Here is a 72,089-nt window from a genome sequence, read left to right on the forward strand (position 1 = left end):
CATCTGACTCCATAAAACGAGCTCTGATTTTTTAAATACTATTAAATTCTCAGAAAGTTTGCAAGGGTGGTACAAAGAGCTCCTGCATCTTCTTCACCCAGATTTATCAGCTGTCAACCTTTAGCTGTTTTTGTATCTCCCAACACACACACACACACACACACACACACACACACACACACACACACAGATTTTGTGTGTGTTCTTGTTCTCTTTTTAGTCTCTTGAGAGCAATATATATATCCCCAAACAGAAACAAACCCTTTCCAACACAAACCCAGTGTATCTTTTCAACTCAGGTCATCAGCATCAATATAGCACTATTGGAGACAGACCCATTCAATTCTAGCTCTCTCAGCAATGTGTCCCGTTCACTTTGTGGCCAGGATCAAATTTAGTATCATACATTGCACTTGGTCATTATATTTAAGTTCCTCCTAGTCTTTCCTGAACTTGACAGTTGTGGAATGAAAGGCATTTCATTCCACAGGGTGTCCCTCAACCTGGAGCCGTCCAGTGGATCCTCCTTGTGACCTCCTCATGACCTTATGATCTCCTCATGACCAGACCCGGGGCATGTATTGTTGACAGAATATCATAAATCCTATGCTCTGTTCCTCTTAGTGCACACCATGTAGATTGATGTCACTCTGCTAACCCCTAGTGACACCAAACCTTGCTCACCTGGTCAGATTGCTTTCTGCCAGGATTCCCCCCTCTAGAGTCAGAGCTTTTATCTTTATGATGGATAAATATTTTATATAGCAAGACACTGCAAAACTAACCATTATCCTGTATTTCAACAAACCTCTATTCGCCTGCTTTAGCATGCATTAATAATTCCTGCTTGAAATGGCCACCACCTTGATGGTCTTCAAATAACTACTTTCTGTCTTCATCATCCTCACTATATTTATTCAGTTGGCATTTTACTGCAAGGAAGAGCTCCCCTCCTTTCTCTCTCTTCACCAGATACCCTCAAATTCCTATCTTATGCAGCAGGTGGTAGTCTGTTACAGTCATTTATTATAATGCTTAAATTATCTAGATTTGGTCATCAGGAGCCCCTGACTCCAATTTCCTTTGGATTTGTCCCCATATTCTTAGAGCACTTTCCTACTTTCTGCTGCCAAAAATTTGGGGGCTGAGCTTTCACTTTTCCTACCCCAGCCTTAGAGCAATCCTTTTTCCAAAGGGCCTCAGTTCCTTTCAGTGGAAAATTCTAGTTGGAAAGCAAGATAGGGAAGGCTGGTATGCTCATTGCTACTGGAATGGTATTGCTTCTAGACTGTTTCAGCAGACAGAGGTAAGAAAAATGTGCATGTATATACATACATTAACAGACATTCTTCTACATTAATATACACATCTATTTCTATATCTATATAGATAGATAAATATTTTAAAACCAAATTATGAATATACTTATATATCCAATTCTAATCTAAGACCTCAGGTTTCTTTCTATACTTCCATTTTCCATATTTATGAAAACTTCCTCTGATTATGCTCACTATTGACTCTGATATGTTTTAAAACTGAAGAGCAAGGGCTTTCCTTGCCTTTGCATTTCACCTGAGAGATGCCCAATGTGTTCAAGATGCAGGGACTCACTAAATTGTTGTTGTGCCTTAGTGGCTGGGTCATGTAAATCCTTGGCTTTCACAGCAGACCCTCTGACTGCAGAACTCAGGAGACCAGGAGGCTACTTGTGTGCCTTGCAGGGTACCTCTTCACTTGGCAGCAGACTTTCTGGAACTGGCTTCACAGTCTTCTTAAAAGGAGAAATGAAAAAACATGTTCCAAGTCTCTCAGAGGCTCTCCAGAAACAGGTGCTGTATAAATACAAAGTATAATCATTGTTGCTGTGTGGGAAATGTTTTTCCATCCATCTTGTTCTACAATAGACTGAGAATGTTTTCCAGCACCACTGCTCTTCTCAGGCTTCTCAACAGATGACGTAGCTAGCGCTTGTGGTAGGTGTAAGGCTACCAGTAGGAATAAATCACAAACAGCCTCTACTCCCAGATGTTTTACTTTTATTTATTTTACCTTGAAAAAATTACAGCGCAATGCAGGGAATGCACATGAACCTATCTTGTTCCTTAAAGGGGGTAAAGCTCTCAACCTCAAGACCACGTGGGGTATACCGTCCATAGTGGGACAGTAGGCCAGCAGTGCCCCGATGGCCTAATCCCTAACATCTTCTCATCTTTTCTTCAGCTTTTAAAAAAAAAGATTTTATTTAGTCTTATTATTTTTAGAGAGAGAGAGAGAGAGCACAAGTGAGGTGAATGGCCGAGGGAGAAGCAGACTCCCCTCCGAGCAGGGAGCCCAATGCAGGGCTCAATCCCAAGACACTGGGATCATGACCTGAGCTAGAGCAGACGCCTACGCCTAGCCTACTGAACCACCCAGGTGCCCTTTTCTTCAGCTTTTGACATCACAGAAAATGGCGCTCTCTCTTGTTAAGTCCTGTTTTTCAGAAGAAAGTTGATTAGGTGCTGGATATTTCTGTAAATGGATCACATGACTTTCTCAGCATCACATGAGGGCAAACAAGTGAAGCACCAGGATTCAACCAAAGAGTACCTCTCTCTCCATTACCCGACAGCTGCCTTTGGCCCCCCAGATCAGGTTTCTCAGACCATGAGTATTCATTGCTGACTGAATCTCACTCCATCAGACATAGAGGTCTGCAGATGCATAATCTCTGTTTCTAGCCCTTCCTAGAATCATACAGAATATGGAAGGACCTTTAGAGATCTAGTCTAACTTCCTCATTTTGTAAATGAGAACATGAAGAGATTTGCTCAAAATGAGTACTACTCCACTACACTTTACTTCCTCACCTTTGTATTTTTTTTTTTTTCTCCTACATTTAAAAGCTAGGGCTTGGTTAAGTGTCAGCTCTGGGTTTAGTTACTTCTCCAGATAACTGCATTTCCTCTTTGTTTTTGTAACTACACAGAACTGACACTCTAACGCTGTCCTCTCAGTCTCTCGCTGCACGCATGTATACACAGTGCGTGTATACACAGAGCATAGTGAAGAACACACAAAAGTGATGCCGATTCTGGCACGGCCACCAACCAGCCTGGTGACCTTGGAGATGTCTCTCAACCTCTCTGTTCAATCCACAAACAAGTGTTGAACAAAACAGAAATAACTAGTTTATTTAGTGCATGACCTTAGGTAGGTTACCAAACCTGTTCCTAACTCCGTTTTTCATCCATATAATTGGAATAATAAAAGTACCTACTTCATTGCTTTGTTGTAAAAATTGAATGAGATGATCCCCTAAAGCGCTTGTAACAGTAATTGACACATTTGGCAAGCACTCAAAAATGGCTGTAATTATTGTTATTTCTATTATTATTATTGCTGTTGCTTCTGAGCTCCCAGTCTTAGCTCATGCTTATTCCTCTGCCTGACTTGAGCTTCCTCTCATCTGCAAATACAAATCCTACCAGGCTTTCAGGACCCAGTTCAGATGCTTTTCCACAAAGCCATCCCTAATTCTCTCTGGTTTCTTCCCTGATCATCTGACATCACAACCTCTTTTGAACATCATGCATTCACATGTACTCTCTCCATCGAGGCTGCTTGAGTACAGGGTTTCCCTCTGACTCATCTTTAAATCCAAGTGCCAAGCACAGAAACCAGTAACTAGGAGGGAATTAGTAAATATTGGCTGAATGAAGGAGGTATATAACATTGCTTAAATAGCAAGTCTAGATGGTTGTATAAGTAGTTCTGTTGATTTTACATAAATAGAGCAAAAGAGATTTTTTTGCTAAATGCTGTTAATAAAACAACTGATGATGTAGACCCAAAAAAATCTGCATTAGTGATGCCAAATACTGGTCCTTAGATCAGTTATTTCCAAATTATATTTGGGATTCTTTAAATATAGAAAACCTAGGGCGCCTGGGTGGCTCAGTGGGTTAAAGCCTCTGCCTTCGGCTCAGGTCATGATCCCAGGGTCCAGGGATTGAGCCCCGCATCGGCTCTCTGCTCTGCAGGGAGCCTGCTTCCTCCTCTCTCTCTCTGCTTGCCTCTCTGACTACTTGTGATTTCTGTCAAATAAATAAATAAAACCTTTTAAAAAGAAAGAAAGAAAGAAAGAAAGAAAGAAAGAAAGAAAGAAAGAAAGAAAGAAAGAAAGAAAGAAAGAAAACAAACAAACCCTGGTGCCTGTCTCCCAAACATTCTGACTCAGTATATCCTGGTGAATGAAGAACCCATATCCCTCTCCCCTATCCCTTTTTAAAGGCTTTAAAAGTGATTGTGATGTGTGGCCAAAATGGGGATGCTCAAATACACATTATGTCTTAACAACTTTCTCAAGATCTCTCCCCAAAATGACTATTTAAATACAAAACCATATAGTCTGAAAGGTTTTTTTTTGTTGTTTTTATGTTCATCACAATCAATAATTTCGCTCCACACAGAGAATCTTCAATGAATGATACCAGCCATTAAGAGTAAGCATATTGGAAAGAGCACTGTTTTAAATGGCAAAGAGACACCGGTTCCAGAATAAACTCAGCCAAAAATGTATGAACTTGAATAACCTACTATGCCTCTCTGGGTTTTAATTTACCCATTTTGGAAATGGAAGCAGTTACAACAGCAGTACAGAGTTAGTTTGGAGACCTTGAGGTCGTCTTGGCCAATCAGTAGTGCTGCTTGATTTTGCCAGATACAACTCTGTCAAGTGCAAACATCTTGAGGGTATCTTGGAAGTAGGTTGCGAAACACTGGGTTTGGCAGCGAGGGGCAGGAGCCTTTCTGCATTGTTTGGAAGCAGAATCAACAGCTTTGTGTAAACTCTGCTCTGAGCCACAGAATTCCACAGAATTCCACTGGTATCTCTTTATGGTCTAGGGGTCAGGGGGAAATGGTAATTGTAAGTCAGTTCAAACCATCTCTATTAGATTCAACCTTTTTGTTTGTTTGTTTGTTTTCAGGTGATAGAAACACAACTCAAATCATTTTAGGCTAAAAGGATTAAGCAGACTTGCAGCTGAGCTTTGAGAATAGCTGAAATTAGAAACTCAGATGTTGCAAGTGTTCTCATCGCTTGTCTCTGCTGCTCTTCACATATTACCTTTATGTGCTCAGCCCAGCTTCTGCCACACAGCAGGCAATATAGATGATACTTATGTTTTCATCTTTGCCACCAGATTTTCCTTTTTCCTTGTTCCACTGTGGAAATTCTTGGGGAAGGATTCTGCCTGGCTGAGGTCCTGTGCCCACAACCTGAACCAATCACCCATAGCCATGGAGAACAAATATTCTGATGGCAGCCCTTACTAATATTACAAAATTTCAGGAAGAGGGAGAGCAGGTTCCTCCAGAAAGGGCATGCTAGTCCTGGAGAAAAAAAGATGGGTGCTGAGAAGGCCAAACATTCAGTTCCCACTGTGCTATCCTCTGGGCACTTAGGTAGGTATGTGTAACGAAAAGATTGTCAGCCACTAGCCGACTACATGGAATACACATCTTGGTTCTGCCACCAACTAGCCATGTGACTTTGGGACACATGCCTCCTTCCTCTCTGTGTACTATGATTACTGAAATAGATGACTATCTCTTTTACTCGACGAGGGTTTTTTGAGATTGGACGAGAGGTATTATTCATACAAACATCTGTAGGACCTAGTACAAAACCTGGTCCTTTTAATTACCTAGCGTTGTGGGGTTTTTTTTTTTTTATAAATCATACCCAAACAAAATTTTTGATGTGATTTACTGAAGTCCTTACAACAATTAGATTTGTTTTTAGAAAGAAGTGAAGGGAGCTTCGGGGTTCGTGAACACACAGAGGTGCTGAGGCAATCACATGGCTGGAGAGGGCATAAAAGCTCTGTGCCCTTTCCCCATACCTGGCCCTATGCATCTGGTTGTTCCTGAGTCACATCCTTTTGTAATAAACCAGGGGTCTAATAAAAAGAAAAGAAGGGAGTATAAATGGATAGAAAGGAAAGCTAAAGCTAAGTAAATACCGTAAAATCCTATTAGAAAGCAATGTTGATGCATTTGCTTTTAAGGTTCCTAGCAGTCAAAGTAAGGATGGAAGATGGAAAGACACTGCATGGTTAGGGTTGCTACATAGAGCAGATACAATAACAGGAAGCTGAGTTAAACTTGAAAATCTATTTTAAAAAATAAGTTTAATATAAGTTGTCTCATGTAATATTTGGGGCATACTTTTACCCAAAAAGTTATTTCTTGTTCATCAAAACTTCAGCTTCATTTGAGTTTCCTGTATCTTATCTGGCAGCACTATCTATAATTAGGCTGTTTGTGCCCAAAAAGATAAGGAAAAATCAGTTGCTCAGGTGAAATAGGGTTTCTTCCAACACCAGATTTCGCCTAATAAAGGATCTAATAAAGGGAATTAATGAGGTGTTTAATGATGCTTCATTAACTGTGCTCCCTTAGACTCTCCAGGTCTCAGTTTTCCCCTCTGTACCATGAAAGTGCTTAAGTGGCTGCCCTACAAGGCTCCTCCTTATACCAACACCCTGTGATTGTTTCAGTCTGGGATTTTTTCCATGCCTGAGCTGTGCTTTTTCACTAGAACAGCTCTATTGCAAGCATATTGATTTAGCTAAAGTCTTCACTTTACCAAGGAGGCTGACCAGTAGCCATGCTCTGGACGTGATTTTGGCTGGGGGTGCTGGCACCCACCCTCACAGGGACCAGACAGAGTCCACTTCCCTGTCTCACTCACTGTGCATGTGCATTTTACTGAGGAATGACAGACCCAGGCAGAGCACCCGTGGCTGCAGCTTTCTTGAGGGAAGTTAATCTGAGAGTTGGAGTGTGAGTACTTCTCTGGAAGCAAAAGAAGGCTCAGGGAAGCAAAGAGACTTATCCTGGGTGGCATGACCAGTGAGTCACTGAGCTATAACTCATATCCAGTTCTGTAGCCTTTCTACCATTGTAATGCTGTCTTATAGAAAAGCTAACACTCAGAGCCTTGAAGAAGTTTGCTCAGTTTTCCACAGTGAGACCCAAGAATTTATAGAACATGTTGCCCTGGTGAAGGTCTCTGAGTTTAGATTCATTCCTTTATCCACTATCTTATAGGGAATTTTCTTTTCTTTTCTTTTCTTTTTTTTGAGGCTGAATGATTGAGAAGAGAGTCTGAAAAATTCTCTCTTCTCTCTGGAATCGAACATTTTCTGGAGTCATTGGACCAAACTGGTGATTTCAGTGGCAAGATGTCAGACTTATGAGTCAGACCTCTAGGTTATCCGCCCCCAATCTCTTCACTTGGCTTCTGTCTGCCCTGGAATGTCAGCAGTCACACAACTGTTTGCATTTCCCTGAAGACAGCACACTCCGCCACACTCCCGGACTTAGATCCCTTTTCTGTCGCCTTCAAGATCTAGCTCCAGTCACAACTTCTGGGAAGTAGTTCCTAATTCCTTCCATCAGATCAGGCATTGCCAAACAGCTCAGAGTGTCCACAGCTCTTATAACACTGGATGGTGATTCTCAGTTTACACATCTTTCCTCCAGTAAGTCATGAGATCCTCATACAAAGTTCTGTTTGTTTGCTTGCTCTCTATGTGGCCAACATTTAGTGTAGCACCTAGCGGGAAGTTAGAGCTTAGTAATTATTTGTTGAAGGGAGGAAAGAGAGAAAGAGAAAAAGGGCAAAGGAAGCCAGGGTGGGGAGAGAAGAATGTTCTTTGCTGTCTCAAGAAAGAAGTCCACTGATGTTTTCCTTTCAAAAAAAAAAAAAAAGTAGTATTCTCTTGGTAAATTCTGTTAACATTTCCTTTGTTTGTAGGCTTTAAACAGTCAATTTTAGTAAGTTCCACTGCTCTTTAATACTGAAGAATTAGGAATATGACTTCTGGTTGTCTGGACTATGCCATGGTACCTGAATCAGGGCTGGTGACGCTTCAGGAGGAAATGTGCTATTGTCTGTATCAACTTCTTCTTTGGTTTCTCTCTGCTCTCATTGTGTTTTCAGTCATAGGCTCAGTAAGTCTCATGTAATTTAAAAATAAATGTAATCAAGGCAATATGGCAGTTCCCCTCACTCACACATCTGTTACATTGGACCAAGCTCTTCTCCCCTCCCATCAGAACTATTTTTTTTTAATTTATATTGTGTTATGTTAGTTACCATGCAATACATGATTAGTTTTTGATGTAGTGTTCCAAGACTCATCGTTTACGTATAACACCCAGTGCTCCATGCAATATGTTCCCTCCTTAATACCCATCACCAGGCTCACCAATCCCACCACCCCGTCCCCTCTAAAACCCTCAATATGTTTCTTAGAGTCCACAGTCTTTCATCGTTCGTCTCCCCCTCTGATTTTCCCCAATTCACTTTTCCTTTCCTTCTCCCAATGTCCTCCCTGTTATTCCCTATGTTTCACAAGTAAGTGAATCTATGTGATAATTGACGTTCTCTGCTTGACTTATTTCACTCAGCATAATCTCCTTTAGTCCCAACCCTGTTGATGCAAAAGTGGGTATTCATCCTTTCTGATGGCTGAGTAATATTCCATTGTGTATATGGACCATATCTTCTTTATCTGTTCCTCTGCTGAGGGGCCTCTCAACTTTTTCCACAGTTTGGCTATTGTGGACATTGCTGCTATGAACGTTGGGATACAGATGGCCCTTCTTTTCACTATATCTGTATCTTTGGGGTAAATACCCAGTAGTGCAATTGTTGGGTCAAAGGGTAGCTTTATTTTTAATTTTTTGAGGAATCTCCACACTGTTCCCCTCATAATTGTTACCACAGCTGGTTTTTCATCCATTATTCCCAATCTTCTTCACCCTCGACCCATCCTCTACCCATACCAGAATGGGCTTTCTAGACTCTGTTCTAAATTACTTGTGTTCCTTGCTCCCCATCACCTATAAAGAAAGTTTCAAAGTTTAACTGGAAGAGGAAATCTCAGTGTCTCATGTAACAGTTCCCATAACTTGTTCGTAACTCTGCCCATTCTTGCCATCTTCAAGCCCCAGCAAATTACCAAGTACCAGACTATATTAGTCTACGAGGGCCTCTAATAAAATACCACAGACTGGGTGCTTCAGCAACAGAAATTCCACAGACTAGATGTTTGAGGCCAGCAAGGGCCCAGCAGAGTCAGTTCGTCCTGAGAGCCATGAAGGAGCATTCTGCTTTCAGGCTTCTGTTCTCGGCTTGTAGAAAGTTGTCCTCTCCCTGTTTATTCAGTGTCCAAACTTCGTCTTCTTAGAAAATACCAGTTATACTGGATTAGGGCCCGCCCTAAGGACCTCAATTTAACTTGATTATCTCTGCAAAGACCCCATTTCCAAATATGATCGCATTCTGAAACACAGGATATTAGAGCCTCAGCATATGAACTTGGGGAGAGGGATATAATTCAGCCCATTTGCTAGGAATTCTTATCACTAACCCTCTAATTTCTACAGATAGAGTTTATAAACTAACATTTTATTTTTCTTCTCCTTCCTGGTCACCATTTTCTTCTATACCTCATAGTCCTTCTTTCAATAAATGATTATTTAGTTGTTTCCATACCTAACTCCCTACCTGTCCTTGATCTTACTTGCCATTTTATTCCTTCTGCCTAACACAGTTTTGGGCACATGGTAAGATAATGAAGAGTTTGAGGAAAAATGAATGAGACATGGTGAGCCAGAGGAAATGACACATAAGCTGAATCCCAAAGGAAATCTAAAAATTATCCAAATGAAGAAAATGAGGAAGAGCTTTCCAGGCCTGTCCAGAGAAGTGAAGCAATATGGTATATTTGTGGAACTATTAGTATGTAAGGTCTTGGGTTAGAAATTATAGGAAGGGGATACCTGGGTGGCTCAGAAGTTTAAGCATCCAACTCTTGATTTCAGCTCAGGTCATGATCTCAGGGTCATGCGATCAAGCCCTATGATCACCTAACCTTTGGTGACCCTATTTTATTCTCTTCATTTCTTCTGTCAGTTTCATTCTGTATATTACTTGCCATTCCAATATATTAAAAGTATAGTCATTATTCATAAACCAAATATCCCCTAGGAGCTCATTCAAAATTATAATTGCAATAATTATGTTAAATAAAATGCAGCATATGAAGGCTAAAATCTGCCTCCATGAAAGAAACAATGGAAGTCAAATCTTTGCCTGGCAGAGATCCCATCCAACCATCCCACGAAATGGGAGCACTGGGATCCTCCCCTTTTAGAGATTAAAAACCCGGGGATCACTAGTGGACATGTCACAGTTGATCTTCATAAAGAGTCAGCCAGTTACAAATTTTGTTCTATCAAGCTACAAACCAGTGTTCCTTCCTCTCTCACATCTCAATCCCTGTTCCATCGTTACTGTGTAACTACCCACCTCAGAACACGCAAGACTATTGTTGACAAGCCTACTTTTCCACAATAGTGCCTATGGTATGTGAAGGTCATTCCTCTATTTCTTAACTGTTGCATATATCTGTTCTTAAATATCCTGTCTAAACTTTCAGTTTTTTCATCTGTAAAATAGAAACTACTGATTTTTCTACTTCACACTCTTGCATTAAAAACTAACTTTGGCTTTGACTATGCTTCCTCTAGTTAGATCATTGGTATGGTTTCCCTGCTGGGTTAAAGCCTTTCTACTTCCAGGGCCTGTGATATTATAATACTTTTGACCCCAAAACCCCACTTCACATTATCCTGAGAAAATAATCCAAAAGGAAAAATAATTTGTGTGCCAGAGACATGCATTGAAATATTATCAATCATAGATGATTTCTCACAATAGAAGATGAATTAAATAAATATCCATTCAACAGAACTTTACACAACTCTTACATTTCTTCTTGTGGGTAAATGGGGGGGAGAGATCTCAATGACATTCTGCAATAATTATAGCTATGTAAAAATGATATAGTCATATGGATGAGAACTTTGAGAACTCCCATAAATAAATTTTTAAGTCAAATTCTGTAGTTATCTTTTGAGTTCCATATACATTATATATAATATATATATTGTTCCTATATATTTTTATATATTTTTTTAATTTCCCATAAAACCATGTGTTGTGGTAAATGTTGTCACCATTGCTATCTTCATTTAACAGAAGGGGAAACCTCACTCGGGAATTTCCCAAGACCAGCTTTAATATTGTTGGAGTAGCAAGATTATGAATAGATTGTCATCTTCTTCTTGTGTTTTTCATGAATGATTTTATGCAATTTTTGTTTTAACCTTTGCTAGAAAGAAGGATAAAATAATGAGCTTCATCTTGAAGTAAGTAGAAGATCCAACTCATTTTTTAACTTCTGTGGCTAGACATATAAACTTTAGAATTGGGCAGGCTCCTGATTCCATTGCCATGTGGAAAATGCCTTACAGTTCATTTTCCACATGACGGTGAACGTCTCTACTCTGTCTCCTGGGTCCTCAGAATGGATAGTCTATTCACCTTACCCTTGTGACTTTTTCCAAATTACTGATGGCAGTGGCCAACAGTCTCTGTTGATCATTAATTGAATATAAGAAATCAGGCTGGGGAGGCCTGGGTGGCTCAGTGGGTTGAAGCGTCTGCCTTCAGCTTGGGTCATGATCCTGGGGTCCTGGGATGGAGCCCTGCATTGGGCTCTCTGCTCAGTGGGGAGCCTGCTTTTCTTCCTCTCTGCCTGACTCTCTGCCTACTTGTGATCTCTGTCTGTCAAATAAATAAATAAAATATTTTTTAATAAAAGAAAAGAAAAGAAACCAGGCTGAAGTATGGAGTTGACTGAAACTGTTAGATTGTGAAATACAAGAAGGAAAGAGTCCTTGGCTCTTTCTGTCTTGGTTGGCTCCAGCCCCTTTAAGACTGCTAATGTAAGCTAGCTCAGTGCATCCCTGAGAGAAGACCTGAAGACTCACTTAAATGATTGACCTATTTCTGAGCTCTCTGTTGTTGTAAATTACAAGAATATACTGTGTGCATTTTCAGGTAATTTGATACTATTACCTTAAAATTCACTGGTTCCGCCTCCCCCTTCCCTCCCCTGTTCAAATGGAATATCTGACCTTTTCCCTTGGCAGCCTGCTTCTCTTTTCCAGGTAACCGATGATGATTTTATACCCTGGATGATAATCAATATGTAGAAGCTGTCTTTATTGATTTGGATAAAACCACCAATTATGGCTATTTTGAGCAGAGCTCAATGGGATTAGATGTGATTACATGGCAATGGGGTGTGAGCCCGACGCAACCAGGGGCTGCTGTAAGGCTATTTAATTGTTACAGACAAAATGCAAATGGGTGCCCGTAGCCAGTGTCCACTTGGTGGGCATTACCTCCATCTTCCTTAGGGCAAAACCTCTAGGCTGCACCACCTAGTCATGTACATTTCAGACAAGGACTTAGAACCCCGTGAGTCTGTCTCAGAGACAGCAAAGACAAAATGTCTCAAGGAGGAGCAATGGTGTGCCTGAAAACTATTTACTCCAGTCTCTGCTTTGTCATTTACCCAGAAATCAGAAGCAGCAACATTTCCAAGAATAAATGGATTTCAGGCAGATCGGTAAGAATGTCCGGAGGCAGGAAAAGAGAGTACAGTAGATTTTTAGCTCGGGCAGATATCCTTGACTTGGAAGACCCTCCCCACAATCCCCGCATATCTTGGTGGTCCTAGATTCACTGTTGCCTCTTTGGAAGACTCTTCATCTTGTCTGGAATATGCCATCATATTCCAGTGATTAGAAGCTTGGACTTTGGAGCTAGCCTGCTACTTTTAGCTAAGTGACTTTATGCAAACTACCAAATCTTTCTGCGCTCAGTTTCTAAAAGAAGGACAAGAACAGAAATACTTAGCACAGTACTTGGCCCTCTCTTCCTAGCCTTCCATTTGCATGGAAAAAGCGCCGGGGTCAGAGACCTGAGTGCACACCTCTGCTCTTTGCGCTTTCTAGCAATGTAGCCAATGCCTACTTTTTTTCACCTGCAGTGGTTACCTGATTTAGCATGTGCAATGATGTCGGCCCACAGAAGGATCTCTACCTGATTATTCTTTTCTTCTTCTCAATCATCTTCTGAGTGGATTTTCTGTGTCTCAGCCACCTGGAAGCCTGTATTTCCTCCAGCCTTTGAGGGCTTGGTAGCACAGAAAGATCATTATATTCACAGCAGCACAGCCATATTCCATTCATTGATTCATTCATCCATTCATTCATTTAAAAGTGTTGATGGAACATTTCCTAAATGAGGCACCATTCTGTATGCTAGGGCACAGCACTGAGCAAAACAAATGAGGTCTCCAAAATAGCAGGGCCTACATTCCAACAAAGAGGGAGAGATACTAAACATATGTAAATAAATAAACAGAACAAGATAATTGAAGTACTGTGGGAATAGAAAGCAGGATCGTGTGGCTGAGAGTGATTAGAGCATGGGCATTGGGGAAAGGCTGCTAATTTGATTAGACAGTGCCTCCCTAATGAGATGGCATCAAAAGTAAGATTTGAGGGCTAAGAACAGCCTCTCCAGGTGAAGTTATGGGCAGACTTGCAACAAGGCCACGAGGTGTTTGAAGAGCACCAGGGCCAATCTAAGTGAGAAGGAGTTTCCTGGAGCAAAGTGCCCTAGCCCCCACGGAAGTCATTAACTCTAATTTTGGGGTTCCCGCTATGACTCAGGAGCTGTCATGACTCAGCTGCTGGCTCACTTACGGTGACTTTTTCAGAGTCACGCTGAATGTGGAGCCCAGCCTCATTCTTGCAACTCCTGCTGCATCACTCGGTGTCACCTGTATTGGCAGATTTCTAGCTGCTGCCCTGTTCTCCTTCACAATCACCACGCTAAAACACAAGAACAGGGATGCATGTCTGGGCGGCTGAAATGTCCCCCTTTCCGGGTGTTGCTCTCCCAACTCTCAGCCTACACTGTAGTCTCGGTGCTGAGTTCCCCCACTAGCACTCATAGACTAGAGCCTAGTTCTGCTATCCTAGATTTAGTCCTCACAGGCTACCTGAGGAGTGGTACCTAGAACTCTCTCACCAAGCCTAGCATCGAGGCCACTTTTAAAGCATTGAGTCATGCTCCAATCTGTATCACTCCTTTCCTGTCTAGTATAATATGAAGGTAGGAATACAGGCCCTGGAATCAGATAGACCTGGGTTTAGGTCCTTCCTTTTCCACTGATTAGTTGGATGAACTTGAGCAAGGGACGTGCTTTCCCTCCTCATTTGTTAAATAGGGAGAATAAGACTAACTGTACCACAGGCTGGATAGTCCTGGCCCATGGACTATTATATAAAGAGACATTTAATAATTTTTTATCATTGTTAGTCCTTCTGGACCAAGATATGCACCATGTCTTCCTTCTTTTAAGGCTTTTAAGGACAGTTCCTTCCCCACTTCCTTTGTTGCTGAGATGTGATTTTTATTCCCTCTGTTTTAGACAAGACTCAACCTGGGAATCGGCCATCAGCTCAAGTTCTGAGTTACTGATTCCTCCAGTGAGAATCCCCAGAATCTCATGCAAGTAGAGCTCTGAGCACCTGCCCAGCAGCCTCTGAATTTCCAGCAGTTACACAATCTTGTTTGTTTCTCTGAGCTCCTTACTGCTGTGGAAAAACGAGAGCTCAGACTATACTTGCCACTCTGATTTGTACACACACCTGAATATACATTCAATTCATAGTATCAGAAAACAGCAAGGAAAACCCACTGAAGGCCCCTTACTTTTTTCCTCTTGCTTTTCATGCACCTTTGAGTTGCCAAAGAACATTCTAATAAGTCAAATAATAATGATGATGATGATAATAATAATAATACAAGCATATTTTGCTCTGGGAGAAAACTTCCTGTAAACACTGCAAGCTTTTTGGGGGCTGAAAGCCGGAACAGTTGAAACTCCCAAGTGTGACTTCCGGCTGCATCAGTTAAGGCTGAACTTTCCTCTCTGAGATGCAGTGATGGTCTCCCTTGCATAATTTAGACTCCGGGCATGCACTTAAGTCCTATTCATGTGAAGAGTGGCTCAGCTTGCAGCAAAGGTAGAATATGCAATAGGCTCTGTGGTAGTGTTGGAATAGGGTTGATGAGAGAGAATTTTCCTGCTAATCCTCTCTCCATTCTGACACCAGCCTGCCATTCGGGAGGTGGGAGGAGGATAAAGATTAGTACTCTGTAGGTAAGCAGAGATATGTAGAGGTATATATGCAAGTCTCTCGCTTCTCAGATAAAAGACTGAGAAATGGATCCTATTTTACCCTAAACGTTGTACTTCTTCCTGGCATCTTGCCAGGAACTATTCAAAAGACAGTGAATGTATTAGGAGGGTGTCCTCAACTGAGAAGAACAGGGAGTAGGTCCGTACTGCTGAGAAAGTTGCGTTCACTTTTTTGGAGCCATGTTTGATGTCCACGTCATTGCCAAGACAGGAAACCAACCTTTTTCTTTTAACTAGTTTTGATGGTTTGACCATCAGATTATATGATCAGAGACTCGGCTTGCTCAACTCAACTCTGCTGCAAAGATAGCAAAATATGGCATTTTTAAAAATCTGCAGATCGTAATTGCATAATGTCTAGGGCTTCCCAAAGCACATTTCTGTCTTCAGCTTGCTACAATGAGACCATTCGTCCTCACTAAGTGATATACATGGTTACTGAGAAAGGAAACAAGGCCCATCCCATGCCCGGTTCTCTCTCCCACTGCTAGCTCGTTCAGTTATTTCAAACTTTATTTCAACAAATGAATTCATTCCAACATTCCCATGGTTTGAGCCACCACCTATGCTAACGGCAGCCCTGCCCCCTCTTCTGTTCTCCAAATGTGCATTACTATCTACTGACCGTGCCTCTCCACTTACTTGCCTTACAGACACCACAAGTCTAGAGCTTAACTCACCCTCTTCCCTCCTCCCTTTCTTTAACTTCTAACTGGTGGAATGCCATCGGCACATTTTGCCCACACCAGAAAACTGAGCAGAAGTATCCTTCCAGCTCCCTCACTAACCTCATACAGTTGGTTCATAAAATGTACCCATTCTGGGGGTGCCTGGGTGGCTCAGTCGTTAAGTGTCTGCCTTCATTCAGCTCAGGTCATGATCCCAGGGTCCTGGAATCAAGCTCCACATCAGGCTCCCTGCTCAACGGGAAGCCTGCTTCTCCTCTCCTACTCCCCCTGTTTGTGTTCCCTCTCTCACTGTGTCTCTTCTGTCAAATAAATAAATAAAATCTTAAAAACAAAAACAAGCAAAAAAACCTTACCCATTCTGCCTGTTAACCTTTCTCTATTCTGTGTTCTTTTCCTGTTTTCACCTTAGCTCAAGCCAGTATCATGTCTTCACCTGGATCACTCTATCAACCTCCCATCAGTTCTCCCTGCCTCCATTCTTGTCCAAGTCTGGTTGATTCTGTGCAAGTTAAGAAGAGCAATCTTTCTAAAATGCTGTCTGACTATGTCACTGCTAAAATCCTTCAGTGGCCAAGTATCTTCATTTGGCTAAAAAGCCTCCATACCTGGTCCTGTCCTTCCTAAGTAGCCTCATCCTTCCTTACCCCTTATGCACTTGGAGCCTCTGGCTCTCTACCCCTCCCTCTCTGTCCTTTTCCTCCATGCATGTGTGCATGGCCCCCTGGCTTTGAAATTGCCCTCCTTTCCTGTACCCATTTCCCCCTCTTTATCCAGGACTAAACTGGTGGAATATTCTCAAGGGAGTCTCCTATAGTTAGTCTCCTTCCTGAGTAGACTGTGGCCTTCTTAAAGGCAGGACTCATGTCTTCCTCACTATGACATCTACAGTTGCTAACACAGACACTCCTACATGGTGCTCCCTAAAACTTCCAATGTTGAAGGAGAATCTCAATTTCAATGTACTAGAGTCAGAAGAGCAGCCCTAGATGCAGCTCACCATCTTGCCTAGAAGGCCTCAGAGTCTTCCTGAAAAAATGACTCCTTGTGCTATCCTGGGTTCTCCAGGGTCCTGACTTGGGTAAGCAATTACATCTCCATTGATTATAGGCAAGAGCCAAGCAAACCTTCCTCATCCTCTGGAAACTCTCAATAGCTCTCTTTTCACTGTGCGGTGGGATAATCAAGACAAGAGCATTAATGGCAAAAAATACACTCAGAGTCTTGAGCAAGTCCATCTTCATATGTTACAAACTGGAACTTAATAGGAATATAGAAAGCAGGCAACTTGATTTATTTTGGATGAGAAAATATTGGTATATTTTATCAGAATTTAGAGAAGAAAGACAAATAAAATGTAGGGTACTAACACCAATCCCAAACAAGAATAAAACAAAAAGAGAATTATAACAAAATTAATTAATTATAACAAAATTATAACAAAATTAACAAAAGACACATCACAATATGTCTTCTTCATTGTCAATTTGAATACTTTTTATTTCTCTTGGTTGTCTGATTGCTGTTGCTAGGACTTCTAATACTGTGTTGAACAAGAGTTTTGAGAGTGGGCATCCTTGTGTTCCTGATCTCAAAGGGAAGGCTGTCAGCTTTTTCCCATTGAGGATGATATTCGCTGTGGGTTTTTCATAGATAGATTTTATGAAGTTGAGGAATGTTCCCTCTATCCCTATACTTTGAAGCGTTTTAATCAGGAACGGATGCTGGATTTTGTCAAATGCTTTCTCTGCATCAATTGAGAGGGCCATGTGGTTCTTCTCTCTTCTCTTATGGATTTGTTCTATCACATTGATTGATTTGCAAATGTTGAACCCCCTTGGCAAGCCAGGGATAAATCCTACCTGGTCATGGTGGATAATCTTTTTAATGTACTGTTGGATCCTATTAGCTAGGAACTTGTTGAGAATCTTAGCATCCATATTCATCAGGGATATTCGTCTGAAATTCTCCTTTTTGGTGGGGTCTTTGCCTGGTTTGGGGATCAGGGTAATGCTGGCTTCATAAAAAGAGTCTGGAAGTTTTCCTTCTGCTTCAGCTTTTTGAAACAGCTTCCGGAGAATAGGTATTATTTCTTCTTTGAAAGTTTGGTAGAATTCCCCAGGGAATCCATCAGGTCCTGGTTTCTTATTTTTTGGGAGGTTTTTGATCACTGATTCAATCTCATTACTAGGTATTGATCTATTCAGGTGGTCAATTTCTTCCTGATTCAGTTTTGGAAGTTTATAGTTTTCCAGGAATGCATCCATTTTATCTAGGTTGCTTACCTTATTGGCATATAACTGTTAATAATCATTATTGTTTCTATTTCCTTGATTTTAGTTGTATCTCTCCCTTTTCATTCATAATTTTATTAATTTGGGTCTTCTCTCTTTTCTTTTGGATTAGTTTGTCCAATGGTTTATCTATCTTATTGATTCTTTCAAAAAACCAGCTTCTAGTTTCATTGATGTGTTCTACTGTATCTCTAGTTTCTATCTCATTGATCTCTGTTCTAATATTGATTATTTCCCTTCTTGTGCGTGGGGTTGGCTTAATTTGTTGTTGATTCTCCAGTTCTTTAAGGTGTAAAGACAGCTGGCATATTCTGGATTTTTCAATATTTTTGAAGGAGGCTTGGATGGCCATGTATTTCCCCTTTAGGGTGGCCTTTGCTGTATCCCATAGATTTTGGACCGAAGTGTCTTCATTCTCATTGGTTTCCATGAATTGTTTTAGTTCTTCCTTGATTTCGTGGTTGATCCAAGCATTCTTAAGCAAAGTGGTCTTTAGCTTCCAGGTGTTTGAATTCCTTCTGAACTTTTTCTTGTGGTTGAGCTCCAGTTTCAAAGCATTGTGATCTGAGAATATGCAGGGATTAATCTCAATCTTTTGGTATCGGTTGAACCCTGATTTGTGACCCAGAATGTGGTCTATTCTGGAGAAGGTTCCATGTGCACTTGAGAAGAATGTGTATTCTGTTGTTTTAGGGTGGAATGTTCTGTATATATCTTTGAGGTACATCTGGTCCAACGTGTCATTCAATGCTCTTGTTTCTTTATTGATTTTCTGCTTGGATGATATGTCTATTACTGAGAGTGGCATGTTAAGATCTCCTACAATTAATGCATTCATAGCAATATGACTCTTTATTTTGATTAACAGTTGTCTTATGTAGTTGGCTGCTCCCAAATTGGGGGTATAAATATTTATAATTGTTAGATCTTCTGGGTGGATAGACCCTTTAAGAATGAGTCAGTTTATCTCACTAAATCCTCACAACCACCCAATCAGGTAGGTATCACTTCTGTCATAGGAAGGATTTAAAGCTTAGAGAAGTTCTATGACTTGTGCAGAGCAACACACACACTCTAGTGAGCACCAGACTCGATATTTGAACACACGTCTTCCTGATTTCAAAGTCAGTATTCTCCATCATCCAGCTTTATTGCCTCTCTAAAAGGAAAAACTGAAAATTTCAGGAAGATTGTTCCTTTAAGTGTAGTCAGTATAATACATAGTAGGCATGGTTTAATTATCTGTTGAGTGAAAATGAGCCAGTGAAAACCCCATCTAGAATTCTCTGCTGGTTTTATCTTCACATTTCTTTTATTCACAGAACAGACTTCCCAGGGGTCCTCAGGCCACACTGGACAGCATCCCTTGAGATTTTTTTTTTTTTTTAAGAAAAATCTAACCATTGCCCATGTTGAACATGAACAAGAAGCAAGTATATTGTATTTCTTGGTTCTGTAAACATCTGAGGACACATTGTCCATGGGAGGTTTCTATGATTGTGAAAGTGTTCTGTAACGACACTGTCCCCATACAAGAATGGCCATGTGTGGCTATCCAGTACATGAAATGCCCCTAGTATGGCTGAGAGACTGGATTTCTAGTTTTATTTAATTTTTTTAAAAAAGACTTTTATTTATTTGACAGACAGAGATCACAAGTAGGCAGAGAGGCAGGCAGAGACGGAGGGGTGAGCAGGCTCCCTGCTGAGCGGAGAGCCCAATGCAGAGCTCGATCCCAGGACCCTGGGATCATGACTTGAGCTGAAGGCAGAGGCTTTAACCCACTGAGCCACCCAGGTGCCCCTAGTTTTCTTTAATTTTAATTAAGTTTAAATAGTCACATGTGGTCATTAGATAGCAAAGAAATTTTGTTCAACAGTTATTTGTGGAATACCTACTAGCTGCTGGGGGAAAAGCAAAGTGGAAAATAAAGCAATCCCTTGTTCTCATGGAGCTTCCAGTCGAACAAAGATATCAATCAGATAATTCTACCAAAAAAAAAAAAAAAAAAAGGTAAAATTACAATGGTAGTGTGGTGAAGCAAATTTATTAGGTTAGTTGAGACCTGGACTTCTCTGAGTGGCTCGTGGAATCTTCCTGAAGGAGGAATGTTCAGGTTGAGCTCTGAGGTAAGACTCTTCCAGGTAGAGGGGATTTGACTATAGAAGTTCTGAGGCAGGTGACAGCCTGAGCTGTCAAGGGAACCCAAAGGGAGTAGAGGCCTGGAGTGCTGAGATCATGCTGGACGTTGTCCAGGGAGTCATACAGGGGTGGTCTGGGTCCCACCCATGCCAGGTCTTATGAGGCTGCATCAGAGCTCTCCGACTTTGTACCAACCACAGTGTGAATATGTCCAACTCTTTCTAACTAGAAAGAGGAGGAATGGAAGGAGGAGACACAGTCAAAAAAAAAAAATAAATAAATAATAGTGGCTAAGGTGTTGACTTATTGGAAAGAGATAAGTGGGTTCAGGGAGACCAGTGAAGAATCTATACATCAGTGATACACTCAGTGAACATGGGAGATCCACACCCAATGCTGGAGCGTTATATGTCCTTGTGTCCACTAATTCCTGCCTTCTGTATCTTGTAGCTAAGGGAGATAAGGCTGAGAGCCCACAGAGTGGGCTCTGGGATCAGTCCTGCCCCCACTTACTAGCTATGTACTTTTTCTAAGCTACTAATTCCCTCTGATAATGGAGTTCACTCATGTATAAAATATATCCTGGTAGAATTGCTGAGAATTAGGAGGCATAGGGTATGTAGAAAGCAAAATACCATACAAATCTCATAATCACACCTGTCAGTTTGATTTTTATGTGATTCACCCAAGGAAGGGTTCATGGGATATTATGAATGATGAATTATCCTTTTCTAGAAAGCCAAGAAGTATCTGAAATGCAGAATAAACTCTCTTCTATCCAAATTATCATGAGAACTTTAATTAGCTGAAGGTACAATGGAATATAAATCAAACATTGAGCCTGGGCTATGCAGGATCATTGAGAACTGTGGGTTATCTTGGTCTTTGGATGCCATTCACTTTGGCTACAAAGTGCACTCTTGTGCTACCCTCTTGTGCACTTCTATTGAAAATTATTGTTTGTTTGTGTGTGTTTGTGTGTGTGTGTGTGTGTGTGTGCTTGTACACAGGCATACACACTCCAGCACACAATTCAGACCATCAGCTTCCTATTTCTTTCTCAACATGTGTACTTTTTATTAATGTGATATGTATATGCACAGGCCCCTAGATATTGTCATATTTTTTTATTGAAGATAGTTGATACACAATGTTATATTAGTTTCAGGTGTACAACATAGGAATTTGACAACTCTATATGTTATGTATGCTAACCACAAGTGTGGCTACCATCTGTCATCATTATGACAATAGCACTGGATATATTCCTATGCTGTACTTTTCATCGCCATGACTTATTTATTCCATGACTGGGAGCCTGTACCCCCTCACTTCCCTTCACCCATTTTGCCTATCTTTCCACTCCCCTTCTTTCTGGCAACCTATCAGTTCTCAGTATTTATAGATCTGATTTTGCTTTCTCTTTGTTTGTTTACTTATTTGTTTTATTTCTTAGATTCCACATATGAGTGAAATTGTATAGTATTTGTCTTTGTCTGGCTTATTTCACTTAGCATAATGCTCTATAGGTCCATCCATGTTGTCACAAATGGTAGGATCTCATTCTTTTTTATGACTAAGTCATATATATATATATATATATATATATATATATATACACACACACACACACACATATACATACACACACACACACACATCTTCTGAATATTTGAGTTTCTTCCATATTGTGCCTATTGTAAATAATGCTGCAGTAAACATAGTGATGTCTGTATATTTTTTAATTAGTGTTTTTGTTTTCTTCAGGTAAATACCTGGCAGTGGACTTACTGGGCCATAAAAGTATTTCTACTTGTAATTTTTTGAGGGATAGGTACACTGTTTTCCACAGTGGCTACATCAATTTGCATTCCCACCAGCAATGCATGAGGGTTCCTTTTATTATACATCCTCACCGATACTTGTTATTTCTTGTCTTTTTGATTCTAGCCATTCTGACGGGTGTGAGGTGGTATCTCATTGTGATTTTTACTTACAATAGCCTGATTTTTTTTTCCATTTTATTTTATTTTATTTCTTTTCAGTGTTCCAAAATTAATTGCGTATGCACAACACCCAGTGCTCCATGCAATACGTGCCTTCCATAATACCCACCACCAGACTCACCCAGCCCCCCACCCCTTCCCCTCTAAAACCCTCAGTTTGTTTCTCAGAGTCCACAGTCTCTCGTGGTTTGACTTCCCCTCTTGTTTCCCCCATCTCACTTCTCCTCTCCATCTCCCAATGTCCTCCATGTTATTCCTTATGCTCCAAAAGTAAGTGAAGCCATATGATAATTGACTCTCTCTGCTTGAGTTGTTTCACTCAGCATAATCTCCTCCAGTTTCGTCCATGTTGACATAAAAGTTGGGTATTCATCCTTTCTAATGGAGGCATACTACTCCACAGTGTATATGGATCACATCTTCCTTATCCGTTCATCTGTTGAAAGGCTTCTTGGTTCTTTCTACAGTTTGGTGACTGTGGCCATTGCTGCTAAGAACATTGGGGTACAGATGGCCCTTCTCTTCACTACATCTGTATCTTTGGGGTAAATACCCAGTTGTGCAATTGCAGGGTCATAGGGAAGCTCTATTTTTAATTTTTTGAGGAAACCCCACACTGTTTTCCAAAGTGGCTGCACCAACTTGCATTCCCACCAACAGTGTAAGAGGGTCCCCCTTTTTCCACATCCTCTCCAGCACTTGTTGTTTACTGTCTTGTTAATTTTGGCCATTCTAACTGGTGTAGGGTGATACCTCAATGTGGTTTTGATTTGAATCTTCCTGGTGGCTAGTGATGATGAACATTTTTTAATGTGTCTGTCAGCCATTTGTATGTCTTCATTGGAGAAGTGTCTGTTCATGTCTTCTGCCCATTTTTTGACATGATTATCTGTTTTGAATGTGTTGAGTTTGAGGACTTCTTTATAGATCTTGGATATCAGCCCTTTGTCTGTACTGTCATTTGTGAATATCTTCTCCCATTCTGTGGGTTACCTCCTTCTTTTTTTGACTGTTTCCTTTGCTGTGCAGAAGCTTTTGATCTTAATGAAGTCCCAAAAGTTCATTTTTGCTTTTGTTTCCTTTTCCTTTGGAGACCTATTGTGAAAGAAGTTGCTGTGGCCGATGTAGAAGTTACTGCCTATGCTATCCTCTAGGATTTTGATAGATTTCTGCCTCAAATTTAGGTCTTTTATCCATTTAGTATTTATCTCTGTGTAAGGTGTAAGAGAATGGTTGAGTTTCATTCTTCTACACATAGCTGTCCAATTTTCCCAGCACAATTTATTGAAGAGACTGTCTTTTTTCCAATGTATATTTTTTCCTGCTTTGTCAAATATTATTTGACCATAGAGTTGAGGGTCCATATCTGGGCTCTCTACTCTCTTCCACTGGTCTATGTGTCTGTTTTTGTGCCAGTACCATGCTGTCTTGGTGATCACAGCTTTGTAGTAAAGCTTGAAATTAGGCAACATGATGCCCCCAGTTTTGTTTTTCTTTTTCAACATTTCCTTAGAAATTCAGGGTCTCTTCTCATTTCACGCAAATTTTAGGATTGTTTGTTCCAGCTCTTCGAAAAATGCCAGTGAAATTTTGATTGGGATAGCATTGAAAGTATAGATCTCTCTAGGCAGTATAGACATTTCTTTTAATATAATTTTTTATTTTTTATAAACATATATTTTTATCCCCAGAGGTACAGGTCTGTGAATCACCAGGTTTACACACTTCACAGCACTCACCAAAACACATACCCTCCCCAATGTCCATAATCCCACCCCCTTCTCCCAAACCCCCTCCCCCCAGCAACCCTCAGTTTAAACCTAACCAAGGGGTAAAGGAGTTACTTGAGGAACTACAGAACACTCACAAAAGAAACTGAAGAAGACACAAAAAGATGGAAGACCATTCCATACTCATGGAATACCAATCCATGAGTATGGAATGGTCTTCCATCTTTTTGTGTCTTCTTCAGTTTCTTTTGTGAGTGTTCTGTAGTTCCTCAAGTACCTCCTTTACCCCTTGGTTAGGTTTATTCCCAGCTATCTTATGGTTCTTGTTACTAGAGTAAATGGAATTGATTCTCTAATTTCCCTTTCTATATTTTAATTGTTGTATCCTGCCACATTACTGAATTGCTGTATGAGTTCTAGTAGTTTGGGGGTGGAGTCTTTTGGGTTTTCCATATAAAGTATCATGTCGTCTGTGAAGAGAAAGAGTTTGACTTCTTCATTGCCAATTTGAATATAATTGCCCAATGGTTAATTATGTTGAGCATCCTTTCATCTGCCTGTTGGCTCTGTATATGTCCTCTTTGGAGAAATGCCTATTTGGGTTCTCTGAGCATTTTAATATTAGATTATTGGTGGTTTTAGTGTTCAGTTGTATAAGTTCTTTATATATTTTAGATATTAACTCCTTATTGGATATATCATTTGTAATATCATCTATTCATTAGGTTGCCTTTTCATTTTGTCAATAGTTTCCTTTGCTGTGCAAAAGCCTTTTATTTTGGTGTAGTTCTAATAGTTTTTTATGCTTTATATCCTCTTTATCAGTTAAAATCATGATTTTTTAAAAATCAGTGCAGCATATAAATTTTCAATGTTTTATACCTGTGTTCATAAGGAATATGACTTTACCTCAAGCAACACTAGAACTGTGCACTAATTAAATGAGTTGTTTTACAATGGGTAAAAGGAAACCTCTGTGAAAGGGGCTGCCTCCTGTCTAGGATGAACATATAACTAACTTAATCATTCTCACCATGACACCTTTGAGAATAAAGGGGATGCTATTAATAATTACATAGGAACAAAATAGGCATGAACTGGAATCTCCCAGGAGGATCTTGGGATGGTACTTGAGATGTTCTCCCTTCTCTTCTTTACCCAGAACCAACCTACTTACAGCTATAAATGTGTTGAATCAAGTCGCTAGGTAGGAAGCCTCCCACTAGATTGTGCAAAACCATTTTTTACCCTCTGCCACAGCTGATACATCTTACCTGTTCCCACTCTGAATTCTCCTCTGTAATGGACTGAATGTTTTTGTCCCCTCCAAAATTCAAATGTTGAAATCTTAACCCCTAATGGGATGGTATTAGGAAGAGGGAACTTTGGGAGATAATTAAGTCATAAGGGTGGAGTTCTTATGAATGGAATTAGTGCCCTTCAAAAAGGGACCCCAGAGAACTTTCTAGCTCTCTTTCTTCCATGTGAGGACACCACAATGAGGAGTCTTCAGCTTGGAAGAGGGCCTTCATCAGAACCTGACAATACCAGCACCCACCTTAGACTTAGTCCAGAACTGTGAGAAATAGATTCCCGTTTTCTGTAAGCTATCCAGTCTATGGTACTTTCTTATAGCAGCCCAAACTGAAGACACCTTCCTTTGCCATCTGCTAGGAATCCATCCACCATGCAGGGGATGCTACTTAGCTAAGCTGTTTCTGCCCCACAGCTCATTAGGGTGAACCATTTTGAAGGTTATGAGAGAAGAAAATTTAATAAGCTTAAGGGTTACTGGCATTAGGGTTTTGTGGGGAAGTGAAGGTGGTTCTGTTTTTGTTCTGCTTTGTTGTGTGTGTTTTTTTTTAATGAAAACCAACATATTTTATTAAAACAACATGGCTGTACTTTGTGATAGAAAAACCCACCACACTAAACCATCACTGTGACAAAATGCATTATAGTAGCAAATTATTTTTATTTTGCCTGAGTATATAAACTACTAAATTTTTCTGGTTTCTCTAGTGAGTATCATGCCAATGCTTTTATATTGCTCTGGTTCAATGAGCCTTGTCTTAACTATCTGCTAGCATTTGTAGCAGAAAATCTAAAACAAAAATCTGAGGTCAAGGAGTATAGTGATGAAAGCAAACACCTGACCCAAAAGACCACAACCTCAGGGTTGTTCAGTTATCCAGGGATTCTCTTGATGTCTATATTTTTGAGTTGAGAAAACAGTTTTGTGGATTTTTATTTGAATTTTGAAGTAACAATAGCAGAGAGGCAAGTCTCAAGGGCCCAACGTTGTCTTGGATCCATAGTTTTTAATATATTTCCTTTAGCCCATCACTTGGACAAAATAATAACAGACATTCCCTTTTAAAAAACTCACTATGAGCTGATCCCATTAAGTTGACCCCAGAAATAGATGTAGGCGGGGTTAATGTAAATTATGCAGCAATGCTATCTCATTAATAAAGAATACTAATAAATATCTCATTAATAAACAACAACAAGCTCTCACAATGGCTCTCAAGTCCTCCTCTTCTGACTCCAAATACATGCATCACATTTGGACCATCCAATCCTCATCTCACTTCTTGTAACCAGGAGTGCCTACAGAGACTGTTGTGTCACTCTTTCTGAAGTGTGGGCTGACATTCCAGAACGCAAAGAATTGGGGCTCTTTTTAGAAGCCCTAGGCTTGTGAAGGTTCTAGAATTCAAGCCATGGACTCATTCTTCTAGTGCTTACTCACAGGGTCTGTACAATATAAAGAGAGCTCCAGTCCCTTCTACTCCCTTTTGACTTATGCAAGTTACAAATCACTATTATTAAAGAGACACACTGGTAGGTGCAACAAAAGAGGAATAGGCCAGGGGTGGACCCGGGGTATTAAGGAAAGAACATTTATGGCTAAGAGGCCTGGGAGAGCTGTCTGGTAGATGTGGTGTTTCAGTCACACCTTGAAAGAGACCTTGGTCTTTGACCATGTGAAAATGAGGGGAGGAAATAGTGTGAAATGAGGTGTGGTGTGGTGACAAGAAAACACGGCATGGTAATGGGGAATAGTGACCACCATCTAAATTAGGAGAAAGGTTTGCAAAGGATGTTCATTTTTACCAAATATTTACTTAGAATCTCAGTGTCAAGTTTTGAGAATACAGAAATGAATAAGACAGACACAAGAACCTGCCTTCCCAGAGCTTATGGTGTAGTCGGGTAGACAGAGAAGTAGGGGAAACAAATTTGGATCAATGCCCAGAGAGGTCTGGGAGGCCTTTGATATCATCCAAGAAAGTCACAGAATCCCTTAATCTCTAGTGAATGGACTTGGTATTCCGAAGGAATTAAGATCAGAAGTTGTAGATAGGAGGCCAGTTTTGCCACTACATCACCTGTGTACCCATCAAGAGTAGACCCTGCTCCTCCATACTTCTCTTTCCTACATGTTATAAATAGAGAAAGGATCAACATTAGCTACTTCCCAGCATCTCTGGGATGATGACAGTAGAAAATAGAAATAAAGGTGTTTTGAAATGTAAAATATGTTATGCAAATGCGTGTTGTTAGTGTTACTATTTCTCTGGTCCCTAGGGATCATATTACAGGCAGTACCAATAATCCCATAACATGGAGAGAACAGAAATGATTTCTCACAACTATCTGTGGATAATGGAAGATGGGGGATGTGAACATAGGCTTTGTAACCACACAGATCTGAATTCAAATCCTGTTTTCACCGTCTACTACCTACATAACTTTGGGTAAGACATAAAGTCTATCTGTAGGCCTGTCTTCTCCCCTATAAATCATATCTAATAATACCTATTTTCTAAAGTTATCATCAGAATAACATTGAAGGGTTCTCTACAGTGCCTAGAATACAGTAATCATTCAATAAATGGCAATAAAAATTATTTTGCTTATGGATCATCTAACTTTTCTAAGATGGTAGGGATCGTGTTATAGAATCAAGGAATCATAGAAGTTACCTCAAAATTTTTTTCTCTTTCTGAGCGTATAGTCTTATGCATCTTGTTCCAGCATTTCTCACTAAAAAATCTGTGATCCTATTTCTGTATTACTGAATTTTTTCTTATGCTTTAGCCCATTTTATCTTACTTAATTTCTCTATAGAACAACATGACTAAAGAAAGAATCAGCTGGACAAGATCAAGACTGAGAGTGACCAATTGTCCTAGTTTGAACTATGACTGAGGGGTTTCCCAGAACACTGGACTTTATTGAAACAAGGACAGTCCTGGGCAATTAGGGGCAGTTGGTCACTGCCTCTTACAGTGCAGAATTTTGATCTCTGCTTAAGCCAGAAAATCAAAGAACCATACAACTCACTACATTCTGTTTCCACTGTATACAACGAGGAGTAATAAGCAACCAGAAGCAAATGCCCCATAAAGAAAGACCAAGTATAGTGTATACACTACCACCTTACCCCTTAATTAAGCATGGTCTTTGGTCAATCAGCTCGGAGCCTTGTGGCATGGGTGCACATTGTTTTGATGGTTGTTGTGAACTTAGAAGAAAGGAGATCATTTTCCTTCTATCTCTGTTGCTGTTTCAGATAGTGAATCTGACAGCTCAGTGCCTAGTGGTTTTTGAATGAACAGTCGTCCATCCTCAATATCTGTAGGGAGGGGTTGTTTTTGTGTCCCATCTTATCAAATCTGAATCAGAATAAAAACATGGTACCCCTCTTACCTCAGGGACTGCATACGACCTTTATCTCCACTCATTCAGGCTTAAGTTGTTCTTCTGTGGATGTCTCTGCCTGGTTAATGAAGCCTTCTCTTCTCTGGCTGGGATGTTTTAAGCACTTCGCCATGTAACTTGTAAACCAAATAGTGATGCTTAACAGTGTTGAGTTTTTCAATAAGTCTGGATCATTTTTCTGAAATTCCTGTTTCAGTTAATGACTGTTATTTTTTTTTTAAGATTTTATTTATTTATTTGTCAGAGAGAGGGAGAGAGAGCGAGTACAGGTGGACAGAATGGCAGGCAGAGGCAGAGGGAGAAGCAGGCTCCCTGCCGAGCAAGGAGCCCGATGCGGGACTTGATCCCAGGACGCTGGGATCATGACCTGAGCCGAAGGCAGCTGCTTAACCAACTGAGCCACCCAGGCGTCCCGACTGTTATTTTTTATAAACTCAAAATAACTTGGGAAACCTTTCTTGCTTTAGTATTTTCTTTACTTTTTTTTCTCACAGAGATAGTCTTAAAGTCAATCAGGACAATGACTGGCTACAAAGGGAATGAGAAACCCTCCCTCTTGAATGCCCTTAGTTCCTTGGAGAATTATGGGAAATGTGCCAGTAATGTCTAGTGGTCGGTCAGTTTTTCCAGTAACATGAGTGACTCACAGTAGCATAAACCAGGTCCTAGTCAAGAAATATTACACCATCCCCTGTGAGGACAAGCAGAAGATTCCTGGGAAAGTTGTACAAACCCAACTTTCAGAAGCATCAGCCACATAATCAGAGTACTCTTGAAGAACCATCTTGATTTTTAAAACATTGAAAAGCAGACCTTTAAAAAGATGTATCTGATGACAAATAAAAAACTACAAAAAAAATTGCAACAAGTATGAAATGCAAATAGTCAATTTCATTAATACATAAAGATCTCTTATAATTCGGGACGCCTGGGTGGCTCAGTTGGTTAAGCCACTGCCTTCGGCTCAGGTCATAATCCCAGCATCCTGGGATCGAGTCCCACATTGGGTTCCTTGCTCAGCAGGGAGCCTGCTTCTCCAGCTGCCTCTGCCTGCCACTCTGTCTGTCTGTGTCACTCTGACAAATAAATAAATAAAATCTTTAAAAAAAAAAAAAGATCTCTTATAATTCAATAAGAAAGAAAATTAACAACCCAATAGAAAAATGGATAAAGATCATGAACAGGCTTCTTTACAGGAATATGTCTCGTCAGGATTTTATGTTCAACTTTTTTTTTTAAGATTTTATTTATTTATTTGTCAGAGACAGAGAGAGCACAGGTAGACAGAGTGGCAGAAAGAGACAGAGGGAGAAGCAGGCTCCCTGCTGAGCAAGGAGCCTGATGTGGGACTCTATCCCAGGACGCTGGGATCATGACCTGAGCCGAAGGCAGCTGCTTAACCAACTGAGCCACCCAGGAGTCCCTGTTCAACTTTATTAAAAGCAAGTAAGTTCAAATAAAAACAGAAAATTTTTTGCCTCTCAATGGACAAAAATCAAAGTTTTATAATATAAGATGATGGTAAAAATGTAAAGGTACTTTCTTGAAATGTTCCTTGAAATATTAAGGACACAGCCTCTTCAGAGGGCAGTATCAATATTCAAAGCCAATAATGAAACAATAGTAGAAGTTTATTTTGAGCTTGTGTTCAGCAATATATACAAGGTTACAGATTAGAACATTTTGAAATAGTAAAAAATATAGTTATACTAAATAATATACTATATAAATAATATACTAAGATATAATATAATATAAATATAAATATAAATAATATACTAAATAATACTAAATGTTCCACAATTAGAAATTAATAAATAAATGTTATGGACTGAATGTTTGTGTCCTCTCAAATTCATATGTTGAAATCCTAACCTCCAGTGTGATGGTATTAAAAAGTGGGGCCTTGGGATGTATTGAGTCATGAGACAGAGACCCTGATGAATAAGATCAGTGGCTTAATAAGAATAAACATGGGAGACCTTGCTTCCTCTCCCTCTGTGCTTTCTGGCACGTGAGGATACAGGGAAGAGACAACCCTCTATAAACCAGAAAGAGTGCCTTCACCAAGAAACCGACTGTGCTGGCATCCTGATATGGAACTTTCCAGCTTCTAGAACAGAATGAGAAATAAATGTTATTTAAGCCACCATGTCTATAGTAATTTGTTATAGCAGCTGGAACTGACTAAGAAAGGCACATAAAGGATGCAATGGTGGAATACTATAGAGCTACTGCAAGTATGAGATATATCTATATGTCCTGATAAAGAAATTTTTAAAGGAAGCTTTTAACTAACAAAATCCATTCAAGAAGGATGTGTGTAGTATGCTCCCATTTGTGAAAAATAGAGAACATATAAATAGATAGAGACAAAAGTAAAGATACAGAGATATGTACCACATTCATATATACTTCTGTATATCTAGAAAACGCTGAGAAGGCACACAAAATCTGCTATAAGTTACCTTACAGGAAGTAGAATTTGGGGGTCAGAGTGAGAGGGAGACTCCTTTCTACTGTATATCTTTTAATAGTTACAATTTTTAATCCTTTTTAAAAGACATTAAGATAATAACAAAAAGAGAGTCGGCTTCTATGAAACATTTACTCATCACCACAAGTAGGAGCTGTTTATATGTCCTAAGTATCCCAATGTCTTGCCTTGTATCTCCTTTATATATCACTCTCCACCCATCTGTGATTAGCAGCCCATACCCAATATAGTTATTGCATGTTGGGATCTGCTTCCTTCAGGTTCCTGTGATTTTTAAAGGATAAATTGGTGGTATTTCATGGAATGGGATGGGGTACTAATCTGGCTTCTAGCTCTGCCACTGGGATGGGGTACTAATCTGGCTTCTAGCTCTGCCACTCACATATCATGGTTTCTGTTCTACAGAGGAGGAACATAAAGTTAAGGGAGAGGACAAAGGAATTTTGTCTAAAGTCAACAGTTGAATCATGACCGGAATATAAGGCTCCTTTCTCCAGTTCTATTTCTGCTTTGGAATAATGGAGGAATACCAAAGTTTAGAAGAAATATCGACCTAATATTCCACCTACTACAAAAATAGAGATTCAGATGTTCTTTCTTAAGGAGTAGTTCTCTCATAACCCTTCCTCATTCCAAGGACAGACTTCCACAGATCAGTGGTTGGAATAGCAGTATTTCCTTTATTTGACTTCCAGAAATGCTAAGTAGGGTTACTAAGGTCTTGTGTTAGGGACAAGGTTGTATGTTTGGCAGAAGTGCTGGGAGTCCGATAGGAAAGAATGAATCTAGGTTCTACCACTTCCTTACTCTAACTGAGTACAAGTCACATAACATGCCTGAATTTAAGATTCCTCCTCTGTAAAACAGGAGTAACAGCATTGCACAGGATCTTCATGACACTGATAAAATCATGCAAATGACTTGCAAACTATGAAGTACTCCAACAAGTGAATTTAGGTTTCCTAGCAACATGCCCAGGTGGACAGTATCGAGGGAGAAAGATGCTGGCTGATGAACTGTGGTCCTGAAAGTTCCCAGGGTTGGCTGGCCAGGCCTTCCCCAGGGCAGACTGGAAAGGACAGGGTCTGGAACCCTTTGTCTACCAGGTGTCTGGGCACGTGGGACCAGACATGAAAATAAGTTAGCCCTGAACTTGAATGAGACTTGCAAGATTGCAATCATGGCTGTCTCACTGGAGAAGCCAGTGGAGCACCTGGAGATTGCCCTGCAGAGCACAGACGCCTATGACCTTGCTTTCCTGCCTATAAAGCAACAACAACAACTTTGAGTGAATTTAAAGAACTCCTTCACAGACAATAAACATGTCAGCTTATATTCTTGAACTGTTAATACTGCAATCCCTTAGACATTATGGTCTGTGGCCACACCAAGGTCAAATCTGGCCTGCCCAATGTCTTTAACATAGCATTTAATTGTCAAACTTTAGATTTTTTTAAAAAGTCTGAAAGATCTGGCAACTTTAGATGCACATGCTAGTATGGTGATAATGGACTAAAAGTGCATAGCAGTACCTCTTTCTAATGGACATATACCCTCTACTTGGCAAGAGTCCCACTTTTCCCTTTTTCATCTTATGTTTCACCCATTTATACCCCTGTCTGTAGGCCTTTTGAGTTACAGTCCTGAAGCCAGTTTAACAAGCATATTTGACAGAAGAAATAATTTCAGTTCAAGACGGTATAGTGTCTTGACCACCCTCACAACAAGAACTGAAACCCACCAGTTTTCTGCTTTAGATCCCCTTAGTCAGCAATTTATGTATGCTCCCCTCCCAACCCCTGCAACAACTGTGAAGCTCTGTGCCTATAACCAAGCCCTTTTTTTTTTTTTTTTTTTTTGCAAAACAAGAGAAAAGAGGCTCACTTTGCCCCATAGCTGATTAGGGCTTCCCCTGACTGAGGAAAAACAAAACAAAACAAAAACCAAAAAAACAAAAACAAAAAAAGCACAACACTAGATTTCAAAAGAAAATCCTCAAATGAAAGCCAGCCTACATTTATTTCTTTAGGTCAACCACTTTTGCTCTCCACCATTTTCATGATGCAGTTTCTCTGCTATGGTTTCTATTACTGCATGCTCATGGGCCCGATCAGTTTCTCAGAAGCTTTACTTCAGTAGCATGGTAATATCACATGGCACTAAATCCTGTAGGAGCCCTCCTGCTGTCAACAGGAATCTGGTTAAGGTTCTTGGGAGCCTGGGTGGTTCAGTTGGTTAAGCATCTAACTTTGGCTCAGGTCATGATCTCAGGGTCTTGGGATAGAGACCTGAGTATGTCTGCCTGCTCAGTGGGGAGTCTGCTCATCTCTCTCCCTCTGCTGCTCCCCCTACTTGTGCTCTCTATTTCTCTCTCAAATAAATAAAATCTTAAAAACAAACAAACAAACAAAAAAAAACCTTAGAAGATTTTAAGGAACCTTCTAGAAGATGACCCTGGACTGATTTCTCTATCCCACAGGAGCCAACAGACCCATAAGCGTGTGTGTGTGTGTGTGTGTGTGTGTGTGTGTGTGTGTGTGAGAGAGAGAGAGAGAGAGAGAGAGAAAGAGAAATTTATGAGTAAGTGTATTAGAATTACACAATAAGTAAGCAAATTAGATAAAAATATGTCTCCACAGTCACTCTCCCTGAAGAACATAATGTCAAGACGTAACGGGGTTGGGCACTTAGGCGTTCAGTTGGTTAAGCATCTGCCTTTAGCTCAGGTCATGATCTCAGGGTCCTGGGATCAAGTTCTGCATTGTACTCTCTGCTCAGTGGGGAATCTGTCCTCCCTCTCTCTCTCTCAAATAAATAAAATCTTAAAAAAAAAAAAAAAAAAGAAGAAGAAGAAGAAGAAGAAGAAGAAGAAGAAGAAGAAGAAGTAGTAACTGGGTCGACACAATCAGCATTAAAAATGGAATTTGGTGATTTATGGATGTGTTCATTCACCAAATATTCATTGGGTACCCATTATATTCCTGACCTTTGCTATGACTCCCAGAAAAAAATAATAATAATAAACCCAGTTCCTGGCCCTAACAAGCTCATTCAACTCTTCCATTAACTATCTGCAGAACTGAACAACTTGACCTCTCTTCCCATGCCAATTTCTTCTTCACAATACTTGGTTCTGTGGATTTTGTTAGCCTCCATGAGTTTCTTACTGATGAAAGTCTTAAACTATATCATTGAACATCAGGGATTTCATCAACATTGGTCCAAGCTAAGCCCATCATTTCCTGGATACCTTGAGGGGTCGGGTAACTTGCTTAGCTATGTAGCTCACTGTTGGCTGAGCCAGTTCCCAGCACTACCACAGCCTCCGCCATTACCCAGAGCCCAGTAGGTCCCAGTGCCCCTTGGCCACTTGGCCACACCAGGACACTTTCTTTAGTTTTGGCCCAATCATGTTAAAGTCCTCCTTCTGCTACTTCTGAGTTCTGCATTAGTGGAATAGAGACTCAGGTTATGCCTATAAAATTTGTGCTTGCTCGGATTTAAAGATTATCTCTGCAATCATGATTTGCTCATAATTGCCTAACTGCCAGAGCTTTCCCTTCACTTCATGCCCTCCTATTGGAATTTGAGGTATTAATTAAATATCATAAAAATAACTGGAGCTTATATGGCTTCTTTCCATTCATGCTTTAGAAAAGGGAATTCTATATTCAATACCTATGAATTCACAGTCTCTTTGAACATGGACAAGAAAAAGTTACATCTTAATTCCCATCCATCTTGAGATGAAATTTAACATTACCCTTAACTATAAATGTAGGGAACAAACCATAGTAGTCTTAGAATTTTGTCACAATTAAAATCACAGATGTCTTCATATCACATAACAGTTGTTACAGGTTTCCTGAAATACCATATGAGCTCACCACTACTTTAAAAGTAAGGTAGTTATTTGGGTCCACTTTTAGATATTTTTATTTAGTATTTTAATAAAGAAATATGTAAATTACCATAGCAAAAATTTGTGGGTTTTAAAAAATATTTTGATAAACTTAATATAAATGTTTTCCTTTCTTGGTCTATGTGTTTTACTTTATACATTTAAGAATATTAATCTGAGAGTCTATCATCTTCCCCAGGTCAACAAACATATCCATAACAACAAAAATTGAAAGAGTTCTTGCTTTTAGAGCAAAGGTTCTTAATCAGGGATATTTTGCCCCTGTCCTTTGGGGATATTTGACAATGTCTAGAAATAGTTGCTGCTGGCATCTAGTGGGTAGAGGACAGGGATACTGTTAAACATTCTACAGTACACAAGATAGCACCCACACAAAAAGAATTATGACCAAATGTCAGCACTGAGTTTGAGAAACTCTACTTTAGAACAATATTCAACAGAAGGCTAAAAAGTTGCTAGTCTTTCCTTTCCCATCTAATTCCTATTTATGTTCACCTTTTTAATCTTCCTGCTCTCCCTCTGAGAAATCACACAGATGTGGGTTTTGTTTTGTTTTGTTTTTGTTTTTGCTTTTAATTCTTGCATCCATCTCATTTTCAAGTATTACGCAGAAGTAGGTTTTGGGGTTTTTTGCTTGTTTGTTTTTTGTTTTTGTTTTTAATTCTTGCATCCATCTCAGTTTCAGGTATTAAAAGTCACCCTAGATCTGTGAGCCAGAAGCTCTGGGAAAGGCAGTATTATGAGGGTTGACAAACTTACGGGACCATCTTCTTAGACGTGTAAGTGAGGAGTCAGTGTCCCACAGGCAAAAGCAAGATGGTCCATCTGTCTATCTAGCTCTCCAGGTCTTGCAATTACTGTATGATTAAGTCAGTACTTTCCACAAAGGTGCCCTCACTTAAAATGCGGGGCTTCTTTTCAAGGCTAGGAGGGCAGCAGGACAGAAGTGGGGGTGAGGGAATCAAACATCTTCTCCACCCGAGAACCAATAATAGTCTTCTTCTTCCTTCTTCCTCCCCTTTTCCCTTTAGCAATGTATTCATCTCCAAAGGAAAATCCTTCTGTGTTGAGTAAAAATAAATTTCTCAAAGGAAAGGACAAATATTGAAAACCGCAGTATTTAAATTAAAAAAAAAAAACAGTACAAAGGGTAGAAGTCAGAAGAGTGTTTTTAAACCTCTTATAGGAGAACCCTTGACAAATAACTTGCCTTCATTTTGGCACCTTTTATGTTACCCATCTTTGGATAACATCCTTTTCTGCTTGAAAGTTCTGAAAAACATCTGACTTGGTCTGGTACAAACTACTCTTGCTTTGTGTTACCAAAAAATAGGACAAGTCACTGATGCCCCAAGATAAAATAAGGACAGAATGTTAATCAGGGACTTCTTATGAGTGAATAATTGAATTCCAAGTGGGCTGGTATAATGGTTAATTTTATATGTTCAACTTAACTAGATCATGAGGTACCCAGATATCTGGCTAAATATTATCTTTGGATCTGTCTGCCAGGGTGTTTCTGGATGAAATTAACATTTGAATCAGTGGACTCCGCAAAGGAGTATACATGGGCATTATCCAATCCATTGAGGGCTTATATAGAACAAAAAGGTGGAGGAAGGGAGAATTTGGCCCCTCCTGCCTCACTGCCTGAGCTGGGAAACTGGGACACTGTTCTTTTTCTGGGTGGTCCTCGTTCTCAGGTCTTTGAACTTAGACTGAATAATACCACTGCCCTCCCCACCAGATCTTTTTTTTTTTTTTTAATTTATTGTGTTATGTTCGCCACCATACAATACATGATTAGTTTTTGATGTAGTATTCCAAGACTCATTGTTTACATATAACACCAAGTGCTCCATGCAACACCTGCCCTCCTTAATACCCACCACCAGGCTCACCCATCCCTCCACCCCCTCCCCTTTAAACCTTCAGCTTTTTTCTCAGAGACCACAATCCCTCATGGTTCATCTTGCCCTCCAATTTCTCCCAGGTCTTTATCTTGCAGATGACAGTTCATGGGACTTCTTAGCATCCATAATCAAATGAGCCAATTCCTTATAATAAATTTACTCATTTGTTTGTTTTTATGTTTATAAATCATATCTATGTATTTCTGTGAAGATATATCTCCTGTTAGTTCTATTTCTCTAGAAAATCTTGATAAATACAGCTAGTTAACTCCTGAAGCCCTGGTCCATACCACAATCTTTAGTACTGGGAAATTCATTTTTCCATTTTGCAGATGAAGGCAGTCAAGGAATTTAAGTACGCTAGCTCAAAATTTTAAAATTTCTTATAGACTAAGCCAATACTTAAGACCCAGTCCATCTGACAGGAAATGCCTTACTTCAGACAATATTTTCTCTCTCAGGTCTTTATTTCAGGAGAATTTAGTCTCAACATACCTTGAATGGGCTAAAGAATTATCTGGCTGTACCATTAATCACAAAACTTATCATTAGCATTGATGGTAATAGATAGTTTTGGAAATACTATGTTTAGCAAAATATTTTTGTTTGTTCTAAATTTGCATTAGTACATACACCAGGAAATCTGACTTCTTGTTTTCTTCAAAGTCCTAGGGCCAAGTAGGAAGACAGGCATATAAATATCATACCAGTTTCACTTTCATCTCTTCAAAGATAATCTATGTACATAACAAAAAGGAAAGAATTAGGCCACCACCTGATGAGGTCCTGCAGGTGACCATCTTGGCAGCATTTTGAATGTTCTTTCCTATAGGACTTATCAGAGCTTTTAATATGCCAATCCTTAGCATGAAGAGAACACAATATTTTCCAAACCTAACTTAGGAGCATGTTTTGATGGAATATAAACCAACGTTGTGTGGTACTCCTTTTGAGAAATGTGGGGTAGCCATTTTGCATCTCTTGTCCCTGCTACCAGATTGGCTGGTGGCCAGAACGGAGAAATCACCTCACTTTGTCTTCAGAACCCACCTGGCGAGCCAACTGTTCCCCATCATCTGGGTACAGACACCAATTTAGAGCGTTTCAGAATGAGGACCTAGACCCCTGGTTACTGAGCTAAACAATAGCAAGAAAGAATTGCCTATGGTTGTTTCAACCCTACTTAGGTACATAGCCTCTTTCTGGAAGGCAGAGCAGTGACAGAATGCATGCTCATCTTCACTATGTCACCGGCAACTAGAAGCTTGACTGAATACATATGAACAAATAAGGTTGAAATAGTTTCTCTCCTATCTTGCCCTTAGTGAAGAAATATGACATGAAGTCCAGTTAAGATGCTGCCAAGATGATCACCTACCGGACCTCATCGGTGTATACACACAGATTATTTATGGCCTAATTCTTTCAGCTTTGCTATATGCATAGATCATCTTTTAAGAGGTATGAAAATGAAACAGATATAATGTTTATATGCTTGCCTTCTTACTCAGCTCTAAGACTTTCAAGAAAATAAGAAATCACATTCATGATATATGTATTAACTCATTAGAACAGAAAACTATTTTCCAGTGAACAGATACATAAAGACAAACTATTTGATCGGTGCTTTGTTTTCTTTTTTTTAATTTTGATTGAAAGTTATGTCACTAGGAGGTATAATCTCTTTTCAGATATCACATTATAATGCTGTATGGTCTTTCGAGGAAAAGATTTGAGGGATGGTCATCTGGCTATCTAAAGCAATGCTGAAACTGCCCCGATACATAAATCCATTGGAGGAAAAGAGTAATCATCAGAAGTAGCATCAAGGAGACATTTCAGGATAGTCAAGAGGTTGTGAGATTCAGAGTCCCAGTTCACTTGTACCTGATACAGCATGGTGGTTAAGAGCACAGATAGGCAGCTGGATATGAAGCCCAGCTTTGTTACTTACAGTGATAAGTATGTAGCTGTGTAACCTTTAACAAACTATTCAAATGCTCTGTGGTTCAGTTTTCCCTCTGAAAAATGGGGTAAGAGTAATATCTACCTTATATGATCGTGAAGACTCAGTAGATGTAAAGCGCATGGGACAGTACTTGGTACAAAGTAAACTTTCATTCAATATGAGCAGTAACTAGTATTATAGCTATGGGACCATGGAAAGTTCACTCCCATAGATCTCATTCCTTCCCTGTGTAAGTGGAGGTTATCATAATTATATTGCCATATTAGGGTGAAAATCAAATAAGACAAGGGACAGAAGGTGAAGTGTAAACATCACCTTGCAAATGTAAGAAAATTATTTTCCTGCTATGTATACGATAGTTTTTTCTCCCCTCCATGGAAGGTATTTCCTCTTTGTCCCAGGGCCTCAGGTGTCCTCGCTGTACACTGGCCTTTCTGGTGTCCAAAGGGGTACCCTCTTGCTCTAGGCCTTTGGTCCTTTCCATCTACTGCCAGCCTGTGGTCAGAACTAGGGTGCCGGCCATGACTACTTTGCCTCACCATCTTATCACTTCAGTTGATTGGCACTTCTTGTATCCACCTCCAACATGGATACCTAACCCTTCCTCTCCTCCATGTTCATATTTGCCATCCTCAATCATGTCACCATCATTTCTCCCCAGTCATAGCCTCCTATAATCCTGCTTCCATGCTTGTCTGGTCTAATCTATTTCATCTCCCCAGTACAGATGTAGAAATCCTTCAGAAATGTAATTCTAATATGTCACTTCCCAGCTCAAAATCCAACAATGGCTTCCCATTCTCATATCCCTTCCCAGGACATAGTCCTCAAAAGTCCCCTGCCTACTTTTCCAATTTTATCACACATCATTCCAAGAGCAACTTGAATACACTAAGCTCTTCCCTGCCTCAGGACCTTTGTACTTGCTGTTCCATCCCCCAACTCTTTAAATAATTGACTTCATTGCAACCTTTATATCTCAACTCAAATTTTACCTCCTGGTCAAGATGGCAAAGGAGTAGCAGACTGAGATGACATCAGGTAGCAGGAGATCAGCTAGATAGTTTGTCAAATCATTCTGAACACCTATATATCCAACAGGAGATAAGAGAAGAGCAGCAATTCTAGAAACAGAAAATCAACCACTTTCCGAAAGGTAGGACCTGCAGAGAAGTGAATCAAATTTTAGATTTGAGAGGCCTTAGAGAGGCCTTTCCTAACCATCCCCAAATGTCCGTTTTTATAGCATCCACCTCTTAGAATTGCCCTGAAGATTAAATAAGAAATGCCTTTAGAAGACCACTTGGCACAGAAATGCTCACTGAAAGTTGTAAATCATCATCACCACCATCATTGTCATCATCATTATCCTCTACCATAGTAGCCCATTAAACCGCATGGAAAACACTAACAACGGTGTGAGATTGTGATGTGTTTGCTTCCACTTCATCTGATTGTTACTTCCATGGTGTATAGACCTTGTCGGTTTTACTTCCTGGTGCCCTCACCTCCCGGTAAACCACCGGTCAGAGAGCAAGTGTTCAAATATTTGTTGAAGGAATGAATGGAAGTGAGTGTCTCTTGCGGTCAAAGGGGTCAAACAGCAGAAACCACACAAAGACCTAGGGCAGTCTCACCTTTGGGGCAGCTGCACATCTGGCTCCGGGCACGAGCCCTGCGCATGCTCCAAGGGAGCGTTCCCTCCCTCTCCCACCCACTCCTTCCCCCCCACGTATCCCTCCCTGTTTGTATTCAACACACCCTTGCTTGGGCGAGAAAAGCAAAAGACCCACAAAACTCTTTTCTTTATCCTCTTTCCAAAAAAATGGGCCAATTCACAGCTGCAATCTTTGGGAGAATTTCCTGCCTGGGAGTCTGGAAACTGCCAAGAGTGAAAAGCCGCAGCCAGCCAGCGAGGCCTCTGTTGTCGTTGGCCCAAACAACAACAAAAACAGCCACCACCACCACCACCACCACAACAAAACAGGCCACGTGTGCTCGAGCACACACAAACACGCCCACAGAACCAACCAAACGGACAAGGCTTCAAGGAGAAGCTTCTGGGCTGCACGTTCCGGCGGCAAGGCCTGTCCCTTGGCACGGGGCCACGGCAGCCCAGCTCCCAGCCCCCCACCATCTGTCATCAGCGCTCTGCCTACTGTAAGTGTGCCGACACAGTACACGGAGGCTAACAAGTAGCAAATGGAGGGGAAGAACAAACAAAGCCACCACAGTCAGCGGGAGAAGGTGGCTACGGTTTTGACACAAACTGACAAAAAGCCGGGAAATTTAAACTGAAAGTTTGCCCTAAAGACCTTCAGCTGTGAGGGCTGGGCTGGGGGGAGGGGGTACCCGGAGAGGGGGGCCAGCAGGCTGCAGAGGCTGGTGAGCCGGAGCTAACCAGGCCGGCTCTTCCCCAGACCCTGTGAACATGAGACATTGTGTAGAATCCATTCCCACAGTGCGTGGGTTGCCCAGGAAGGCTTTCTCTTACAAGAAAAAGGGAATCTTAAAAAAAAAAAAAAAAAAGCAAAACTTTTTTCTAGTAAAGTTTCCAAAAGAAACATTTAATGAGGACATCAGATGTCATGTAATGCAGATTACGAAATTCTTTATCAAATCATCATTCGAATTAATAATTATCTAATGATTAAAATTAAGAAGAAGTTGTAACCTATTGCAATTATAAATAATCTGTCAAGTTAGGAGAAATTGTCCTTGCTTTGCTGTTCACAAGTTGTAGTGTAGTTTCATGTTCTCATTCGAGAGACCTCTGGAGGAAAAAGATCAGGGTATGTGTCATTTTCCACCGTGGATAACAAAAACTCTTTTTTTATAAACTGATTTGTCTTTTGGAAACTGCAGCAGCAAGAGAATTCAAGCCAGCTGAGATGCCTACAAAAATGTGCCTACATTTTTGCTTGAGTGGCGTGGATTCTGTTTGCACTTGGATGGATGATTGTCTTTGAGTTTTCATTCCTTGTCATTAAATGCAAAGGCTCTTTCTCTTAAAAATCTTTAAAAAAAAGAGTGATCCAGGCTACCAGGCATGTTATGACAATTCCAGAAGCTTGACATGATTCTCCCTACATCAGAGATAGAGGCACTGAGGCCCAGAGGGTTTTCCATGATCCCAAGGTGAAATGGTGAACCTCAGAGGTCTTTGGACTTGAGACCCTACCATCCTTCTGTCTCAGACAATAAGATTCTGCTAAGCGGCTGATTTCCCTTTGCCCTTGTAGTTCTTGCCAAAAAACAACAAATACTGTAAATTATAATTCCCGCTTTTCAAAAATATTAATTAAGCAACAAAATTTCAGTGAGTTTTAACCAAGGTAGCCAGAAACAAACCAGCTTTCATTCTCTTCCCGCATCAGTTAAGTGTTAGTATTTGATCGCTCTTTAATAGTTGATTACTGAAAAATAAACTCTGAAAAAGAAGTTTGAACCCCTAAACAATTCTGATTGACAGCATAATCGCTTGGCTCATTATCCCTAATCGACAGAGTATACATATATTTACAAATAAAAACACACACCAGATGTATTTTCATCCACAAGGTGATGCTGTCAACTAAAATAGGGAATGTGCACCAGTGTTGAGCATCCATCATTTTTAAGACACATTCACCACTGAATCTCCCACTTCATGATCTGCGGATGAAAGCCTGAATGCTTTCATGGTGTGATATCACCATGTTTACGAAGAAGGGTGAAATGCTTGGCACAGCACCAGCTCTAAAGTCAGGAGACTTAGCTTTGAGTGCAGGCTCTGCCGTTTTCTAGCATATACTTTCATGTTTCAGTGAGTTCATCTGTAAAATGGGAATGATAATAGCATCTTCAGAATTATTTCAAGTACTAAATGAGATCATGGATATGAAAATATTGTATAAACAGTAACTTACTAACATAGTTCTCCTTCTTTCCATATTTTTGCATTCCTTCAAATGTCCTTCTGTTTCTCCCAGACTTATCAGTATTTTATTTATCTTTTTAAAGGTTTTGTTTATTTATCTGAGAGAGAGAAAGAGAAAGAGAGAGAGAATGAGCACGGGAGAGAGGGAGAGGGAGAAGCAGACTCTCCACTGAGCAGGGAACGCAACACAGGGCTCAGTTCCAGGACCCCGAGATCATGCCCTGAGTCAAAGGCACTTAACCAACGGAGCCACCCAGGCACCCCCTTATCAGTGTTTTAAAAGGAGACATGACAATTCTTAATTTCTACCTTCTTTTCAGAAGGTGAAAGTCAGTTCAAAAGTGGGCCTGTATCTGAGGCCAACCTGACATTACATCAAGAGCCCGTGTTTGAGTTTCTCCTGTGAAGAGAGAAGTACATAGAAATAGCTTTTATTTCCCTTTCCTGTAGAATATAACAGAACCTTTAAAAATCTTATGCAAAGCTCTTCTAAGAGCAGAGTGAGTGAAATGAATTTCCAAACCATGCTTTACACATGTCTGCGAATGACCAAAATAAGTTAATACCTTCTATCAATGTCCATAATATTCATTCATTAATGTGTTCATTAAACAACTATATTGAGTGTCCACTCTGTATAGGGCAGTTGGCCAAGTGCTAGGATGGTAGCAGGAAACACACAGACTCAATGGGGACAAGCGATAGAGTCCTGTAAGGAGAGTTTCTTACTGTGAAAAGAGAGAACTTGTGTTTTTAGAAGTGTTTTCAAATTTTTAGAATGTTTTTGAACTTTTAGAAGATTCCATTCTTGTCAAAGAGTCATAAAATGAGAGCCTAGGAATCTGGGTCCCTTCTTGACTTCACCAACATTCACAGCCTTGAACAAGTCACCTTCTGGCTTTGGGCAGCTTCTATACTTTCCTGACATGTAAGGGTTTTCGATCTCCTCTTGCTTTGTTTGCTGAGTTAGTAGTACTACTTCACCAAGAATATTTCACGAAGGATTAAATAATTTAAGAAAAGCAGGTGTTCTCCTCTTCTGAAGTGTGTCTTTATCAACTAGAATGTCAGGGCAGGGAGCTAGACAAGGATTTAATCCAACAGGGGACTTTGGATAGATACAGCAAACTGGACTTAAATGGAAAACAGCTTCCCAAACCCTTTACTAGGCTGAAGGCTCCATAGGGACAAGGATGAGGGAAGCCGTACCCACCACTGTCCCCCTCCCACCAGTCCCTAAAACGGTGCTGGCCCATGATAGATATCCACAAGTATTTGGGGAATGAACACATGAATGAACCAGCTTATCGTGATAAATAATATCACAACAGAAAATAATTGCCATAAAATAAAATAGCAGCTCAGATAACTTTTCCCAATGCTTTGTCAAACCTTTCCAAGCTCCCCTTAAGAGAAGACCGTGATTCTACATGGCTGCACTTGCCCACTGTGGCAAAGCCGAGGTCTGTGCCGGAGCAAGCTGATTGCTCCCTGATGCTGGAGAGGATCTCCAAACCCCTCAACCATATCCATTCATGAATTAAAAGACTGGAGTAGAATTAAAACAGCACTTTCCGGAAGTCTGAGATCTTGGATTCTGATCCTGGTTTTTCCCTAGATAGCCATGTGGCTTTGAACAAATCCTCTACTTCTCATGACCTGAGTTTTCTCATCTGTAAACAAGAGGTTTAGATTTCTAAGGCTCCTTCCAGGCATAGGAATTTAGGAAGAAAGTGGAAAATTATGCACATGTGGGCATTTCTAAAGTAAAGCTTCACCATCCAAAATGCCTCTGTTACTTTATTAACTCCATTCCTGTTTTGAGCTTGGAAAATTGGCAAAGTGAGTGCAACTGTTTCAGAAGTTAATGTTGTATTAGATCAACATAGCAAATAGACACTTGCCTAGAGAGTAATACTTTTTGCCAGAAATGGGTTGGCTCTGAAAAACATTGCCCTGAAAAGCCCTATCCAGCTCTGTTTCCTCATACCTCTTCCTTCCCACAACTCAACCTTCCCCCAAAGACCAAGAGACAGGGGTTAGAGGAACAAAGCCAGAGGAGTCTCTCATTATGGGACTCAACATTGAGTCACTTCTGCTAATAGTTCAACCATGACCTGGTATGTCAGTTTGGGTAATTAATCTTTAGCCTTGATCCTACCTCCTGAGTCTGGGAAAAATTGGAATGATTTATTCATGCATTCATTCCCAACTACTTATTGAGTCCCTAGGGAGTACAGTTCCCCTTCAGCTCGTTTTTGACTCGTGTAGTGGACCCCTCCCCCTCTCACCCCATGCCACCATGCTGTCCTCACTCACCCACCTATTGCTCAACTCACTTCCTTAAACGACACCCCTCCTGCTAGCTGTTTCTCAAGAGGAGACTCTGGCTGCTTATAATTGACCTGGTCCAGAATGTCTAGAACCATCAAAATTTCCAAGACCTGGCTAATATAATTTCTTTGGACCAGGTGAGTTAGGGCTGCCACCTGCAGGGAAAGGCAAGGGAAACTGATCAGAGCTCCAATAGGTACCTAGCCACAGACTAAGGATCATGATTGCATTTCTTCAGAGATTATAGACTGACTGCCTGCTCACCATGGCTAGGATTCATTACCTGGAATGTAACTATTATGATCCTGCGATAAAGAGACAGGCATGTTATGGTTTTCTAACTGGCATTAGTATTATGAGCCTGTAGGATCCCTGGAGCCATTAGAACCTTGATCCTACTAGAACCATCACCATAACCACCATCAAGAATTAGAGCCCAAACCCTGAACTCTAGTCCAGTAACTGATACCCTACTCTCCATCCTTGCTTCCTAGCTCTGTGCTCATCCATCAGAAACCCTGTTACGATGTTCTTAGGTTCCTGGTTCTATTTGCTCCTGTTTCCTCTATTATCTGTTACCATGTTCAGGGGCTGCCAGTGGAAGTTAAGCTAAAACTGGTGAGTGTCATACCCATGGTGATAGAGAGCTCACATGGGTAGTGACCCGCCCTTGTTCAACCAAGGAGGTCAAGAAGCCGTCTATCTGGGTGAAATGAAGTCTTATGGAAGGGTGTTCAGCTGGGACTATAATGCCCATCATAAAGTCCAGAGGGCAAGGCAAGTGTAGAAACAGAATGAGCACTGAGGTTAGCAGCAGGATGGCTCCAAAGCAAAAGAGGGCAAGCATCAATAAACAATTCAGAGTAAGTGGCTGAGAACTAAAACTGTGGACTGGGTGAAAGATGTCCTCTTAAGGAACTATCAGGTACATAGGGTAAGCAGAGAAGCTTGCAGGAGGCCATGGGGGCTAGAGATGCATATGCTCTGGGCCTTACTTTTATGCTGGACTGAACTTCTTGGTATCATCTGTGGATATGGCCCAGCCTCAGACAGGAACCCACCCAGGCTCCCCCATCCCACTGCAGTTTATTACCGTGAGCCAGACTAAATCTTCCCTTATTTCATGTGGATAATGTGTTTGTTCCCAAATTGTTTCACTTTCTATGAAATGCAATTCAAAATAATGGTTAGAAACTTTAAGTTTGTTGAGACTCTGTGTATATAGATTGGTTTTGCAGGAAGTGGGGAAGTATTTTCAGCTAACAATGCACGTTAGAGAAACTGACTTAATTTCATAGGCTTGCTCTAAGTGAGCAATAGGGAACTCAAAGATCATTTGCCTCCTGCCATCTACAAATGAGGAACCGGGTTGGGGCTGAAGGCGTGGCAAAAGAAAAAAAAAAAAAAAAAAAAAAGCTTACACCTTGCCCCCAGATCACACAGGTAGCAGGTGTTGGTGTTAAGAGTGTTTATTTCTAACAGCTCCATCATGGGCAGCAAATGGCTTGACAGTCCTGTTTCTCTGGTCTGCCTGGGCAAACTGGCCAGGGGTCTTTGTTTCCAGGGAAGTTTGTGCAAAAGGTGTATCCTCAGGCCCAAACATAGTCTGACTCTGCAAGATCTAAGGGGGATGGACCACACAGAAAACCATATCAGCCCAGAAGGTTGCACCTCCATAGAGATCCATCACAGCCCCAGGTGCCTCTTGGTCAACCAGAGTCCCTGAACCTCTGCCAAGAGGCCACACCCCAAAGAGACAGCGACTTCGCTACCCGCATACAGCCATGACATAAAGCGGGTGAAATGATACAGCTTGGTTGAGCGGCTTTGCCAGTTTGTACCTTAACTTTCTCTAGGCTTTGGTTTCTTCTTCCAGCCCCTCAGCTGCATAGAACCATAATGCAGTTTTGTAGAAACTAAGCAAAAAGGAATACATTAGTCTAGTTGCTTGGAACTGCCGCCAAAGGAACAGTATCTTCGACTGATTGCCAGCCAAGTCCCTTATGAGATTGTGTAGACTCTTACAGAATTGCTCAGGGAGCGAAACAAAGAGGAAGAGAAAAAGAAGGGTCGTGCTTATTATAATTTATAGTACGTGGTTATGGGAAGCGTCTTATGTTACCAGAAAGCTGGTGTCTGGGGTTTTCCTCTTCCCCAAAGGAGCTGAAAATGGGAAGGGAGGAGGGAGAGTTATCTTACCAACTTTTTGCAGCCAAAATCATGAGGGCCAAAATTCCTTCCTAGAAATGTCAGTGGCAAGATTCAGACAATGACCACCAGTTCAACAACTACCCACCCCCATCATTAAATCATCCCTGCCCTTTAACAGTAACGTCACTCCAGCCACCGCCACCACCACCACCACCACCACCCCCCGCCCCGAGGAGCAGAAAGTCTTAGAACCTCTTGCCTTGAGAGCCATTCTGACTGAGGAGGCATCGTTGAAGGAAACCCCTGTGTTAAATATTTGCCTAGAGGATTAGAGCACCTTGGCTGCTGGGTTTCTGACGAGTTTTATTCTCCTTGTTCTTCATCTTAGAGAGTGATGGGGTTTCAAGTGCTCCAGTTAAAACTACCTGCGGGGAAGGAAAACAAATGGGACGGTGTGTTAACCAGTCCTCTCCAAGCGTTATGACTTCTACTAACCTCCGTGGCTTGCATTCTCTCATTAAATCAGTGTCTTAGCCAAACAGAAGGTAATGCCAGGAGTCGTGGTGTTCATCAATAATGGCTTCATTCCTGCTCTCCTCTCTCTATGGGTTCCGTGACCGAGAAGCCTGAGGCAAGCTAATGGCTATTCCTGAAGAGATTGCCTTGACTGCAGGAAACCTCTCGAATTCATCTTTGACTCCCTGTTCCACCGCCTAGTTCATGGTACACAGTGCTGCATGAATGTCTGTGAAACAGAAGGGAGAGGAAGGCTGACCACTTCTCTTTGCTTGTTAGCGCAACAACTCACCAGCTAGAAAGTAACATGTTGTCTAACCTAGACCCCCAGCATATACGCATACAGGTTGTGTCTACCAAACTGATCCTAAGTAATGAGCATTGTTGTGTGACACGGTTGCTCTGGAGAAAGAAAACCAAGGGAAAAAAGATGCCGACTCTGTACAGGCAAATATCGTCACAAGGAAGATATACCGATGAGTATCTTAATACTGAGCTATGGGCTTCCAGGTGGCCTCACTGACTCATCTAATTGCCTACTCCCCAGTGATGACCTTGCTGCCAAAGCATCCATCCACAGGACCTTCACTGAGTCCATGCCTCTCAGACACCTTGCTGCCAAAGCATCCATCCACAGGACCTCAGACACGGGGCCCTCATTACCTACATGAAGCACCTTCTAGAGCAAATACGAGATTATCCCAATTCCCTACCCCCTAGCTTTCACCCAAGAAAACAAAAGGTCAAGGATTGATATAATTATCTTATTTAAAGATACCTCTGAACCCATTCTTATGTTCTTCTATAGATTTCTAGATGTTAGCTTTTGTTAATAAATATTTGATGCATGTCAACTCCTTTGACACACCTGTGGTGAGATGGTGCGTCTCAAGGACCCCATAAGTAAAAGTCTGCCCTTAACAGTCTTCCCTGTTACCATCTTCCTTCTACCCAGCTTGGGAGCCTGGGCTCTGCTTTCCAGTTCTGGCCTGCTTCCTACCCCTTGGAATATTTGATAGATTATTGTCATTTCCCTAACTCCAATTTCAGCACTTCCTAAAAATTTTGGCTCAGACTCCCTTTCCAATTCTTTTGCTCCTGTGGCATTCGGTGTGACTCTTTTCTCCCCAGACCTGCCCCCCTTCCCCTCACCCTCTGCACACCCCTGGACCCATCCACGCAGAACCCGAACCTAATCACCAGTGGGGGCAGGTACCCCGGGAGCCTCAGGTGACCTCAATGCAGCAGAGTTTGGACTCTGAAGATGCCACAGGACAACTGCTCTTTCAGATTCCATATTCAAATCTCAGGAGTGAAGGGGACTTTGAAAGCTCATCCATGCCTCCGCCTCTGATTACACCAAAATATTAGCCATTAAGGAAAGATTAGCATTCCACGGCGTCCTCGGGGATCTCTGAAGTGGATTCCTTCGCCTCTCTTAGTAATGCATTCCAGAGGCTCATCGCACTCAGAGAGATTTTCCTCATGCCGAACCTAAATCCTGCTGGAAGCAATTTAAACCAGTCCCCTTTGGCCCGTCTTTGTGTGGAAAAAGAGGAAAGCTCTTTGCCACTGCCCTTGCAGGTCCCTTCACGGATTCCTGGGCTCCCACAGGCGCTGCGTTTACTGATTGAAATGAGAGCAAAGCCGGGGCTGGGCAGCGGGAGAAGGAGCGAGAGGTCACCGCCAGACGCTGGCCTTCCGCTCTCTGGTCAAGCTCTCAGAAGAAGCACCGAGGGCTCGAGGCCCCAGGTTTAACCCAGCTCTGGCTTCTCATTTTCCTCGGTTAAGTCTCGGTCCCCTTTCACCGCCTCGTGACCTACTTTCATCTCCAGAGCTGTGCTCCCCTTGAAGCGTGGAGATAACGCGCAGCCCGGCGCAGGGTGAGGCAGCCCGGCCGCCCGACCGCTCTGACCTTTTCCTTCATCTCCTGAGTAACGTGAGGGACGGAATAAAGACGATCAGGTTTTCTGCTGGCCAAACCTGCTTTTCTTTCCTGGCAAAAGGACACTGGGAGACAAAGTATATTCTTCCACCCAAGACAGTAAATAAAAGAAAGAATGCTGTGGGTGTAGAGGACGTTTGGAACATTTCATTTTTGTAATTGTGCATTCTGAGCTCAGAGCCACCACAAAAGACCAGTCTTTGGAAATGGAGGGGGTTTGTGGTTGTATCTTGGGGCTTGCTGGGCCGGCTAGGATTCTGTTTCCATTTTTCCCATTAGTCCTCGGGTTCTAGCCGAGGCCCCCAAGATCCTGGGGCATCTGACCCGAGGTGCCTGCCAACATTTTCCCATGAGCACTGGAATGTGTCTTGGCTGGGCCCATGTCTTTGCAAGGTGTTTATAAAGTTGCTTGATCCTTTTTTCCACCTGGTTTGCTTCCTGGACCCGAAGGTTTAGGAACGACAACGGTGTCCTGCTGGGGAACAAAGAAGGGAAACTAATTTGCACCCTACTTTCCTCCCTGAGCCTCTCCCGTAGAACTTTGGATTTTTAAAACTCTCTTGCTCTCTTCATCTTTGTTTCCTTTTTCTCTTTTTCTCCTCTTTGGTGTCTCTGTTTACACAGTGTAGAGATTGGGAAGATTGGGGTAGTTTTCCAGCTGCTTATGCACAAGCGTAATTGAGTCATTTATTTTTAGTGATGTCAAGACTTCGAGAACAGATATAAAAGGAACATTGCACACTGACTAACTGAAATGTAAGAGAGTCCTCATTTGGAGGATGAAGACACAGTGGATGTGATTATTTTCAAATTGGAGGCTCTTCACTCCTCATTTCAAAACCAGATTTGGAACACGATTTGTTTTATTTTCAGCTGGGAGGGTCTCCAGTCCCAAGCGAAATTCTAGGCCCTTCCAGGATTGAGTGTTAGCTGGCAGCTCCCTTACGGAGGAGCCACCCACCATGCCTGTCATCTCCTCCTCCTTTAAACAAGAGGGCCCTACCTGGATTATTTCCTGGATGGAAAAGATGAGGCTTAAACTAAGCACCTGTGAGACATCCTGAAATCCTCCTAGGGATAGGTCACTGGAGTATCATCTGTCATTTAAAACAAAACAAACAAATAGACGCAACAGCTGTGTGTTTGATGACCAGCACGTTCCATGTATTTCGAGTTCTCTTTTCCTATGCACTTACATTTATTTTGGGTGTAAATCAAACTTGGAACTGGAGAAGTCTCACTTGTTCTTTGCATAGCTGTCACCAAGTACGAATGGTATTGACGCAGACCTTTACTCTACCTTCATTCTCCTGTCCTCCTCCCACAACCTCTCCCTCTAAAAAGATACAAGACAGCTCTTTAGTCAGCACAATATAAAGCAGGATATTTGAAAATAAACATCTAATTCACGAAACTAGTTAATACTGAGGGCACATTATACTCTAGACATTATTCCAAGTATCGTACGTATCAGAAAGATATGTATTACCCCAATTCATAGAAAAAGAAGGAGATGAACAAAGATGTTGAATAATCTCTGGGTTGTGCTATGAACCCAGAGAGCCCAGCTCCTGTGTCTCTTTGCTTGTATTCCCAGTACTATATGCTTCTCACAGCAGTGGGCATGCAAATGAGAGAAACATATGCAAGATAGATGGCAAAGAGGTATTCCTTTTATTATATAAATAACTCTGGCCAAACAATAAGGAAAAAAGCCACATACTTCAGTAGAAAAATGGGCAAAGGACAACCAGGGACAACTCACACATATAAAAATCTCCACATGGCTGATACATTTTTAAAATATTAAATCATATTAAAATCAATGAAATATAAATTCAAAGAATGGTATATCCTTTTATCCTATTAGAGAAATTAAGATTCTAAGGGAAAAAAAGACTACTCAGTGTTGACAATGGTGTGTCGGAACAGCCACCCTCAAACACAGCTGGTGTGGGGTGCAATTGTGGCAATACTTATGGAAAGCAAATTTTAAGCATTAATGAAAATCCTTGAAATAGGTTTAGTAATTCCACTCCTGGATATTTATTCTAAGTAAACAAAAAGGAACACAAGCCTTCATGTATAAAGATATCAATTTCAGCATAAAATAATAACACATCTTTATTAGAGAATACCAAACCATTATCAAAAATCATGCTCTTAAGGAAAAGTATAAAAATCAAAAATATCATACTATATTATTAATTAAAAAGGGAGTTTATATAACAGCATGTACAACTGGTTGTAACATTATGAAAGTGTATCTATGCATAAAAGAAACACGGGAAGACTAGAAAGCTAAGTGTTGTATCTAAGGATGAAACTACTCATATTCTTTCTTTTACATTCTTCGTTAATGAAAATGCATTTTTTTTATCAACAAAAAAAATTTATAAATTGTAGCATTGGAGTAAATATAGGAGAAAAGAGATGTGTGCAAATATCTATAATGAATAACCTCTTGCAAATTATACTTGGGCATTGACTTGAGTTTTGAGAGTCCTGGCAGATAAAGCAAAAAGAGAAGTAAAGCTCATATATTTTTTAATAGAAAGAATACAAATAATTCAGCTTTCAAAAAATTTTTCCCCGATTTTAAATGTGAAGAGGGTCTTCTTGCCTATTCGTATTTTTTAGATTTTATTTATTTATTCATTGAGAGAGAGCACACATTTGCATGAGTGGGGCGGGGAGCAGGGGAGCTGGAGAGCAAGGATCTCAGGCAGACCCTGCGCTAAATGTGGAGCCGGTCTCTGGGCTCAATCCCACAACCCTGAGATCAGGGATGCTTCACGGATTTAAAAAAGAGATATTGGGTATCATTGGGCAGTGCCTTCCCATTGCTTCTGTGAAAGACACAGAAACTGTGCAAATGAACAGCCTTATAGTGGCCATCTAAAAAAAAATAAATAAACTCTGAGGAAATAAGAGTAACTCTGAGAAGAAATTATTTTAAGGACGCAAAATGAAATGATGAACACATTTTTACCCTGGAATAGCTAAACTGTAAATACAAAGATAGATCTTTGGGAAGTCTGAGGAATGGTTGGGTTAAAGGAACAATGTTTTCTCTCCAAAGTTATTTAGAGTAGACAGTCTTAATAATGCAACAAACAACATTGTCGACCTATAAACAATGCCCACGTTTAGTGGAACAAAAATAATAGTAGTTTGGATCTCATAGAATTCTCTGGCAAAAAAAAAAAAAAATCCTCCATAATATAGAATTAGCCTCAGATTCACGTGAAGAAGGTGTGATTTAAAGGGATTTGTGAAAATCCTTCTCCCTATGAAAATATTTACTCTTTAAGTCTTACTATAAAGATGGAACATTAAAAAATGATAAAATTTTCAAACATCAAAAAAGCCTTTAGAGTTTCTATCATCTAGAGGTGACTGACTTTGGGGAGGACATGAACTTCTTTGGAAATCTAATGAAAGTTATGAAGTTGGAGTCTCTTTCCAGCAATATACGCACAGGTACCATGGTTTGCATAAAACTGAAGAGGTTCAGGACCGCCCTCCCATTCACCCAAAGCTCTCTTGGAGACGAGCACCTGAGCTAGTTCAACCTTGTTTTTCTGAGAAGACTTTAGAACAAGATGCTGCATTCTGCCAAGTGAATACTATTTCTTATTTTTGCCGAATTACTCCCTCCAAGTGAGTGAAGTAGCTTGCCCAAGATTGCAAGACAAACCCCCAGGAAAGCAGGTCTTCTTTTCCCCACCCCACTTAGATTTTAAAACCCCCTTCGTTTCCCACAACCCTGGTTAAAAGAGAAATGTCTGTCACACACATCCACTGAAACACACCACACATCTACCGAAACCCTGTGGGAGATGGAGGTGTCATCTGAGAATACAACACTAAGAAGACAGTTGGAGTCAAGTTATTCGGCTCACAGGGATATGCCAAGTCACCAACACCATGGTTTTTCAGTGGACCTGCGTTCATGAGAGCATCGTACCCATTTTCAATAGTTCTTATTTAGTAAATCCTGGACTATCTTCTGATTCTGGTCAAAAACATCTGAAAGTCAAACATCACGTCTTGCTGTGGTTTTAGAGCAGCAGAAACCAAAGTTCTGCAGCAACCCTGGTAGTAAGAGTGACGATGTGCCTGAAAATAGAGGGGCAGGTCGTAAATGTCAGCTGCACCAAAGCCCTGCTATGTGTTTTCATGATAGTAAATAATCATTATTTTCTTTATTCCCCGGGAGGAGTCTGTGACTCATGAGCAAAGGCGAATTGTAGGATGCTTTGGTGTCTGAGAATACAGACAGGAAATTTGACCTCTCCTGTGACTGGAACCAAACAACTGAATAGAACATTCCTGTTGATCGACTTGCATGGTTAGGTCTGCACACTGGTTTTGGCCGGAAGGTCCCTCATGAGTACTCTGTTGACTGGAGTGCTACCCACCCTCCTAGGTCCATTTCACATTTCACCCTATCCAGAGAGATCTTCCTGATTACCTCAGCCCACACTCATATAAGCCTTCTTAGCAGTCCTTCCAGCACTTTTATTAGGACATAATTCAACAATACTCGCTTCCATCCTGCTTCATAGATCTTACTAACTGCTTCATGAATCTTGTTTCCCTAACCAGATTATAAGTTATTCAAAGGCAAGAATCAGGTTTCCCCTGCTGGTTCCTACTGAGCACACTGCAGGTATTCAAAAATTGTTTGTTGATTGACTGATTAAAATGAGGAAACAGCCACCCTCCCCCCTGAATCCAGTCCAGTGGCATTCTGCTCCTAACAGAGCAAGCGTTCCTGCCCGAGGAACCCCTGCCGATGCTTCCCAATCCAGCTCCAAATGCCCACTCTCCTGTGGCAGCCCCCCTAACAGAAAAGTTCTGAAAACTCCTTGTCAAACCAGATAGCCTGGGACCTCTGTGGAGATGAGCACTCCGCGGAGACCTGGAACGACAGTTCCCCCAACCCAGTAGGTGTGTACCTTTGTTTAACACAAAGGTACATTCATGGTTCTCAGGATTATTCTACTATCCTCTTTCCTTGAAATCTAAGAAGGTCAGTGGAAATTCCGAGAGTAATGTGGGAAGAAGAACCTTACATGTCATTTGAGTCAAATTGTGGTTCCCCCTATTTGATAGAAGACCCTACGGCCGGTCAAAAGAATAAGATGCAAATATATGGATTCATATAGAATGATGACTAAAATATAACTTTACATGGGAAATAAAACAAGTTATACATAAACATTGATTTCATTTGTGTAAAAATGTATATATGCATGCACATATACATGCATACATATATGTTATATATGCATAGAAAATATGTGGAAATATTCATGGGAAAAAAGCTCCTGTCAATCATGATTCTCTCTGCAAGTAGGATTTGAACACTGGAAGTTGGGGGGGGGAAACTAGAACTTCACATTCTCCTTTAGGCAATTTCATAATTTTTTTTTTTAGATTTTGGAGTAAGCGTTCCTTTGATTATTTATGTCATTGTAGAGTCAGCATTTTTTAATTTTCCCTGAAGTCACCAGTTCAACAATGTGACCTCACCTGCCTCTCGCCCTCTCTTTATGCTCTGGGATCCTACCATCCGCCACCACCAGCACCTCTATGCTCCTTCAGCTAGTGCTCTCTCCTCTCTCAGGAATGACCACCCCTCTCTTATTTCTCTGTGGAACCCCCACGTGTCCTTCATGAGCCACCCAAAGTCTCACCCCCTCTCTCATGCTCCCAGGAGGAATTCGATGCTATTACTTCTGTGCCGTCACAGCACTTAACACACATCTCTGCTAGGACATGTACAAAACTGTATTTTTATAAATTACATTGGTCTCTCCAGCTCCAGTGAGCTCTTTCTGACCAGGATCCTTCTGGATTTTCTATATTTTGGGGTCCATAGCACGTTGAGTAGTGCCTGGCACCCAATAAGTACTCAGAGAAGTGCTTAATGAATACAAAACCTACAAATCTAAATTCTGAATACACACCCAAGTATTCTAAATGTCTAAACAATTTTGGGTGACAATCCAGTTGCTGGTATTCTCAACATGACATCTTTGCCTTCTAAGCCAAGAGACAAAACCTACATTCGTATCCTGTATATTGCCTCCAGATAATGATTTGACGTCACAATCTACGATAGGTCAGCCCAAGGCAACCCCTTTGATGGAATTAGAGAAATATAACAAAAATACGGTCTCTCTCACATGACACATCACACGGACGTTTCCAGGCAGACTTTCAGCAGAGGCTTCTTGGATCAGCATAACATAAATTAGGGCATAGTTTCCATTAAGTCCATATGCAACAGATTTTCTTTCCATGTCCATGTGCAATGGCTGACCTGACTTGAATGCCCTCCTTGTTCTCAGTTGTATGTCACCTCTGAGAGCTTCGTGACACCAACTTCCACTAGTGTTTACCACACAGAAAAATGGATTTCAGGAATCTCCCCACGGCACCTGTAACACAACATAAAATAGTCTGAAATAAAAATAGAAGCTCCAATACTCTATAGAAACTGTCCTACTATACCTTATATTAAGTGATCTGGTTGGCAGTTAGGCTTCAGCTAACGTGTGTCCCCTGCTCTATAACATTCTATACGTAGTTCCAGAGTGCCACGGGGACGTTTGCTGTTGTCCTGAAGAATAAGCTAATGGTATTTTAATGAATAACTGAATTAAAACTTGTCACATCAAACAAGGAACAAAACAATGGTAACAACCAAATAACAGCTCCAAGAGGTGGGAATAATTAACCTTATCTTATTAAGGAGAACACTGACAACCAAACCAGTTAGAGAATTTGTCTGAAGTCCCACAGTTACTAAGTGGCAGAGCACAGATGAGCGCCTAATCGTGTGACTCCATCGCCTTGGCTTTCCCCATTAAGCCATATGGCTTTCCTCCTGAAAGATATGTATACATCCAATTCCAAACAGGAGAACTTTCATAGTCATTAAGACACCAAAAATGGGGGATTCATTTTTGTTATTGCTGCCATAGATTTTTCTCCTTTTTTTTTTGTTTTGTTTTCGTCTGCAACTAATCCATATGTTTATCTATTCATTAAACCCTCCATGAGTACCTGTAATTTACCCGACATTGCGGCAAACATTTGCAATGAACTCCAAAAGATAGATCTATGTTTCTATGTCCCCAAAGTAAATTAGTTGATTATTTAGTGATTAGAACTCATCGGCAAGTATGGCCATATTTATCTCAAAAGAGCAATTTTCCTATAAAAAATAATTGCTATGGATATCTGCAGCCAACATTTTTTGAGGACTTATTATTGTCTAGGTACTGTTCTGAGATGAACTCACGTAGTAACTTTGTAAGTTTGGTGACTTTTACCAATCCCATTTTGCAAATAAGGAAACTGAGGTTCAGATAAATTTGTTATCCAAATTCAGAGCACTAAGAAATGGCAAAGCCAAGATTAAAACCCAGACAATATGAATATAGAACTTAACCAATATTTTATACAGTCTTTCAATATAATGTATCGAACACTTAACTCTTGGGTCACCAACCAAGATGATCAGTAACTTCTGCCCTCCAGGAATTAGTGAAAAAAGCAAACAAGGTGGGCAAGTACCATACAAAATTATGGGGAGTGATAAGACTGTGTGCACAGAGCTGTAGGAGCACGAGGAAGGGAGTCCTAATAGTATTTGCAATAGCTCATCAGCTGTCTTCAAATGGATATAGCCTAGAAATCTGCTAGGTGCTAGGCTTCTTTCAGTGCCCAGAGACCTGGATATTCCTGAATATTCCTGTCTCTCAGAAATGCTGAGAAGACCAACATATAAATCTGGTCCTGATTGTTCTACTATTCTCCAGGGCAGAACAAGGAAAAGTTTCCTTTTCTTGGCACCCCTCAGGTACCCTGATCAATGATCAGATAACAATTAGGGAACCTAGAAAAGAGAAAGGACAGGGTCCCATGACTCCAATAATGTGAGTGCACTCTGCTAAATCATCTGCCAGCCTTTTGTATTAAACATACGGATTGTTTTTAGTCTTCTGCTATTATAAATAATGTTGGGATGAACATTTTTATAGTTGCATTTCTGTACACTTATGACTATTTCCTAGAAAAGTTCCCACAAAATTACTCATTTAGAGTATATTCTCTTTTTGAACTCTTAAACAAAATGGCCAAAAAGTGTGTGGGGGGGGAGAGCTTCCCCCAAAGTAGTAATGAATTACATCCCCCTGACAATATTTGCAAGTGCTTATTTGATCTCTCTTTCCTTAACATTATTATACCTTTTTAGACTTCATTATTTTGTTAGAAAAAAATGCAAGTTCTTATTTTAATTTGCGTTTTTAGAATCCTGTGAGGTTGATTATGTTTGATAAGTGTATTAATCATCAGTATTAACTGAGATCATACATGGAAACCCAGTAGGTCCTCAATAAAGAGAGATTTTGTTGTTGTTACTAATAATGAGTTTGGACAAAATTGGTTTCTGGCACTATATACTTATAATTTTAAACTCACTTATTTTGTTCATTTCTCTATTGAAGATTCAGTGATTTCTTTTTAGTGAGTTGCATATTTTTTATTAATTATTTTTGTAACATATAATGTATGATTAGCCCCAGGGGTACAGGTCTGTGAATCATCAGGCTTACACATTTCACAGCACTCACCATATTACATATCCTCCCCAATGCTCATAACCAAAACACCCTCTCCATCCCCCCTCTCCCCCCAGAAACCTTCAGTTTATTTTGTGTGAGATTAAGAGTCTGTTACGGGGGCAGCTGGGTGGCTCAGTAGGTTAAGCCTCTGCCTTCAGCTCAGGTCATGATCCCAGAGTCCTGGGATCAACCCCCACATCGGCGTCCCTGCTCAGCAGGGAGCTTGCTTCCTCCTCTCTCTGCCTGCCTCTCTGCCTGCTTATGATCTTTGTCTTCAAATAAATAAATAAAATCTTTAAAAAAAAAAAAAAGAGTCTGTTATGGTTTGTCTTCCTCCCAATCCCAACTTGTTTCATTTTTTTCTTCCCTACCCCCCAATCCCCCCTGCACTGCCTCTCAAATTCCTCATATCAAGGAGATCATATGATAATTGTCTTTCTCTGATTGACTTATTTCGCAAAGCATAATACTCTCTAGTTCCATCTATGTCGTTGCAAATGGCAAGATTTCATTTCTTTTGATGGCTGCATACTATTCCTGTGTGTGTGTGTGTGTGTGTGTGTGTGTGTGTGTGTGTGTACACATATATACGCATATATATATATACCACTTCTTTATCCATTCAGCTGTTGATGGACATCTAGGTTCTTTCCATAGTTTGGCTTTATGGACATTGCTGCTATAAACATTCGGGTGCCCCTTCATTTCTTTTGATGGCTGCATACTATTCCTGTGGGGGGGGGTGTACACATATATACGCATATATATATACCACTTCTTTATCCATTCATCTGTTGATGGACATCTAGGTTCTTTACATAGTTTGGCTTTGTGGACATTGCTGCTATAAACATTCGGGTGCCCCTTCGGATCACTACATTTGTCTCTTTAGGGTAAATACCCAGTAGTGCAATTGCTGGATCATAGGGTAGCTCAATTTTCAACTTTTTGAGGAGCCTCCATGCTGTTTTCCAGATTGGCTGCACCAGCTTGGATTCCAACCAACACTGTAGAAGGGTTCCTCTTTCTCTGCATCCTCTCCAACATCTGTGGTTTCCTGTCTTGTTAATTTTAGCCATTCTGACTGGTGTGAGGTGGTATCTCACTGTGGTTTCGATTTGTATTTCCCTGATACTGGGTGATGTTGAGCACTTTTTCATGTGTCTCTTGGCCATCTGCATGTGTTCTTTGCAGAAATGTCTGTTCATGTCCTCTGCTCATTTCTTGATTGGATTATTTGTTCTTTGGGTGTTGAGTTTGATAAGTTCTTTATAGATTTTGGATACTAGGGTGCCTGGGTGGCTCAGTGGGTTAAGTCTCTGCCTTCAGCTCAGGTCATGACCTCAGGGTCCTGGGATTGAGCCCCACATTGGGTTCTCTGCTAGCAGGGAGCCTGCTTCGCCCTCTCTCTCTGCCTGCCTCTCTGCCTACTTGTGATCTCTCTGTGTGTGTCAAATAAATAAAATCTTTAAAAACAATAGATTTTGGATACTAGCCCTTTATCTGATATGTCATTTGAAAATATTTTCTCCCATTCTGTCAGTTGTCTTTTGGTTTTGTTGACTATTTCCTTTGCTGTGCAAAAGCTTTTGATCTTGATAAAGTCCCAATAGTTCATTTTTTCCCTTGCTTCCCTTGCCTTTGGTGATGTTTCTAGGAAGAAGTTGCTGCGGCTGAGGTCAAAGAGGTTGCTGCCTGTGTTCTCCTCAAGGATTTTGATGGATTCCTGTCTCACATTGAGGTCTTTCATCCATTTTGAGTCTATTTTTGTGTGTGGTGTAAGGAAATGGTCCAGTTTCACCTTTCTGCATGTGGCTGTCAAATTTTCCCAACACCATTTGTTGAAGAGACTGTCTTTTCCATTGCACAATCTTTCCTGCTTTGTAGAAGATTAATTGACCATAGAGGTGAGGGTCCATTTCTGGGCTCTCTATTCTGTTGCATTAATCTGTGTGTCTGTTTTTATGCCAGTACCATACTGTCTTGATGATGACAGCTTTGTAATAGGGCTTGAAGCCTGGAATTGTGATGCCACCAACTTTGGCTTTCTTTCTTTCTTTTTTATTTTATTTTATTTTATTTTATTTTATTTTATTTTATTTTATTTATTTAACAGACAGATCACAAGTAGGCAGAGAGAGAAGAGGAAGCAGGCTCCCTGCTGAGCAGAGAGCCTGATGCAGGGCTCCATCCCAGGAGCCTGGGATCATGACCTAAGCTGAAGGCAGAGGCTTTAACCCACTGAGCCACCTAGGTGCCCCTGGCTTTCTTTTCAACATGCCTCTGGCTATTCAGGGTCTTTTCTGGTTCCATATATATTTTAGCATTATTTGTTCCATTTCTTTGGGGAAAAAATGATGGTATTTTGATAGGGATTGCATTTAATGTGTAGATTGCTTTAGGTATCATAGACATTTTCACAATATTTGCTCTTTCAATCCATGAGCATGGAATGTTTTTTCCATTTCTTTGTGTCTTCCTCCATTTCTATCGTGAGTACTTTATAGTTTTCTTAGTACAGGTTCTTTGCCTCTTTGGCTAGGTTTATTCCTAGGTATCTTATAGTTTTGGGTGCATTTGTAAATGGGATCAACTCCTTATTATCTCTTTCTTCTGTCTTGCTGTTGGTGAATAGAAATGCAACTAATTTCTGTGTGTTGATTTTATATCCTGACACTTTACTGAATTCCTATATAAGTTCTAGAAGTTTTGGAGTGGAGTCTTTTGAGTTTTGTACATAAAGTATCATATCATCTGCAAAGAGTGATAGTTTGACTTCTTTGCTGATTCAGATGCCTTTTATTTCTTTTTGTTGTCTGACTACAAAGGCTAGGACTTCTAGTACTATGTTGAATAGCAGTGGTGATAGCAGACATCACTGCCATGTTCCTGACCTTAAGGGAAAAGCTCTCAGTTTTTCTCCATTGAGAATGATATTCGTAGTGGGTTTTTCATAGGTGGCTTTGATAATATTCAGGTATGTACCCTCTATCACTACACTTTGGATAGTTTTAATCAAGAAAGGATGCAGTACTTTGTCAAATGCTTTTTCAGCATCTGTTGAGAGTATCATGTGGTTCTTGTTCTTTCTTGTATTAATGTATTGTATCACATTGATTGATTTGCCATGTTGAACCAACCTTGCAGCCTGAGAATAAACTCCATTTGGTCATGGTGAATAATCTTTTTAAGATCCTATTGGATAGTATTTTGGTGACAATTTTCCCATCTGTTTTCATCAGGGATATTGATCTGTAATTCTCCTTTTTGATGGGTCTTTGTCTGGTTTTGGGATCAATGTAATGCTGGCCTAATAAAATGAGTCTGGATGTTTTCCTTCCATTTCTATATTTTGGGACAGTTTCAGGAGAATTGGTATTACTTCTTTAAATGTTTGATAGAATTCCCCTGGGAAGTTGTCTGGCCCTGGGCTCTTGTTTGTTGGGAGATTGTTGATGACTGCTTCAATGTCCTTACTGGTTATGGGTCTGTTCAGGTTTTCTATTTCTTTCTGGTTCAATTTTGGTAGTTTATACACCTCTAGGAATGCATCCATTTTGTACAGATTGTCAAATTTGCTGGTGTAATAGTTGTTCATAATATTTTTTTATAATTGTTTGTATTTCTTTGGTGTTGACTGTGATCTCTTCTCTTTCATTCATGATTTTATTTATTTGGGTCCTTTCTCTTTTCTTTTTGATAAATCTGGCTGGGGTTTATCAATCTTATTAATTCTTTCAAAGAACCAGCTTTTAGTTTTGTTTATATTTTCTACTGTTCTTTTGGTTTCTAGTTCATTGATATCTGCTCTGATCTTTATTATTTCTCTCTCCTGCTGGGTATAGGCTTTCTTTGCTGTTCTTTCTCCAGCTCCTTCAGTGTAAGGTTAGGTTGTGAACTTGAGAACTTTCTTGTTTCTTTCTTTCTTTCTTTCTTTCTTTTTTTAAGATTTTATTTATTTGACAGACAGAGATCACAAGTAGATAGAGAGGCAAGCAGAAAGAGGGCAACCAGGCTCCCTGCTGACCAGAGAGCCTGACATGGGGCTCGATTCTAGGACCCTGAGATCATGACCTGAGCCAAAGGCAGAGGACCAACCCGCTGAACCACCCAGGCGCCCCCCTTTTTTGTTTCTTGAGAAAGGCTTGTATCACTATATACTTTTCTCTCAGGACTGCCTTTGCTGTATCCCACAGATTTTGAACATTTGTGTTTTCATTTTCATTTGTTTCCATGAATTTTTTTCAATTCCTCTTTAATTTCCTGGTTGATTAATTCATTCTTCAGAAGGATGTTCTTTAGCCTCCATGTATTTGAGTTCTTTCCAAGTTTCCTTTTATGATTAAGTTCTAGCTTCAGAGCATTGTGGTCTGAAAATATGCAGGGAATGATCCCAATCTCTTGGTACCAGTTGAGACCTGATTTGTGACCCAGGATATGATCTATTCTGGAGAATGTTCCATGTGCACTAGAGAAGAAAGTGTATTCTGTTGTTTTGGGATTGAATGTTCTGAATATATCTGTGATGTCCATCTGGTCCAGTGTGTCATTGAAAGCCTTTATTTCCTTGTTGATCTTTTGCTTGGATGATCTGTCCTTTCCAGTGAGGGGGTGTTAAAGTCCCCAACTACTTCATTGTCAAAGTTTTTCTTTGATTTTGTTATTAATTGATTTATATAGTTGGATGCTCCCATTTTAGGGGCATAGATATTTAAAATTGTTAGATCTTCTTGTTGGACAGATCCTTTAAGTATGATATAGTGCCCTTCCTCAACTCTTATGATAGTCTTTGGCTTAAAATCTAATTTATCTGATATAAGGATTGCCACCCCAGCTTTCTTTTGATGTCCATTAGCATGATAAATTGTTTTCCACCCCCTCACTTTAAATCTGGAGGTGTCTTTTGGTCTAAAATGATTTTCTTGTAGAAAGCATATTGATGGGTCTTGGTTTTTTATCCAATCTGATACCCTGCGTCTTTCAATTGGGGCATTTAGCCCATTTACATTCAGGGTAACTACTGAAAGATATGAATTTAGTGCCATTGTATTGCCTGTAAGGTGACTCTTATTGTATATTGTCTCTGTTCCTTTATGGCCTACTACTATTAGGCTCTCTCTTTGCTTAGAGTACCCCTTTTAATATGTCCTATAGGGCTGATTTGGTGTTTGCAAATTCTTTTAATTTTTGTTTGTCCTAGAAACGTTTATCTCTCTTTCTATTTTCTTTTTTTTTTTTTTTTAGATTTTATTGATTTATTTTTTTGACAGATAAGGATCACCAAGTAGGCAGAGAGGCAGGCAGAGAGAGAGGAGGAAGCAGGCTCCCTGCTGAGCAGAGAGCCTGATGCAGGGCTCGATCCCAGGACCCTAGGAACATGACCTGAGCTGAAAGCAGAGGCTTTAACCTCTGTTAAAGGTTAACAGAGCCACCCAAGTGCCCCTCCTTCTATTTTCAGTGATAACCTAGCTGGATATAGTATTCTTGGCTCTATACTTTTCTCATTTAGTGCTCTGAATATATCTTGCCAGTTGTTTCTGGCCTGCCGGTATCTGTGGAAAGGTCTGCTGCCAATCTAATATTTCTACCATTGTATGTTACAGACTTCTTGTCCTGAGCTTTCAGGATTTTCTCTTTGTCACTGAGACTTGTTTCACTATTAGATGACAGGGTTTGGCCTATTTTTATTGATTTCAAGGGGGGTTCTCTGTGCCTCCTGGATTTTGATGCTTGGTCTCTTTGCCATATTAAGGAAATTCTCTACTATAATTCACTCCAATACACTTCCTGCCCCCTCTCTCTTTCTTTCTTCTGGAATCCCAATTATTCTCTTTCTTCTGGAATCCAAATTATTCTAATATTGTTTCATCTTAGGGTATCACTTATCTCTCGATTTCTCCTCTTGTGGTCCAGTAGTTGTCTGTCTCTCTTTTGCTCAGCTTCTTTATTCTCCATCATTTGTCCTTCTATATCATTAATTCTCTCTTCTGCTTCATTTATCCTAGCAGTAAGAACCTCCATTTTTTTAAATTTATTTTTTTTAACTTCCTTCCAGTGCTCCAGAATTCATTGTTTATGCACCACACCCAGTGCTCCATGCAATACATGCCCTCCATAATACCCACCACTGAGTCATCCAACCTCCCACCCCTCACCCCTCCTCAGATTGTTTTTCAGAGTCCACATTCTCCCATGCTTTGTCTCCCCCTCAAATTTCTCCCTTCTCCTCTCCATCTCCCCATGTCCTCTGTGTTATTCCTTATGCTCCACAAATCAATGAAACCATATGATAATTGACTCTCTCTGCTTGACTTATTCACTCAGCATAATCTCCTCCAGTCCCATCCATGTTGATATAAAAGTTGGGTATTCATCCTTTCTGATGGAGGCATACTACTCCATAGTATATATGGACCACATCCATGGTTGTGGACCTTATCAATTCATTTGTTGAAGGGCATCTTGGTTCTTTCCACAGTTTGGTGACTGTGGCCATTGCTGCTATGAACAATGGGGCACAGGTGGCCCTTCTTTTCACTACATCTGTATCATTTGGGTAAATACTCAGTAGTGCAATTGCAGGGTCATAGGAAAGCTCTATTTTTAATTTTGTTTTCCAAACTGGCTGCACCAACATGCATTTCTACCAACAGTGTAAGAGAGTTCCCCTTTCTCCATCTCCTCTCCAACACTTGTTGTTTACTGCATTGTTAATTTTGGCCATTCAACTGGTGTAAGGTGATACCTCAACATGATTTTGATTTGAATCTCCCTGATGGCTAAGGATAATGAACATTTTTTCATGTGTCTGTCAGCCATTTGTATGTCTTCATTGGAGAAGTGTCTGTTCATGTCTTCTGCCCATTCTTTGACATGATTATCTGTTTTGTGTGTGTTGAGTTTGAGGAGTTCTTTATAGATCTTGGATATCAGCCCTTTGTACTGTCATTTGCAAATATCTTCTCTCATTCTTTGGGTTGCCTCTTTGCTTTATTGACTGTTTCCTTTGCTGTGCAGAAGATTTTGATCTTGATGAAGTCCCAAAAGTTCACTTTCGCTTTTGTTTCCTTTGCCTTTGGAGACATATCTTGAAAGAAGTTGCTGTGGTCGATATCGAAGAGGTTACTGCCTATGTTATCCTCTAGCATTTTGATAGATTCCTGCCTCATGTTGAGGTCTTTTATCCATTTCGAGTTTATCTTTGTGTATGGTGTAAGAGAATGGTTGAGTTTCATTCTTCTACACATAGCTGTCCAATTTTCCCAGCACGATTTGTTGAAGAGACTGTCTTTTTTCCACTGTATATTTTTTCCTGCTTTATTGAAGATTATTTGACCACAGAGCTGAGGGTCCATATCTGGGCTCTCTACTCTCTCCCACTGCTCTGTCTGTTTTTATATCAGTACCATGCTATATTGGTGATCACAGCTTTGTAGTGAGTTTTCTGCTTTGTCATTCTATCCAGTTAAAAGCATATGAATGAGAGAATAAAATACTAAAAGGGTGGCAAGGACCCCAGGAAAATGTACGCTAACCAAGTCAGAAGAGACCCAAAACTGGGGGAGAGAAGAAAGGGGGGAAAATAAATAAAAATTAAAAAATTAAAAAATATATATATTATATATATACATATATATATGACTGATGAATAGAACAGAGCCACCCACTTGATTTGGGGTATATTTTGGTCTCAGAATAAACTACCTCCCAAAATTTTAAATAAAGAAAAACTTATGTATATCCAAAACTAAGGGTAAACACAATGAAGGGATGAAATATGACTATAAAGATGAAAATTTTTTAAAAATTCTAAAAAATGAATTGATAAGTTGGTTGGAAAGAGAAAAAAAAAAAAGAGGAGAAAATGTGCTCAGGTTGGAGACTAGAACAAAGCCATGTGCTAGATTTAGGGTATATTTTGATGTATTAGAAGAAATTTTATCCCAAAATTTTTAGGGGGGAAAAAAACCTATATGTATACAAAAAATAAGGTTAAATACAATGAAGGGATAAAATATGAATATAACAATGAATATTGAAAAAGGTTTTTTTAGGAAGGTATTTTTAAGATAAACTAGTTAAAAAACATTAAAAGAGGAAAGAGGAAGTTTTTAAAAAATAGAATAAGAAAAAAATAAAATTAAAAAACAATTAACTTTGCAAGACTAAGGGATCATTGGGGGAAAGCCATGAATTCTATGTGTTGCTTTCCCCTAGCTCTGGAGTTCCACTGTTCTTGATGGGTGAGCTTGGTCTTGGCTGGATGTTCTTGCTGATCTTCTGGGGGAGGGTCCTGTTGTAGTGATTCTCAAATGTCTTTGCCTGATGTGGAATTGCACCACCCCTGCCAGGGGCCAGGCTAAGTAATCTGCTTGGGTTTGCTCTTGGGAGCTTTTGTTCCCTGAACACTTTCAATAGAGCTCTGGATGACGAGAATGAAAATGGCAGCCTCCCAGTTTCTAGCCTGGAGGAGCTAAGTGCTGGGGACCCACTTCTCAGTGCACCTTCAGAGAAAAGCAGTCAATCCCTCCTGTCTCCCTGGTTTCTGCCCATGCTCCATGCTCACCCGGCCTGTGACTGAGTGTTTTTGTCTCTAATGCACAGCCCAGTTTGGAGTCTCCAAACCCAGTAGATTCCTGCCTCCAGAGGAGGTGACTCTCCCTGTATCTGCCACTTGTCAGGTCCCTGTTCAAAGAGCCGTGGTCTGACTGTGCCTTGGATCACAGTTTAAGGTAACCCAGATCTGAAAGCTCACTCCTCAGCTCTGTCTCTGTAATTGGCTTCCCTGCTCCAATACCTGGGAGCTCTGCCACACTCAGACACCCCCAATCTTTCTGTGACCCCACAAGACCTGAGACCACACTGTCCCCACAAGGACTCAACCTCTGCTTAGCCTCTGGAGTGATGTCTCTCAATGAAGAAGGCTTCTAAAAGTTCAGATTTTGTGCTCCGTTTCTCTATTGCTTTCTGGAGCCAGCACCTCCCACTGCGGTCTGTCTTCCTGTCATTTCGGATTCACTTCTCCATACATCCTACCTTTCAGAAAGTGGTCAATTTTCTCTTCCTAGAATTGCTGCTCTCCTTCTCTTCTATATCCTGTTGAGTTTTTAGGTGTTTGGAATGGTTTGATAACTATCTAGTTGAACTTCTGGGACCTGATGTCATTTCAGCTTGCTACTTCTCTGCCATCTTGCCCTACTCCCCTTATATATTAAGTATATCAAGACTTTGTTTTAAAGAAACATTTTTGCTTTAAAGGATTGTTGTAACTTATGAAGTAATGCTATATAAAGGTGTTTGCTTTACAAATATAACTCCATGTTTTAGTTTCACTGATGAGGAAATAGAAACTTAAAATTCAGTATGTTTTTTTTTTTTTTTAAGGTAAAATTATATACAGTAATGCACAAATATTTACTGTATCATTTGATTATTTTACTTTCATTTTTTGAGACAGAGAGAGCAAGAATGGGGAGGAGCAGAGGGAGAGAGAGAATCTCAAGCAGGCTCTACACTCAGTGCAGGGACTGATGCAGGATTTGATCTTACAACCCCAAACCAGAGATCATGACCTGAGCAGAAATCAGGAGTTGGAGGCTTAACAGATTGAGCCATCCAGGCAACCCTCATTCGATGAATTTTGGCTAATGCATGTATCTATGTAACATAAACCCTTATTAAGATATAAACTATTGTCATCATTCTAGAAAGTTCTCTTATGTCTTTTCCTAATCAATTCTGCCATTATCCCAATTTACCCTCCAAAGGAAACCTCCATTCTCGTTTTTTCTATCCTAGATTAATTTTGTTGGTTCCAGAGCTTTATATAAATTGAATCATACAATATATGCTTTTTGAAAGTCTGGTTTCTTTCACTTAGTATAATGCTTTTGAGATTCACCCATGTTGTTACATGTATCAATAGTTTGTTCCTCTTCACCATATGGTGTTGGGAAAACTGGACAGATACATGAAAAAGAATGAAACTGAACCACTTTCTTATACCATACACAAAAATATACTCATAGTACATTAAGGACCTAAATGTGAGACCTGAAACCATAAAAATCCTAGGAGAGGGCTGAGGCAATAATTTTTTCTACATATGTCTCCTAAGGCAAGGGAAATAAAACCAAAAATAAACTATTGAGACCACCTCAAAATAAAAATATACTACATAGTGAGTGAAATACTCAACAAAACTAAAAGAAAACCTACTGAGTGTGAGAAAATATTTGCAAATGACATAGTTAATAAATGGCTAATATCTGAAATACATAAAGAACTTACATAACTCAATACCAAAAAAACTAATAATCCAATTAAAAATGGGCAAAAGACACAAAGAGATATTTCTTCAAAGAAGACATACAGATAGCCAACAGACACACGAAAAGGTGCTCAGTATCACTCAGCATCAGGGAAATGCAAATCACAACCACAGTGAGATATCACCTCACATCTGTCAGAATAGCTAAAATCAAAACCACAAGAAACAAGTGTTGGTGAGGATGTGGAGAAAAATGAACCCTTTGTTCAGGGAAATACAAACTGGTACAGCCAATGTAGAAACAGTAATGGAGGTTCATCAAAGAATTAAAAATAGAATTACCAAATGATCCAGTAATTCTGCTACTGGTTATTTACCCAAAGAATATGAAGACACTAATTCAAAAAGATATATGCACCCTATGTTTATTGCAGGACTATTTACAATAGCCAAACTATGGCAGCAACCCGTGTCCATTAATTAATAAATAAATATATATATATATATATATATATATAAATTTATATTTATATGTGTGTGTTGGAGATTTTCATAAAATATTACATACCATGGAATATGAATGGCTAAAGATACAATATATACATATAGATATTATGGAATATTAGCCGTTAAAAAAATGAAATCTTGCCATTTGCAACAACATAAATGGATCTACACTGTATTATGCTAAGTGAAATAAGTCAGTCAGAGAAAGACAAATATCATACGCTTTTACTCATATGTGGAATTTAAGAAACAAAACCAAGAAAAAAAAAAAGAGAAACAAACCAAAAATCAGACTCTTAGCTATAGAGAACAAACTGATGGCTACCAGATGGGTGGATGGGTGAAACAGATAATGGGGACTAAGAGGACACTTATGATGAGCACTGTGTAATGTACCAGATTGTTGAATCACTATATTGAACACCTGAAACTAATAGAACACTGTTAATTATACTGAAATTAAAATTTTTAAAATTTAATTTAAAACATAGTTTGTTCCTTTTTATTGCTGACTAGTTTATCCATTCATCTGTTGATGGATATTTGAGCTGTTTCTGGTTTTTTAGTATTATGAATGAAGATGTGATGCATATTCTTGTACCAGTAATTTTGTAAACAAATACTTTATTTACTTTCTCCTGGGTACCATACATAGGACTGAACTGCTGAGTCATAGAGTTGGGTGTATATGTGTTTTAATAAGTAACTTCCAGATCTTCTTCCATAATGGATATACCCACACTCCCTTTTTTTAACAACACAGGAAAATGTTGGCAACATATGATGTTATATAAAAATAGCAATATAACTCTGTCATCTATGACATATGTTTATGGGAAAAAAATGGAGATCAATTTTTCAAATGTTAATAGAGGTAGCATGTGCATGATGGTTTGCAAGATTTTCACTTTTTTCTTCATATTTTTCTGCTTTTTTCTAATTTGCCACATCATATATGTATTGCTTTAAGACAATATCACTGTGCTCGCTTCAGCAGCACATATAAGGAGACAGTATCACTTCGCTTTAAAAAAAAAAAAGGAAAAAGAAATATCCATAAACCATCTAATCAAAATACTCTCCTCTATTTATAAAGGTCAAGAGAGACAGAGAATTAATCATGAACCCAGTTGGCCAGAGGAGAAAATAATCTATTCATGACAGTTTGAAAAAGCAAGAAGTTATACGGTAAGGTCCACTCAAAACTCACAAAACAATTCATCTGTACAGGTCTTTTCTTGAATTCTTGAGTCTGTGGTTAGGGAGAAGGACTTCTCTTGTCCCGCCCTTATTTATTTTCCATGTTTGCAGAGCACCGTGTCACATAATCTTGTTACATTGACATTGTGTTCCAGAGCTTTTTGCCTAGACCAGAAGCAGTAGGCACTGTGTCTTATTACTCTGAGGCAAGAATATAATAGGTGTTCAATGTGTTTGTGGAAAGACTGGCACCACATGGAAAGTGCGCTTGACATGGTGGCCATGTCTAAAACACAACTGTGTCATTAATATCGAGAACGGGGAAATTTAAGTTACACAGGATGTTTTGCAAATTGTGAAAAAAAAATCCCCCATTACACATTGCACTGGAACACCACTCCCACCAAAAGCACACAGGAGCTACTTAAACTTAAGCAACTGCCTAAAAGCCATTTTCAATGTGCTTCTTATTTATCTCCCAACAGAAACTCAGATTACAAGGAGTAACTTTTCCCTCAACCAGCAGAATCGAAAAACTTAAAGTAGAGTACATAACATCAATTAAATAAAAGAACTCCCACTTCTAGAATACTTGTTTTATGCATTGTTTATGCATAACACCTCATTTATTCTTTTTCTTAATTCCCATATAGTTAACATGCAGTGTTGTACTAGTTTCTGGTATACAATACAGTGATTCAACAATTCTATACTGTATTCAGTGCTCACTCATCCTGATAAGTGTATTCTTAATCCCCTTCACCTCATATCTCATTTATTCTTAACAAAAACTTTTCAGAGTAGAGGACGAAGACATCACACAGTATAGTCATTTGCCCAGTCCACAGACCTGGTAAGAGGCAGAGTTAGAATTAGAGTTCAGGTCAAATGGAGTCAAATGTTACAAGACAGATGCAGCTAAGTTGAGCTCCAATCTGTGCGATATTAGAACTGAGCACCTAAAAAGCTTAGGTTGCAGACTGCAGAAGCGACATCCTTTGGAGATGATCTGGAATGAAACATCTACTGATTACGAGATCACAAAGACGTTCAACCAGCCAGTCTGTCTCAGTGGAAGTGTGAGCTGAGGCAAAGGAGCCCTGTGTCTCCCAGAGCAGGGTACATTCCTTTTCTGAGGTGCCCCTAGGGTGGAATGTTCATGCAGGGGTCCCAAGGTTTACTTCTACTTCTAAGTGGAATGCTGTAAAATTAGAAAGTTGTGAAACAGAAATAACGTGGTAATAAGAATGCTGACTCTAGAGGAAAAAAAAAAAAAAAGAAAAGAAAAGAATCTGACTCTGGAACCAGAATCCTAGCTTTGCTTCTTACTAACAACATGTCCCAGGACACGTTGTGTAACCTCCCTGGGGCTTAGTTCCATCGTTAATAAAAATGGGAATGATAATTGCAGCTACTTCATATAGTTGCCTGGTGAAGATTAGGGGAGTAAATCCATGTAAATGAGTGAATCCATGCTTAAAACCATGCCCAACACATAATAAGCACTGTCAACCAAGGTAA

The 72,089-nt window shown here is 40.2% G+C and overlaps 1 long non-coding RNA gene across 1 annotated transcript; it reads right to left on the bottom strand.

The window, feature by feature from the left end:
- Positions 1-46,787: 46,787 nt before the first annotated feature.
- On the bottom strand, positions 46,788-50,027 carry LOC309846254. Its single transcript, XR_014301812.1, has 5 exons — positions 49,825-50,027; positions 47,823-47,910; positions 47,534-47,574; positions 47,176-47,250; positions 46,788-46,946 (listed from the first exon to the last, which is right to left on the bottom strand). It is a non-coding gene; the product is annotated as an uncharacterized lncRNA (long non-coding RNA).
- Positions 50,028-72,089: the final 22,062 nt, after the last annotated feature.

This window comes from Mustela nivalis, assembly GCF_964662115.1.
Source record: "Mustela nivalis genome assembly, chromosome: 13".
NCBI lineage: Eukaryota > Metazoa > Chordata > Mammalia > Carnivora > Mustelidae > Mustela > Mustela nivalis.